Raw genomic sequence first — 70,449 nt, 5'->3', positions numbered from 1 at the left:
GAAGGAAGGAAGGAAGGAAGGAAGGAAGGAAGGAAGGAAGGAAGGAATTACTGGCCCAGAAATTCCATCAGGTGAAGTATGTTAAGTAAATTTCCATTTTAGTGATCACCTCTGTCTTACTGTAAAAAATCCCTGCTTCTCTGGAGAGATGCCATGCCACTTTAAGTATCTAGGCCATTTCCTGTCATCTTGTTGTTGCTTAACAGCTATAATGTTTTTTCAGACATGTCTCATCTTGAAATATTTTCCTTTCCTTTCTACTTCTTATTGTAGGCAACATAAATTATGAAGCATTTTTATGTAGGTGTCTCATAAATTAAATATTTTAATAATCAGATCAACCTGCTGTATATATAGGTTCATGTGTTTGTTACTGCCTCAGTGGCAGTACATCTTTTAAAGCAAGTACACCTTACTTCACTGTCAGACAAATACATTAGTCAAGAGAATCTCTCTTAGTAACATTTTTTTCTGTCCAAACGTTTTTATTTTTCCTTTTGTTTTGCTTTGAGTTAGTCAAAACAGAGTAGAGAAGAGATTACCTATGTCTCAGCTTTAGTGCTGCTGTTTCTGTTCTGCTGAACTCTGCAGGATGTTTCCAGAAATACTGTCTGACAAGGAAATTGTTTCCAGACTGCTTTGTGCTTTCACCTGCCAGATTCTCTAAACCAAATCCACCAAAAAATTGACTATGCTCTAGACTAAAAACAGTTTGATTGCAGCTAGTGTAAACTAGTACTGAAGTCAAAGGCTGCATGATGGTTGAGTTTCATATATTAAAAGCTTGGCCTAAATGTTGCTTGTGTGTAAAGATGTCCAGAATAATTTGTTCATATCTTATGGGAAAACTAAATTTTAAATTTAAATCCAAACCTACACATGCTTAAATACATGCCCTTTAAAAGTGAATTTAAAGATACGTTAATCAGTAGAACAGCTTCCATGCTTTAAAATTAACTACATGCTTAAGCAGTTGGCAGGATGAGAGCAATAAAAATGTTACAAGCCAAAGCATTGAACTCCTTTGCGTTTTTTTTTTTTGATAGCCTCTGATCTTTCATCTGCTACAAGGATGGCACATGAATTAAATCATTTGCTGTTGCTGCACTAGACGTGGGGGTTTTTGCATGTGTTGATTTTACTTAGCATTAACAGCAAATGCATTTTCAACAATAAAACAGCAATATATCTTCAGGCTCTTTGAAATGCAGAAAAAAAAAAAAGAAAAAAAAAGAAAAAAAAAAAAAAAAGGTCAATTTTTACTGTAGATGAAATGTTTCTTCACTGGCAATACCATCAGAATAAAAGAGATGCTCTTCTCAAAAGTCAGCATTTTGATAAAAATTAATGTAATTTCTACTTTGAAAGAAATACTTATGCAGATGTACTAAACCACTAAGAAGATCAGTATCTAGATGTTTGTCTCTCTTTTTTTTTTTTCCTTTTATTATAATGTCATTTATATAAGCACCATTATTTGGTTTTCTCTATGACAGTAAGGTTAATTTAATTTTTAACTCTTAATTTATACCACAAATATTCTGCAATTCTTTCTACAGATTAGATGTGGCTCATCTCCCTTCTTGAGTACATACAAAAGGAAACTCTGAATAGCTCTAATTCTTCTCTAGGTATGTATAAAGGCATAAGGAAACAAAATTATGCACAAGTACATATAGAAAAAGGTTTACTTTTTCTCTTGGTTTCTAAGGTGGCATGACCAATAAGCAAGAACATGGATATGCCTGAAAGCTCACCTGTCACAAAGACACAAAACTCCAGGCTACTCAAAGACATTTCTTTCCATCTAGTTAAAATACACAGCTGGGACCTTTTCTGTAGGAGGACAACTGTTTTATAAATGTGTGTGTGTGCATGCTCAAAGTTAATATGTATGTATAAAGCTATACATATATCAGTACGAAACTAATATATTAAACTGTCAATGAAAACATGACTGTGATGTTTTGGGATGTAGAAGCTGTAAATTTGAATCCATTTGTGAAAGATTGTTTACTCATTCTGTATTAAGCTCGTGCAGGATAAAATCTGTGTCCACCTCTTGAAGCAGGGTCAGCAATGCGGCACTCCTCTATAGTTTCCAGAGAAAAGGCAGAATGCCCACAGTAACCTGTAGCCTTGAACCTGCTTGCCTGGGTTTCCCCTGGAAAACTGGCACAAGTCGGCCTGTAGCCCCTTCACCACAGGATGTTCAGCATAGGTCACCCACATCCTGCATGGTAACACTTGCTGAAATGACAACCAGCATCATTTTAAAGAAACGGTGAATTTCAATACATGTTAGGCTGAATCCACACCAGTAGGCATTCTTTGAAGTACTGACTGGATTGAGTCCCTGCAGAGAGATGGATGGATAAATTGTGGATTACCATCAGCCTTCACCACCAGCAACGCAGAGTTGCTCAGTGCTATGAAAACTGAGATGTTGCTCTACATACCAGAAGAGAAAATGCTTTTTAAGATAAGGTACCAAGGAACATATAAAGGTTTAGTAGCAATTCAACAGGACTCCCAGGATTGTGGTGCTAATTAGAAGTCCCTGAACTATGCCTAAGGTGAGCTTTTAATGGCTAAATCCCATTTTTCAGCTTTAACAAAATGAGGATAACTATGTGCTCATATGTTAAAGGACTTAGATGGATGATCTAAGGAGCAAATCATTACATTTCCTGCATTATTAGAACTACTACTAATTACAAGTTAAAGGCCAGCTGGTAAAAGCTGATGGGTGTTTTTCAAGCATAGATTTTCTGATTAAATGTTTAATTCCTGTAATATTGTAGTTCATACACTGGCCTTGTTCACTGATGCACTTGGGAATACTGACTGATGACTCAAGAATGTCAATTCAATACTCCATTCATTCAGTATTTACAAACTCTAGGTAATCATTTCCAAAACATAAAAAGTAGCAGCTTTGTTTTATTCTTTGTGCTCAGGAAGTTAAAGTTACATTGCTTTGGTTGATTTTATGCGATTATATGTTAGCTGAATCTTTAACCTACACATGTATTCCCTAAGTTGATTTATCAGAAGACTTCAAATGTCAACTCAGTATTCATAAGAAACCTTTTGTCTGCATTAAGAGCTGGCTGCTGTCAGTGATATTGGGTTACAGAGAACAAGAACAACCATCAAAAAAAAAAAAAAAAAAAAAAAAAGTCATTGCTTGATTTGATTGTTATTCATTTTTAAGTACTTTCATTCTACTCTGATTGCTTTAGAATTTGTCTGCTTTATAAGTGTCTTTAAAAGAGACATTGATGTTTTATGCTGTCTTAAGTGCTAACAATCATCACTGTTGATGAACATGGATTCATTAATGTCTAAATCATTTACAACACAAGGATGTTTCTATGTCTCTTGAGTTTGCTTTTCCTGGGACAATTAATTTTTATATAAGCTACTGCATCTGCTTCCAATATCAACCATGAATTTCAGTTTATCCTTTGGATCATAAAAAATAAGTTTTGCACAGACTTGACATTTATAAACCAGTGGAACAGTTTTCAGAACTCCCACTCTATCCATAGAAATACACATTTATATTGTTATTTTTTATTTCTTAAATTTATGACCTATAAATCTCTTAACTATTCCTCAAGCAGTTGTTATTCATGTAAATAGCATTACACTGTGAGCCACGGAGAAAACAGATTTACCTCTTCACCACAGAATTATTAAAACTGACAGTATGACATTGAGACCTTACCAAACTATTTTCTTGAGGAAAATGTATGCTCTGAAACTGCATTACCAAACAAAACTATAAAATTAATAGTTTTCCTATAGGTTTGGATGGTGCAACTTTCCATCATCCTGCAGAATGCCCAGTAACTTCTGTGAACCACTGAAACACCTCATGATCCAAAACCTAATTTATTCACATGATTTTGAAGTGAAAGTCCGTTATTGATCAAACACTTTATATGCTGTAAGAATGGTGATCATTTGGTTTATGGAACTAAAAGCACCAATCTGGAATGGTTTTCAGTCTACCGGTCTGTTTACCTTATCTTTGTCTTTCTGTTCTTCTGTTGATATCCAAGTAGAAACTACTTTATGATATGAGTATGCTCTCCTTTTATTTCTGTAGGATTTTGATTCACTGAATATTTATTAAAAATAAATAAATGTAATAGCACTGCTGGTCAAAGAAACTGGTCTTCATGCTGCTGTGCCTTGGGTTGAATGACTTTATGAGATGAGAAAACAGTGGGGGAGCCATTCCAGTATCTGAAAGGTTTATATCATTTCTTCTTTCCAAGATGGGTTCACATAGCCTCTCCCTCAAAGAGGCTGCTAATGGCTTCTCCCTCTTCTGAATCACCTACTTCATTAGAGCCAGGGAAGAAGAGTGGGCAGAGAGAGGAATATCACTATTCCTTTAGGAAATTTGGTTAGACTTGACTCTTTGGTTCACAAGTTATTAGATATGAATAAACAAGAACACAGGTATTTACACTTTGATGAATAAGATGTCTCTGCATAATGGCATTTTTCTTTGCTCTTAACAATGTTCCATTCAGTTTGTGGGTTTTCTAGAAAGAGGCCCCTTTTGGTACAAGAGTGCATTTGTCAGAGTACCCACTCAGGCAGTAAGAAGCCACTCAGATACCAGACTGTAAACACGGTGGGTAAGTATATGGGAGGGAAAGATACACTGGGTGAAAGCTCTCTGAACTGATCTCCCAAAGCTTGGATCCATACTGGGTTGTAGAAGTCATGAAGCAGGAGATGCCAAGAACCAAAGGGAATCAGATTTCACTTTGCTAGGTTCTTTGGGACAGATCAAAAGTGGGTTTCTACTTCCGGCTTCCTGGGATCTGAGCAGCAGATGACCATTTTACTAGGAAGCAGCCCTTGAAAGAGAGCCCACTCTACCTTAGGAAGTGCTCACAGAGCCTTACATTTACAGGTCCAGTAAACAAACTAGACACCCAAACCAGCAATGGCATGGCACTGTGGAAGTGCTTAAGTTTTCCATACGAATAATGGGAAACAGGTGTACCTGTTTTCTCTCTGCAACTCCCCAGAGGCTGCTTAGCAACTTTAAGCATTTCTGTTAAGCAGCCTGATCACTCTTTGGAGTTAGATACATATAATGCTGAAGGGTCAACATTTAAGTTAGGAAGCTATGCTGAGAGAAATTATTTCATCCATGGAAATAACGGTCTTGAAACCACTCATGGTACATTCATGGATGTAACACTGACAATCTACCCTGCAATCCCTGTACACAGAAATTATTTCACACCATTACTGTCCATACTGCTAAATGCCAGTGACTGAAGTCCTTTTCTGCATTTAACTAACTTCCAAGCTGCCCTGCCAAATATATTTTAATTAGAATAGCCTGTGTCTCTCTTTCATCTGTATTTAAATCCAGAACTAGCACAGGATTCTGCAGGGTTTAACTCCACATAAAAGGAGTAAGTAGGAGATAAAAGATAGAGAAAAAAAAATGTAATGATTAGGCTGACTAACAAAGCCAAGACTATTTCTGCTCAATACTAATGAGCCAAGTTATCTATGCTGGCCACCTGCCTGACTATTTGGTTCTTGCCTGTTTTTTGGTTCCTGCTGATCTTCGGGGAACTATTATTGTACGAACACTGCTGAATGATTTTAATCTCTACTTTTATTCTTGTTAGCTTTTAATATGATTGTAAAAGATAAATTGTGAGTTGCATGCTTTCTGATTGCTAAAACCTTTGTGAGATGATAAAAGAATATTAAAATTATTTACAGGAATTTTGGAATTTAGTCAAAGGGCAGACATCTGTGGATGAAGGTTATGGAACAGATGAACCAAGCCCTGCCATTGTCCTTGTTGTCCTTCTGCTGGACATTCACATCAGGTTGTTTTTTGTTGCCTCAACAAAGTGGTCTTCACCTTTCCTCAGTCAGTATAAGTGGTAGTTATGGTCTTTTTTTCTCAGCCTCTGGGTGCTCATGCTGTTTCAGTGTTGCCTCTGATGACAATATTCACCAATAGTAAATATTTACAAGACTTCCCATGAGCTTAAATTCCCACAGCAGAACTCTGCCCACACTTAGGGACCATGAAACACAGTTCATGGTGCTTCCCATGCTTCCTCTCTGCTCCTGAGCACAATCTGAGATTTAGCATGGATTTTTCATTGTCCCAGGGCTCCTTTCTGCTTTGCTCCTTCAGCCCAGGCTTGCTTTTTGATTCTGGCCAGTGAACCTGTACTGAGCAGAGCCAGGACACAGGCCTACCACTATCATGCTGTTGTTCATAACAGTAAATGGTAGCATAGTCTAATCTCTGGTAGTTTTGGCCTGGACCAAATAGCATTTTCCAAAACCAAGCACAGGCTAGAAGGAGTTGGTCCGAGCCACAGGTGCAGCTGTAAACATAGCCAGCCTACTGCAAGAGGTGAAAAAATTAACTGTCATGAGAAACGTGGCATCCCTTATCATGTGGTTTGCTGCTTAGTAACCTTCCACCTGGCACTCATATATGAAAAAAACAGTTTCCCTGTGTTCCAGTCACTTTGTGGTTCTCTGAGAGCAGACCACACTTAGCTGGTGACTGTCATTACAAATTAAAGAGCCATAATTGGGAACTTCTCATTCTGCTTAGCACAGGCATCAAGATGTGTGAAGTGATTATGCAGCTTAAACCGAGTCCTGGCAACTTTTTCTCTCCGTTAACCAAGCACAATTGCCATGGTCCCTTTTTCTGGCTGGAAAAGAGGTCCATATGTAAGGCACATCCAGACAGCAAGAGCAAGTATGGTTAGCTTGGGGTATGAGTAAGGTGAGTGTGGAGTAGTCTGTGTGCACCAATATTAAGACACCTTAGTACAGATTCTTGACATCTTGCCTTCCCATTCACTGCTGGGATCTCTAATTGTATTCCTCAGAGTTGGCAGTGGAGAAGGAAGAAAAAGAGGTGAAGGCAGAAGGGAATGGTCAGAAGCACCACATAAATCTATATATCTATATATTGGGTGTGTATATATAGAGAGAGAGGGAAGCATGTAAATAGTATGCACAATTACACATACTCTTGCAGGTTCTGGATACTTTATTTCAGGAAATAAAATAGATTTAGTAATCCCTGTCCCTGACCTGGAGTCCCTGGATCTCAGTGATGCACTGGACAGACCAGCAAGCAGCAGCAGAAATCCTGAGCAGGGCCATGACTGAGCCACAGTCTGGCCCTGGGCAGCCTCCAAGAGTTCAGCACCCAACATAACCACAGAATTGTGTAAGCCAGACCAGAATTCATAAACAAAGACAGGCCCACCACAAACCATGTGCATTCATGCATTTAAAGACAAATATCGTGTAATTCTAAATGCATTTTACATGAAAAGGTAATGCACTATAAGACGAAACAGAAGTATGATTTTAGAAAGGTTGAATTAGCCATGTCTACTAAAACTACAAGTCAGGAAGGCAGATCATCCAAAACATATGCAACAGAATATTTATCCTATCCCCCTATCACAGGGGGAGTGGATGGGCAGGTACTGAGCTCTGCTCTCTGGGGACAGCGACAGGACCCGAGGGAACGGCATGGAGCTGGGACAGGGGAGGGTCAGGCTGGGGGTTAGGGAAAGGTTCTGCACCCAGAGGGCGGTCGGGCACTGGGACAGGCTTCCCAGGGCAGTGGTCGTGGCACTGACCCTGCTGGAGTTCAAGGAGTGTTTGGACAATGCTCTCAGACACATGGTCTGACCATGGTCTCTTTTTTTTTAAAAAAAAAAAATATTTTTATTATTATTATTATTATGTTTGATTGTTTGTTTGTTTGTTCCTTTGGGGACCCAGGAGCTGGACTTGATGATCCTTGTGGGTCCCTTCCATTTTGGATATTCTATGATTCTGTGATTCTTTCCAGTGGAAAGATGTTGCTTTATATCCTCCATTTACTAATAAATAAATAAAAAATAATAATAATAATAATAAAATTTAAATCTTCAGGTATTTTAATGTTACCTGTACTACAGCTCAGATGTCATAGTGAGTGTCTGCCAGGAATCTGTATGAGATCTCTGTACAACAGTTGGTTATAAAACATTTCATCAAACATAAGAATTTATGTATATCAATATAGAAAAAAAAGTGCTTCTAGACTTACCACATAAGACAGAGGGGAAAAAAAAAAAAAAAAAAAAAAAAAAAAAAAAAAAAGTGGGGGCAAAATTATGTTTTTCTTTCTCTTACAACTTTAATTTATGAAATCTGTTAATGCACATGATCTCACTTTTCTGCCCTGGTTGCTCTTACACCACTGTCTCACAGTTTTATCAAGTACTACGGTTATATGGAATCAACAAAATTAGCCATCCTGCTTATTTCTATTCTGTTCAGGCAACCCTGTTCAGAGGTTTTACTGTGAGATCTGTCATATTCATATTAATTTTTGCTTTACATAAGCTTTAATTTCTTGGCAGCAGCCACTGTTTAAATCTTTCTTATTACCCCAATAGCACTCCGGGATTTTAACTAAAAAAGTAATAATTCTGAGACATGTTTAACTACATCTGGTATAATCATATATGAGCATGTTCATATGAAGTACTGAAGTGTAACACAGAGGTACTCAAGTTAGCTTTAGACTGGATGAATAAACTGATTCTGCTCTGGCAGCACACAAGCCTGGTATTTAAAATCTGTAATACGCCAGTTAGAAGAGGCTAAGGCTGGGGAGAAGCTGTGGGAGAGAAGGCAAGAAAAAAAGAAACCACAAAATGTAAAACGAGACACGTATGTTACAGTCTGTTTCTTCACTACACCTATCTATGCAGACACCCAGTATCTATCCACCTGCCTTTGACCACACTGTTACATGTTTTGGCTTCTCAGTGGTTAACCCTACACCAGATCATTAACTGCAGGTGTGAGAACCGGAGGCTGAAAACACAACCTCGAAAGAACACACTGCACCTCAATGCTGCTGGAGTACTGCCTGCAGAGGCAAAGTTTAGCACATGGGCTGTGGGAAAAGTTGCCATGTGCAAGAACTTGGAGGAAACCTACCTTTTCCCTTGATCCCACCAGTCTGCAGGGTCTGGCCCTGGGTTCTAGGGCTGCGGTCATGATTTTGAAGTCTGCCAGCAAAAGAAAGCAACTTTTACTTAAGCACCTCTGGATCAAGGCTAGGCAACCAGATGAAAGCAGTTCAGTTACTGAACCTGTTTTCACTTTCAAAACTGATACAGCTGTGAATCACCTCAAAATGAAATAAAGCTCTTCTGTTCTCACAGAGTTGGCTATTATTTAAACATATATAATTAATTGGCTAGAGAGTTCCTTTCCACCATTCATGAGATTTTTAAAAATACTTGTAAGACCTTGGTGTTCATGTTCACTGTAACTCAATGGTTGACTTTTATAAACAGACTTCTATATTTTGGGTTTTGTTTCGGTGGTGGTGGGTTTTTTGTTTTTGATTCCCATGGATTTGTTTAATGATTTTACAGTACAGAACTACATAAATTCTATGATTTTCTTCTTGCTTAATATGAGGCTGGACCGCATGCTGCTGATCACTGCTCTGAGGTTGGCAGTTCAGCCAGTTTTCAGCCCACTTTCCTGTTTATTTCTCTAGCCCATACTTCATCAGCAGTCTATGAGAACGTTATAGAAGACAGTGTCAAGAGCCTTCTTAAGGCTTGTATCTGAATCTATCCCAAAAGGCTAGTCTGAACTTTACAAAAAATAATAGCAATATCATATCTAAAAGTAAATAATTTCAGGATAAATACCTCTTAATTTTCATACTTCTAGAAAGTAACATGGAAAAACATTTTATCTTTACATACAAGCTCCACCTTTACCATTAGGTTGGTATTATAATTCAAAAGTACAGACTGTTCCCTCACTCCTATGCACTCATAGCAAAAAGCAGTACAATAAAATTTTATAGGCCCATCCACTGTACTGTGGTACAACAGCTGTTACCAGCTGCACAAGTTTTATGCTCAATTTAACTACGTTACCAGGCATTTCCCAAGTCACCTTCAAAGGAACATTTTTTTCTCCTTCACAGGAAATGTTATAACTAACAACTTCAAGTCCCTCTTCTGAAGAATTCAAACTGAAATTATCTATAAATTGGGAAGATTAAATGCCTTGGGTTGTTTGTTTGTTTATTTGTTTGTTTTCAAAAAGACTAAAACTGAACGTTATAAAAAATGTGCATCAATCTCACTAGCAAATTAAAGAGCTTTTTAAAATCTGTCACCATCATTAAATCAGGGTGCCATCAAAGGAATTTTATACCTGGTCTGTCATTTGTGATAGCTAGCAGAGCTAAGAGATTTTGACTCATTGCTTTTCACCTGAATAAATAGACCTATGCTTTTCAAAGACATTTATGCAGAATCAAAACACGCAGATGTACTATTTCAGTGAAGTGCAAGTGAAAATTGACCAACAGGCACCACACAGGTGGGTTTTGTTTGTTTGTTTTTAGTGTTTCTCCAAAAGGATGTATTATGGCAAAATTTTATAAGATTTCCACAATTTTCAAATTTCATCCCAGAAAGCAAACCACATCCATTAGCACAGGCAGACATAGCCCCAGGAGGAGGTGGGTGCACTGAGAGCTCCTTCCCCTCCTGTGAAATTCTGGTACATCAGAAATCCTTCTCCAGTGTTTGAAATACTTTTCCTTGGAAGTTATCATTGTTGATGCATGCCAAGTACCAAAATAAATTGACAAAATAATTTAGCTACACAGGTTAAATACATGAATCATCCTTGTTCTTCAGAAACAGAGAAAATAAAATTTGATTAACCCAACTAAGAGGGGATGGTTTTCATTAACTGTTCGAATAATGGTTTTTTATCATATTTTATGCAAAACACTCTTTCTAGCTGCCTGCCTACTTAAAGTATTCATTTAACTAGCTAGTGATCACTTCATGCACTAAGTATAAAGCAAAGTGTATATGAAAATAGTATCTTGTGTTGATTCACCATGGCTTCCTACCTTTTCTTTCTCCAGCAATTTACCTTCCTAAGGGCAGGAGGGAAATGGAGGAATTTGGTTCTGATATTTACTACACTTACAGTTGCATAAACAGACCCAAAGCTGCTGCAATACTACAGCCCAGCTGTAGCACAGAGGGAAGCTTTTTTTTCATCCATGCAGTTGAGCTTCTCCAGTGTTACTGCTTCCAGCATTTCAAATGTGAAATTACTAAAATAATACATCTTCCACAGTCTGCAGCTTGCAATCTATTTTATGCACACTGTTAATTTCAGTGTTACTTGAAACTTTCAGGTCTTCAACAGTAACTAAACAGTTAAAAGTAAGGTATTTTGCAAGACTATATTCTAAAATTATCTGCAGATGCGAGAATTATATTTTTTAAGACCCTTAAAATGGCAGGAATGTCAATTAGTTATTTTCAGTGTATACACACAAGCAGATGAAACGTGAAATAAAGAGGATTGAGAAAAGTTGTGCTGATGTGTAAACATCAAACACTAGTGGTTTGCTTGACAAGCCAGATACATTCCAGGTATTCATGGAATTAAAAGAATTCAGTAAGCTATCCAAAGAATAAATAGGTGTTGCCAGTACCATATTCTAATGCCTTCTGAATGTCACTTACTTAGGATTTTGGCTTCTTAACTTTTTCCTGTAACGGTGCAAGAGCTCATGTGTGAGGGGGGGAGCAATTCTATATTGCCTTGCAACAGCCATGTTTACTTACATTTACATGGTAAAAGTATACAGAAGAGCAATAACAGCTTTATACCGGCCATAATCCCTGCCTACAATATTGGCAATCATCTTAATGTCATGGATGTGAAACTGAGGAACATACTCTAAAGTACAAGCACAGCTGAGATATCACCAGCACTGTATGGTCAATACATGCTCTGTTTCCACTGTTGAGGCAGATAAATCATATGAAGGGGAAAAAAAAAATCCTCCCAGAGCCCCTGGCAAGATTTCTAATACTGCATGCAAGCTGCCCGCAAGCTTTTGCTACAAAAATGCACTACACCAGTTATATGTATTGGAAAGTAGGAAAAAAAAAAAAAAAAAAAAAAGTTATATATGAGTCAGTTTTATTGAACTGCTTTATAAACTAAGAGAACAGTGGAACCTTCTCCCACGGATTGTGAAGTTGTGGCCTGTGTCTCAGCAACTGCTGACTAAAGTCAGACCATCATTCACCAACATGCTGCTGCAGACAGGACAGGTACATACCAGATGTTCTGCTCCAGCAAATCCTAAAAGTTGCTCTCTTCTTCTTTCTCCTTCACTGACAGCATTTTTAAAAAGTGACAGAGAATAGGAACTATACCAAACTTTTCCCTGAAACTGCAAGGTCTACAGTCCTTTTATGTCTTAACTCACTATTCTTTCTCAAACTCCTACACAAACATCATCATCTTAAAATAAAGTTCATATTACAATGTCAGTTAGAAGGCTTGCTTTCAAAACAAGTGCCTGTTAAAAAAAAAAAAAAAAAAAAAAAAAAAAAAGCTTTACACAAAATGTAAATAAGCCAAGAAATCTGTACTTACAAAATCCCCAGTTTTTAGACATATAAATGTTATTAAGAAAACGAGAGTATTTGCTCCAATAAAAAGTACAAGAGTACAATACTCTGTAATCAGAGGAGGTCCTCTGAAAGTTCAAACATCAGGCAAATGTTTCAGCATTTTCACTCCAGCTTTTCCTTTTAGTTGAATGCTGTTTTTGATGTACGTTGATCACCTAATAATATGGCTAGCTTTATATGCTTTTGAAAAAAAATGTATATATACGTATACACCTACCAGAACAGATAGAAGACTTTTTTGTTACTGAAATCCTTTACTAGTAGTCTCCATCAGCTCAAACATCTACCTACAAATCCTGTCTTCTATTACTCCTTAGACATCATGCCTGAAATTCTCTGCACACCTCCTGAATTACTTTTTACCTGTTTAGAATATTTTGAATAGGGGACCTCCAAGTGCTTACACTAACTGTAAGAGACAAGAATAAACTCCCTCTCAAATAGCCTAACATTTCCCAATTCTTTTTACAGCAATTTTTAAATGAACACAACCACAAAAAATGCATTGAACAAATAGCTCAGACAGAAACTGGTTCTGTGGGATCAGCCCAAAACCAGTTCTGTTTGATACCTTGCGTAACAAGCACTGAGGCACCTCTCTCCCTATGCAAATTTAATGCAGTTATCTAGGTGTAAAATAAGAAACTGTTTCATGCTTTTCAAGAGTTAGTTCTGACTTTAAAAAATTACCACAAAAAAAAGCATACCAGGTAGACTTGAAAAATATATTTATTTAATAATTTAATATATATATATATATAGAACTAGATATTTGGAAACTCATTAAATTACTAAAATAGCTTACAGAACTAATTTTTGAAAGGTAACCAAAATTAAGAGTAAAAGCCTCACTCTAATGCTCGACAGTTTAACTGCAACTGTAATGGGTAAAGGACATCACTACAGTTAAGTAAATGATTTGTAGTTTAGATATATTAGTATTAGTTCATTAGCACCTCAATATGAAGTTTAGGTTTTATTGTACATTTGCTTATAAAAAGAAACATGAGATCAATGCAATATCCTAAAACCAAAGTGCTACTGTGGCTGCATGGAGCTTAACACTAAAAACAGTGTAAACAAATTAAAACACTATAAAGAACGTTTATAAATTACTGAATTATGTAGCATACGGAATATACACAATATCACTTTCACAAAAACATGCAAGTGATTGCAAATCAATAAATAAACATATTAAACAGTAGAATTTCCATAAAATACTGAATCATTGGCTCCATTCTGAACCATGGAGAAAAACACTATCAATAGTCAGGAATTCTCTTAGAATAAATTAGATCTCCTCTGAGACCTGTATGTGAAGTAAAAGGCTTACATTATTTATCTTGTGGCTTCTTATTCTCCTTCCAGCACAGCTTAGCATCCTCTTGCTTCCACAACAGTATAACAAATCTTCCTCTAATTTCAAAAAATACAATCATTATTTAACCACAGGTTTAATAAGACATGAAAACACACAGAAAAATTAGGAAAACACATTATACCCAAGTCCAATCAAGTCAACAAGAATGCTTTTGCTCCAAGATTAAAAACTACTTTAAATCAAGTACTGATTTTCATTCTTTGGGACTCCTTCCAACAGTGACTCCATTACCCACAGCTCAGATACAATTTTAAATTTTTTCCTAAATGTTCTCCTGAGTGCTTTCATCTCTTCTACCCGGGAATGATCTTCTCCTATAATGACATGGGAGACACCTTCTTCAAGGCAAGAGACTACATTTGCACCATAAAAACGGAGCTCCAAAGCTCTAATTGATAGTCTTGTTCCGTGGATTTTGGTTCTGGGTTCGTTAACAATAGCATAACAGTCCACATAAATAGTGTTTCCTCTGAATATACTGAGTTGACAGCTGTTCCATGAGTAACGTTCTTCTAACTCAGCAATCACGTCCAAGGGCATCATCTTATTATCCTTCATTCTTGAGAATACTTCCTTGAGTTGTGCAACATCTGTATCTGCTGTGTAGCTGTCTCCATAGCAATCATACTCACGAGCAAAATGTTCTTTAGTGTCAGGAGACATGTGAATCATAACGGCTGGCTGCCAAGGTACAAGCATTTTGGACTGAAAACACTGCAGAAGCCACTCTGCCTTCACCACATCGTATTTGTTGGAAGCAATGATGTTTTTCACTCTGACATTCTCAGCTCCCGCAATGACACAGTAAGTGTCCGGTCCAGGGTTCTGTACCACACTGCCACCACATTCAGCTATTCGGCTTTCCAGTTCGGATTTGGAGTGTTTCCCTGTGCCTGTCATAACACAAAACTCGACATCTTCAAACACATTTGATACCTTGTTTACATTAGAAAGATCAGGAGCTTTAAACTGCTCGGCTATTCCGATTACCTTCTTCACCTTTGATACAGTTTTCCTTTTCTTCTCTTGTGGCTCATCGTATTCATCAATATGAAGGTGCTTGGACGCCAGCTTCCCTTCTGCTCTACTTCTGAGATCTGTGAGCATGTCCAAAGTCATGCATTCATACCATTCTTTGTCTTCTCTTATTTTCTCAATTCGGGGGAATCTCAAGGTACAGTCAGTTTTGTACATATCACTGTTAACAATCTCAGCTGCCTTGACCTGAATGATGACGGAGTTACAAGGTTCGATGTACACTTCAGGTTTTTCAGTGCCACACAAAATGTTACAGGGAGGGTCCCTCCTATGGTAGGGCTTCCAGTGTTTAGCCAGTTTCAAACCCAGATCATACAATTCCTTCATAGTGTATCCAGAGCCAATGCGACAAATAGAGTGGAAAACGGTAGGTTTTTCGTTTGGAGCTGGAGTCTCTGCAATAGCACACAGAAAATGAGACATCATTCCACCGCGTGAGCCCTTTCCCCAGTAGCCACCAACAATCAGAAGGTCGAGCTCATCCATCAGCCCATTGACGTATTCCGGCTTGATTTTTAACCAGCCTTCCCCACGTTTGTCAGGCTTGTAGGTGGACATGGGATCCTTGACCATAATCCCTTCCTCTCTGTTATCGATCGCTTCATTTAAAGCATCAATTACTTCTTTTCTCGTTCTGGCAGTTTTTTTATGTACAACATGTATCCTGCCAGTTACTGGGGTAAATACATTGCTTAAGATCTCGTACCTTTTGCTCAGCGCTTCATGACCCAACTTCTGATCGTTAACCATCAGCACATCAAACACACAGAAGCAGGTCTGCAGATCAGAGTCCTCCACCATTCGTTTTATGTCAAATTTGTTTCCTTTTTGCATGAAGGTTTGTGTCTCAGGATTGTAAGCCATCATTTCACCATCAAGAATGCAATTTTGTATGTTGTCTTTAAATACATTATGAATAAATGGCGTTAATGAGCCATCAAGGGGGGAAGCACCAAACTGCTGAGTATAGTCAAACCCATTTCTGGAAAAATATTTATACACATCACCATCTTTGTGCATCTGTATACGTTCACCATCCAGTTTAGTTTCTATGTAGAATATCTGGTTATTCATTTGTTTCTCAATTTGCTGGACATCGGCAATAGCAGCAAGCATTGGCTTAAAGGCAGAAAATAACATGATAGAAACATCACTAAGTGAGACAGCGGGATCATGAAGTTGTCTACAAACTTTTTCCAAATCTGTCGTGACATTGTGTAATTCAACAGCATCAGGATGAAAAATGGAAAATATAGTTTGTTGACTAACGCCCAGTTTTAGATCCTTTATAATCATCCGGATGAGCCACTTTTGCTCAAGCGCTGTGCTCTGGGTAATTAACTGAAGAAGGCTTTTCTTTAACAGTCCCTTGTTTCTTGCAGCGTTGTTGTTAGCTATGGCATCTAACAGTTCATTGACCTGTTCCACTGTCAGCCTGCCTCGTTTGGGGCTTCTAGGTTTTAACACAAAGTATGCAATCATGGCAAAGTCTCCAGCATCTCCACGCGAACCGGCAGGTGTCCTGTAGTTTAAAAGCTTCACAGCGTCTTTCCCATCTTTGGGTAAATTGAGCAGCTCGATGTACAGCTTCGCAAGCATGGTTTCCTTAATCCCGTACGCCATCCTTTCCCTCTCCAACTGCGGGAGAATGAGTCGCATGGCCGGATAAAACGAATCGGTGACGTCCTTCTCCTTCTGGTGAAGAGCATGGTGGAACTTTCTCCACGAATCCAGGAAGTCCTTGAAATACTTGGTTTTCTCCGGCCGGGACTTGCAGGCCTGCATCCGCTCCAGGGTGGCGCACAGATCCGCAAAGGGCACATGCGAGGCGACCGTCCTGCGAGGAGACGGCTGCGGGGCGGGCAGGGAAGCCATCCGAGACCCTTCCTCGCTGAAACGGGAAAAATATATGTATGTATTTGTGGAAGAACAAAAACTCAACGCGTTTTCTGGGAGGATTCACCGGGTTTCTGCGGTTCCTAAACACCATGCAACGGCCCCCTCGCCTTGACGCCCTCCCTCCCCCCCCCCCCGAACGCCGTTGCCATGGCAACGCAACGGTCGAGCAGCGGAGCGCTGAAAGGCGGCGCGGGGGGGGGGGGGGAATAGGGAGGGGAGGAGGAAAGGACTCCACCACCCCTGGAGCGGACCTACGTTGAGCCGGTAAAGCGCCGGTGAAACCCGCAGCCGCGGCGGCCGCCCCTCGCTCCTTTGCTCCGGAAGGGGAGGAGCGTGGCCGTGGTGTCTGCGGGGCGTTCCCCCCCGCCCCCCCTTCCCACACACGCAGTGGTTCGGTCTGACGCGGAGGGAACGGGGGGAGAGGGAGCCGCGGAGGCCGCGCATGCGTAGTGAGCGCTGCCGCGGGGGCGACGGCGGCGGGGCCCGGGACGGCCGGGCCCCGTGAGGAGAGGAGAGGAGGAAGCGGAAGCGGGGAAGGCAGAGCCTGAGCCGGAAGCGGAAGCGGCGGCGGGCGGCTTCCTGCCTGGGCAGCGGCGGAGGTCGGAGCCGGGGGCCGCGCTCGCCCGGGGCTGCGGCGGCGGCCGCGGGAGGATGAGGCGGGTGCGTCCCGTGGCCGTCCCGTGGGCGCCGCGAAAGGGGGCGGGCGGCCTCTGGGGAACGCCGGGGGAGAGAGGGGGAGGTTGTGGGCCGGGAGCTGCTGGCCCCCGGTGCCGGGTTCGTGCCGGGTGAGCACCGCCCAGACGAAGCGGGGCGTTTGCTTGGAGTAAGGACGGGAATAGTTCTTTAGGGGCTTCGAGACTGCGACAGGAGGTGTTTGGGTGCCGTGCTCGCTGAACGGCTCGGGAGATGCTACGGTAACTGCCTTCGGTCTTGCTGGGTTTGTCTCGTTAACGCCGTGCCGCCGGTAACTGAAGATGTGCCTGTGGGAATGGTTGGGGATCCTCAGTAGTGTGAGGGGGAGAAGCATAATGGGAGTTACCGGGGCTACGTTTTTAATTACGGGTGTGCGCCACTCGGTCTAGAGCTGTGGGAGTGTGCGTGGTAGGAGAGGTGGCTTTCTAGTTCCAACAAGCAGCCCGTGAGGTTCTGAGACTGGGTTGTGCATGCTCTACTTTTTCAGTAGGCGTAGGTACTTAATTAGAGGTAGCTACTTTGCTTTAAATTTTCTACGAGAGTTTTTCTGTGAGATCAACAACTACCTAAAAGGTGGCAATAGTGATGTGGGGATCGGTCTCTTGTCTCAGGCACTAAATGTTAAGGTGAGAGGAGCTGGCCTTAAGTTGCACCAGGAGAGGCTTAGGTTGGATATCAGGAAGAACTTCATCACTTAAAAGGTTGTGAATTATTGGAACAGCCTGCCCCGGGAACTGGTTGAATCACCATCCCCGGAGGGCTTCAGAAAACGTGTAGATGTAGTGCTCAGTGACATGTTTAATGGTGGGCTTGGCAGTGCTAGGTTAAAGGTTGGACCAGATGATCTTACAGGGCTTTTCCTAAATGATTCTAGGGTTTTAGTACTAAGAAAGCGTAGTTTTCCTGTCCTTACTGAATTTCTTACAGATCTTTTTAAGACAAGTTTCTCCTGCGAATCTCACTTTTGATAGCTGAAGACTCTTGCTATTCAAGGAAGTCTTCTGATGTATGAGTAAATGTAAAATTTGTATAAACATTGTCTGTGTCTAGAGAAGGTGGAGTGCACAAACCTCTCCAAGTTTTTTGTTTCTGTATTCTTAAAACTAGCACATTTGTATGTTTCAAAACCATAATGAAATCCTAAGGGCTGCAGTGACTGCTAAAATTTTTGAGGGAGCAGCCCTAAACATCTGAATGCTTTTCCTAAATGTAACTTTAAGCATGCAAATACACAGACTAAAAGTTCGCTTTAAGGAGGCAATGTAAATCTAACATAACTTGGTTTTTAAGTGCTATATATGTTTTATGTTACGTGTTATGTGTACAGTCCAGGATACTTTAGCGTGGTTCTTGAACTTCATTACCAGCTGGTATTTTCAAGTTTATCAGCTCTTTCAAGTGAGAGCTGAGCTTGACAGGAAGAACTTGAATATGGTATGCATGGCTTCATCCTTAAAGCAGGTGCATAACTTCTAAGGGTACTGGCTGCTAGCACTTTTTAAACTTTTGTAAAATAATTGAAGAACAACAATGATTGTGTGTTTGATTCAAAAAGCAATTTTACTCAAAGTTCCCAAATGGAATTGTCTTTCAGGCAGAGATGAAGCACGGGAAATCATCACATCCGAAGGTAAATGTTCTATAATGTGATTAGTGTGTGGAATTAACAGTTTTAATATTAAAAATGTAGACAAAGGCAAAAAATACAACCAGATCTGTGGCAAATACAAGAGTAATTTCAGCCACTGTTCAAAATGAGTGGATAATTGTTCCCATGCACTTAAGTTTGAACTGAAGTTCTTATGGTCTTCAGCTGATAATGACCTTAAGCATTTAGAATTAGCATTAGGGCACAGCAGAATGATAATAAAACATCTAGATCATGAACACTCTTTTTTTTCCTCAGAATTTTTGTTGTCCTGAGTGATTTATATTCTGAGTAGTTGCATTAAGTATGGGATGTGTAGCTCACCTGACAGAACACAGAGGTCTGTGGGGATATATCCTGATCCTGGACTGTGGGTTCAGCAGTGGAGATAGATACAAGGCTGTGTGCACGTACCAATATGTGTGTTTATCCCTGTAGGATGAGATTGAGACTTGAGACTGTCAAATTTCACTTCTGCTTTGAGATGCAACAGTTCTATAGCTTTATAAACAGAATTGGCTATTAATGGTCTTTGAACGAGGTGGGTTGTTTGAGGCACAGCAGCACTCTGGCTGCATCTTACTTTCAGTTAATTCTGAACATTGACTTGCATCAAGTTGCTATTCTTCTGTGTTAAAGATTTCTGTCATAGAACTTTGTATTTCAATTCTGTCCTGTCTCATAAATTTACAAGCATTATCAATAAACTTGGAGGAACTACTGCTATTCACAAAGGCTAGCCTCCCTAATACAGCTTTAGCAGAAGGATAAAACGTGAAGTAGTTAGATGCTAGACAAAATACTTCTGATCATGCTTGTGGCTAAAAAAGCACCATCTGTGAGGGAAAAGCAGAAGACCTGGGTTTATATAGTCTGGGGAAGCCAAAGGTAGGTTACATATTGGAAGTTAATAAACACTGAACTAGAAGTAATGAGTTTGTTACTCAATCTTTCTTGCTGTTAAGTATTGGGAAATATTTTCCAGTAGCAAAGAGCAAGAAGCCACGTTTATACCAACGGAAATTTAAACATAAGCTATCTATGAAAACGTCTACCAGATAAAAACATTAACTTACTGACTTACATGCCAAATTAAAAAAAAAAAAACACACCTTCCGTATGCTTTTTTTGTATCCTCTGCCATGAACGGGATTATGCACTTCACTCATAAGAGAGAAGCAGCAATATATTTATTGATGAAAATAGTGATTTAGTGAAGCTAAACAAGGTCACTTCATTATTTCCTTCATAGAGGATAGGGTCAGACTAAAAGCTTCAGGGAAGCCCTCACGGTGAGCTATGAGGTGCTCCAGAATGGAGGCCCTTTTGCTGTCCAAGGAGGCCCTTTTGCTCCAAGGAGTCTAGATACAACCAGATCCTATCCCAATTCCAGACTTAATGGTTTCTGCCTAAAGGGTTATATGTACAATCAGTCCTTTTTATCACTTAGCTAAGACTGCAAAATTTCAGCATGCTTAAGAAATAACTTGCAAAGTTTCAACAAGCTAGCTCTTAGTCGGTTATCGAGTATCTGTTGCAGGTAAAGGATCTCTTGACCTCTAGGAGTAACCTTGAGAAGTGTCCCTGCTCAGGGGGAAGATCCTGGCATGCAGGCTGCTGCAGTACAGGAAGCTCAGCGGGCTCTGGGCTCTCCCCTCTTTATGGGGTAAGATGACTGGCTACTAGTCATGTTTGCACACCAGCCATATGTGGTTGGTGCATGCTCCGTTAGCCCTTGGATCTACCTCCCCCAGTCCACCTTGAGCCCAGACATGTTCATTACAGATGCCACCAATTGTTATCCCCTGAGCAGGCTTACGGGTGAAAGATCAGGTATGGGGGACAGGGGAGAGTGCACCGCCACAGCCTCTAGCTTAGTTTAAATAATCAGCAGTAATAAAATACTATGTCCTGTAAAAGGGGATGTGACTTTTCATAGTCAATGAAGTATTATTTAAAATATATTGCTGCAGTAAATACTCCTTTAAAAAATTTAGGATTTCTTTAGTGACTACAGGCAATCTACCTTAAGAAAGAATGCTTTTTGAGGGGTTAATGTTTCATCTGGCAAATCAGAAAAGGAAATCTGTAGAGAAACATAGTTTCTCCAGCTGAAACAGAAGACTGCCATTGGCCAGCTTGCTGACTTCCCTTGGTTTCAGTGTCTCCAGCTGTAATACATGGATGATGGTTCATGGCATCTCTCTGTAGAGCTGTGATACTTCTAATAGCAGAAGGCAATAAAACTGAGATAATCCTTTTAAACAGTCAGCTGATCAACAATATTAACTAGTCATATTTGCAGGTGACATAGAAAATGATTTAAAAAGGTCTTATTTTAGAAGAGGTAAAGGATACCTGCTTCTTGCTATAGCTGGGACATCTTAATGGTGGCTTATGGACTTTTTTGTGTAGTCTAGGAACAGAACTAGTCGTGGCTAGAAAGAGAAGTGTGCTTTTCCAGGTGTCAGGTCCACTGTTTCTCGGGTTGACCAGCTCAGCTATTGAAGTCTAAGTATATTCTCTTTCCCTCATTTTCTGGCATCCAATGAGTCATAAAATGTAGAAATACAAGAGAATTGCAGCATGCACTCTTCATAATTCAATATGGAATTTTTGCATCATAAGATATTATACCATAAAGTGTTTGAAAGATAATCTTATCGAACTAAAACAGATATCATCACTCCCTGTGTAAAGAAGGGATACAAACATGCTTTAAATGGAAATCTGGAAGCTTGTATTAACTTCTACTATTCAGGTCAGAGAAAGTGTATTTAGAAGGCTTACTAATTTGGACTGCACAGAAAGCATGGTTTGTAGCTTTCTTGAGAATGAAATTGTGTTCCCTTAGTCTTTTCCAGGTCTGTGTGCTTGTTTGAGAAACCATAATTTTCCGTGCTTGTGATCCTTTAATTGGTATTGGAAGGAGGCAGGCAAGAACCTGAAAGAAACTTGTATCTTTTTTCTCCCACTAACAAGCCTTGCAGCAAGGTGTGAAGTATACATGATGCAGGCCTGGTAGCAGATGAAACTAGTGAAATTCCATGTAGCTGGGAAGAAAACCTTAATAGTCAAGAAGTTGTTCATTAGCGTGGGGTAGTCAGCCTTACTGAAATGCGTTAGGTGAGTATGAAACTTGGTGGTGTAGTTTACACTTCTGGCTAATTAACATGTTGAACACAAGCTGTGTTTCTTCTAAAAGCTAACTGAAATGCCCTGAGTATTTGTTGGATTGGGGTTTTGGTAGAAAAGAATTGAGTTTGATCTATGAAGTCCTGAGTTTTATTTTAACTACATATTGGTAGTATTATAGTAGTCATTTTGTTGAATGAAATGTAATAATAGCACCTTGGTAATATGGAGCTGGGTTGAGTTCTAGTTGTAGGACGCATTAGCTTTTCTACTCTGGTAGAAAACTGTTTATATATACACATATATCAGAAGTAGTCACATAGCAGCAGTATGTCAGAGTTGTATAATACTCAGTAGTGTTGTCCTAGAAAATGGGAAGCTATGTGCAAGGGAAGCTAACGTAGCTTACAAAGCCATCTGAGTATGTCTCCAAATACAATCCATAGTGTATGTGGGATAGTCATCTGCAAGGCTTATAATCATCTTATGTAAGATTTTTTACTGGTCATCTTTAATTATGAGTCTATTTCTCTTTTGTGAATTGCTTGTTGAGAATGAGTTTTTGTGACTTTTCATTTTGATGAAAAGTCTATCCATCAAAATTGAGTAGAGGGGGTAAGAGAAGTGTTTTTACTGTGTGGTTATCAGTGTTAGCATTCTTAGTCTTCAATGCGGGAAATGTTAGTTACTTCATTAGGAAATTCTGTTGGAAATTGAAATGCCTACTTCATGTCTGTCCTAAATGGTTCACAAGAATTAAATTTCTGTACAGACAATATGTGAATTCTTCACCAAAAAAAAAAAAAAAAAAAAAACACCTTTGGGATAATTGGTCTCTAGACTACTTTATATTTCAATGGTTCTACATATTTGGAATAGATACACTGTATAAAAACTTAATTTCACATTGCATTTGGTGAATATATGAGTCTTAAGGTGTAACAGATTTACTTATATATTTGTAATTGTGTAAAGCAGGGATGGCAGTTTCTCATGGTATTTTTGCTTACTTGACATATTTGCAGAGTGCAAAGGCTGTGACTATAGAGGTGGCCTTTATATCTTGATCCACAGAGAAGATTTAATCTGTTACCATTGAGCACCACTCTCCTTATTTAATGGTGTACATGTTTGTCATAAGTCTCTTCAGTTTTGGACTATGTAGCAGTTGTGCTTTTCAGTGATCAGAGAATAATGCAGGTAGCTGACTGTTTTCAGTCAGCTGTGTGATGACAGTTAGGTCATTCAGCTTACTGATCTGTTAGCGTAAAACTTGTAAGTCAGAACTAATCAAAATATACCAAAACTTCTGTTATTAATTTAAATACAGTGTGGGATCTTGCTGTAGTGGTGTCTCTTCTGATTGGTTTATGTGTTGCTCTATAATCACAGTTGGTTGAGATTCTGAAACACAGCTGCTAAATGAAAGCTGACCCTGTGTGCATTGTTAGCCTTGACTGGTTGCAGAGTGAAGTGCATAGGCTTATTGAATGTTCCTCTTGGCCTTAATCAGTAGCAGCGTAGAAAGAAGAGCTACCTTTGTTTGTGCTCTCAGAGTTCTAGATTTACTTATGAGACGCTTAGACAAACTCATTTGTATGTTTGCTGCCTAGGTCAGTAGGGATGACTGAGGGAAAACACTTCATGGTTACACTCAACCAATTTTTGGAGCCACTGTTGAAATAATGCAAATGTGATTTTGGAAAGTTTTAAAGCCTTGTCTTTGCTTTTCTACCTTTTTTACAGAACTGAATGATTTCCCAAAATCCAAAGGAGTTTTACTCCAAGTTTGATGCTTATGCTTTTGTGTAATGTCGACTTTTATGTAATAAAATATCACTTCATTTTTTCCCCTATATTTATACATCTCTCTTTTTTTTTACAGGATATACTTGGAGTAAAAGATCACTGACTACTACAATGGAAAAGTCATGGATGCTTTGGACCTTTGTTGAAAGATGGCTACTAACTTTGGCTTCCTGGTCTTGGGGTCTCTGCCGTATTTCTCTTTTACCTTTGATAGTAACTTTTCACTTGTATGGAGGCATTATACTACTCATACTAATATTTGTGTCAATAGCAGGTATATTATATAAATTCCAGGATGTGCTGCTTTACTTTCCTGAACAGCCTTCTTCATCGCGTCTTTATGTTCCCATGCCTACTGGTATACCACATGAAAATATCTTCATCAAAACCAAAGATGGAGTTCTTCTCAATCTTATTCTGCTGAGATACACAGGGGACAATGCAGCATATTCTCCAACCATCATTTACTTTCATGGCAACGCAGGCAACATTGGCCACAGGTTGCCAAATGCTTTGTTAATGCTGGTGAACCTGAAAGTAAACTTAATCCTAGTTGATTATAGAGGGTACGGAAAAAGTGAAGGAGAAGCAAGTGAAGAAGGTTTGTACTTAGATTCTGAGGCTGTGTTAGACTATGTGATGACTCGGTCCGATCTTGATAAAACAAAAATTTTTCTCTTTGGCCGTTCCTTGGGGGGAGCAGTAGCTATTCATTTAGCTTCTGAAAATTCCCATAGGATTTCTGCCATCATGGTTGAGAACACCTTTCTTAGCATCCCACACATGGCCAGCACTTTATTTTCTTTCTTTCCAATGAGATACCTTCCTTTATGGTGCTACAAAAATAAATTTCTGTCCTACAGAAAAATCTCTCAGTGCAGAATGCCTTCACTCTTCATCTCTGGGTTGTCTGACCAGTTAATTCCACCAGTCATGATGAAGCAACTTTATGAATTATCCCCAGCTCGGACTAAGAGATTGGCAATTTTTCCTGATGGAACTCATAATGACACTTGGCAGTGCCAGGGATATTTCACTGCACTTGAACAGTTCATCAAAGAAGTAATAAAGAGTCACTCCCCTGAAGAAATGGCGAAAACGTCATCTAATGTAACAATAATATAACTGATATTCTTCTTTGGGGTCGGGGGAGTACCTGCACTGTACCTTGGTTTGTGAAAAGTGGTGAAAGAATGTCAATTTTTACATGTGTGTCATGTCTGTACTTGCCTAAAGAGTGAAATTAAAGTTGGAAAGGTCTGATGCTTTATTAAGATGTTCCGGAAAACTTTTACATTTGCAGCATTGTAAATGAACCATTTTGTCTTTCTCATACTTTTTGATATGTCCATATAATCCATTTGTTTGATATGTACTACAGATGCTATTAAAAGAAAAAAAAAACTTGCTACAAGAGTAGTACAGAACATATTAGTTTAGTACAGTTGGAGGCTTCAATGCTGTGTGTGTGAGCTTTTTGGACAATCATGGTTAGCACAATGATTTGTTGTTTCTCTTAGAGTTTATTTAAAGTGTGCCATGCATGAGATAGTGTTTTATTCCTTGAAAATTTATATTATGCAAGATGGGAAGTCTTTAATGTGCTAAATAATATAAAATAACATTAATGATAGAGTATACATACAGGTATACTATCCTCAGTTATTACTTTTTTTTTAATGTTTATGCATACGTATATAGTTCAAACTGCAACTGAAGAGGAAAAGACACTTTCCCTGTTTTCATTTTACTGTTTGCATTTTAGTGTTGCCCATAAAGTTGTATGTGCCTAAACATTATGGCTGGTGGATTTTGCCCAGACAATTTCTTCACAGAAAATAGAAGTAACCCTAAAAAAAACAGGCAGTGTAATTTAACTTTTAAAGCTCTTTTCCACCCCAAGCTCACGCCATTAACTTCCAGTCAAACTATTGCTGTTGTCAGCCTGTGCACCTGAGGTGAGATTTCCCAGGCAGGATGGTGAGTGTGGTGGAGGGAAGTATCACACAAGGTAAAAGTATCCCATTTGTGTTTGGGTTTAGGCTTATTTAGTTATAAGTCTGTGCCCTTTGTTTGCTTTGGAGGTGCAAATAAATAATTACCAGTGATCACATGACTAGACAGTAACATATACAACTGTTACAGTGAGGATAATATTTAGCAGACCTAAGTTTAGTTAATCTGAGAGAGAACAGAGGACGTGTACTTTCATACTTTCATCTATCTGCTTACAAATCTGTTACACTGAAAGTAGCCTATGCATTAGCAGTAGAACTCAGTTTTCTTGTATTGAGACTTTTGAAGGTAGTATCTCACCATTTCAAACCAGCAATATGTAAATTGAGAGCTTGATTGTGACTGAATGTTTTTTTTGGCTTCAGAGGGTCCTGTTTCTGGGTAGTTATATCACAGTTACATAGTATTAGTTCAGTTTATTGGGGTGTGTTGTGTAAATCTGTTCTACAGGTTTAATTGCTTATCTGCTGCAGCTGATAATTTGCCTCTTCAAAATATTTTTATGGGAAGGAACTGTGGAAAATCTTCCACAAAACCTGTACAATTCCCCTTCAGATTGAATTTTTTAAATAAACTTTTTTTTTTTTTTTTTTTTTGCCACGATGCCCTGGTTCAGAAAAGCAACTTGGCACACACTTAAAATCTGTTTCATTATGGACAGTGGTATTAAGCTTGTGCTTAAGTTCTCTTGTTGAATAAAACTGCTTTTCTGAACTGGTGCTTTTTTAGTTATGCCTCCAATTTACAGGTTTACTTTCACTTATGTGTTGTCAGAGTTGAAGGTAGAGGGATACACCTTTTACTACAAAAACTTAAATGTGATCTTTTTATTTTCTTTTAATAAACACAAACATAACAGAAGTTGCTGCTATCTCTGGTAAGTATCTTTCATCATCCTATTACTAAAATTTGTTTACAAACAATTGAAAAATGTATAGGTGAAAATAAAAAACACATTTGGATCTGTAGACTTAAACCATAGTAGACAGAGTATAGTTTTGAATCTGAGTGAAACCGAAACCATTTCTGATGTTCAGTGGTGATATTTGGGGGAGGGGGAGCATGGTATTGGTGTAGTTTGGGTTGGGAAGGTTGGGGAGAGGTGTCTAGATAGCAAGAAGCTGTTAATAGACATAGCATTCCCTTCCTATGATGTATCCTAAAACAATAGTAAGTTCTTCCATCATCTCTGATCCATTGTTTCAGCTATTTCATATTGCTTTAGAATTCAGGTGGAGGGATAAAGAAGAGACAAGGAAGATAGAGGGCAAGTACTGCTTTTTCTGAAAACAAGTTAAGAAAGCCAAAAAGTAATTACTTGTTGGAGTCTGAATGCAGATAAATAGTTGTTTCAGAAGTTGTTATGGTTTGCCATTAAACACCATCGTGTCTTTCATAAAATGTGGATTTCCAAAATAACAGAGGACTTCTTACCCTGCTCTGTATTTAGCAAATATGTTCAAAAACCTCACACAAAATCACTGCCAGTACCCTTCCAACCTTCTGTATTATGTGGCACTTCTGTACAAATAAAGTATTCACATTTGGGTCCACAGTTAAGTCAATGTCAAATGTGTGGCCTTGGATTATGGAAATCAGGAGCTGTTCATACTGCACTGTATCTAAACATTACTTTTGCTTATCAAGCCATATATTTTCACTATAGTGTCTGCAGGACCTGAAAATACCTGTTTTTACAAAGTACCACGTGTGCTCTCATCATATATGCATACTTAATGTGATTTCTTCCAGCTTCCACATAAGCACATTTTTGCTTCTCCCTCAGTACACTGGACACACACACTTGTAGCTGAATACCTATTCTATTCTTTCCTTGTGTTTGTTTGGAATCCACTGAAAGAAAATAGGAAGGAAATAATTATGCAAATTTTCCAATGCTGTAGATATGTTCTAAAGGAGGGAGAAGGGGGAAGAAGCTTGTTGCTGACGAGATTTGTTTTTGTTTTGTGGTCTATGATGGCAACCTATGGTTTGCTGCTGAAAGCTGTTTTCAGACAGTACATTACAAGAATCAGTAGTAACAGCTTTAAATTGCCAAAAACATTATGATGCATTTATGCCAATTAATGCTGTTATATATTTTCCCATACCAGGTCTCCATTTGTGTATAGATGTTTCCTAAGCGTTTGTCCTATGTATACATATGTTTCTAGTTCAGGAAGAGGAAGTTGACATATTTTTACAGGTTTGTAAGAAAGCCTCTTGGCTTGAATATATTTAAAGGAATTGTCTCTTTTATAAGAGGAACTTGCTTAAGGATTTTTTTAAAAAAGTTGGAGGGAAGGGTCAGGAGTTGAGCTAGAACAGCTGTAGCTGTTGAGTCCTTGTGAGGAATCATCTAGTATGAGACCTTGTGTACGTGATTTTAATTAGTGGAAATACTTGAGGCTTCCTACTGACCCAAGTTTACATTCCCAGTGATTGCTTCTGAACTGTGAAACAGAGAGTGATAAACTGTTTTCAGATTTAAAAAAAAAAAAAAAAAAAAAAAAAAAAAGTTAACTGAAACAACTGCCCTCATGTCCATTTCTCAGGTAAAATTAGAAATATAGCACAAATGCATTTGGTCAGCTATGGACAATCTCTCAGTTGAAGGGCAAATGGATTAACTATTTATATGGAATATGCATATCAGCGAGTCTTAGCTAATCACTTCTGTCACGTTGGATGTTCATAGTGAAGAATGCAAGGCTGAATTGAAATTCCAAGGTTCCAAGGTATGGTCTCCTATTAGCAAAACGATGCTGGCATACCTCCATTTGTATTTCATAATTTAATTCTTGAGAAGTATATTTTTATTTTTGTTAATGACAGGTGGTTTTGCTAAGGGCACTCCTGCCAAATACAAAATCAGTGCCTCCTGCATGTAGTGAGATCAGCCTGGTGTATCCAGACCACTCTGGATCCACTAATCTAATCCACTATAAATTAAGAATAATTTACAATACCATCCTGCTTGTATAATTTAGAGTAGAATCCACAAGAGTGTAGATAGAGAAAGTATATATTCAAGTTCTAAATAACATATTTTGAATTCAAAAACACTCGTTGAATAAATGATGCAAGCTTTCTATTTGATTTTTCTTTAGTGTATAGTTGAAGGAAAAATGTCTTTTAAAGTATTCTTAAGTTTTGTAGACAAAGCATAAATGTAACTGTATATGTGGTAATTGTGGCAAAGTTTTACATTCCCATTCTAGTCTGGTTTTTACAATAAAATTAATTTTACAAAAAAACACACTTTTCTATTTTTATGTACTGACATATGCAATAAATTGATACATTAAAAGCGCTGTTAATGTCTTGTTCTAGTTTGTGGTATGTCTTCGGTATGAGTACAAGGGTGTTTTTGTATGCATGGTATCTTGCCAGCCTCAGGATATTGTTTTCAGTCCCTTACAAAACAAACAAGCACATGGAATAGACATCTGCATTGTTAGAGGTGGCATTTGCGGAAAGCTATTACAACAGGGGAAAAAAGCTGAATTAGAGCTATCCATCTCTAAGCTTTGTCATGCATCCTTGATTTCACCAAGCATTGGTAAGTAAAACATGCTCAGGAGTTCTCCATCACTATCACCTTCTGCATTTTAAAACTTTTATCTGGGGGACTGAGAGGCAGTCTGAACAGGTGGCTTAGGAAATACTTCTAAATGTGCTATTGGCCCTCTAGCAGGCTTATAGTTAACACACGTAGCTGTAGTGGGATACACAGACTGAGACAATTTCTACTTTCTTAAAGAGAAATGTGCAATTAATTGTATATCACCTCTGCTCATATTCCCCACTGTTAATGTGAAATACCTGGAAAATAATACATAGGCTAATACATAGGAGGTGTGGGATGATCTCTTGAAGCTTCATTCAAAATATCTATTGATTTTGAGTGAAATCAAGATATTTCTAATTCTTAGAAAGGAGACAAAACTAGAGTAGCAACTCTGCTTTGGTGGATTTGGGTACTTCATGTGAATAATAGCCTTACTGAATTAAAAGTGGTTTGGTGTCTTGTGAACAATGTCACTAAACCTTATTTGATCAGTGCTACTCTGAAGAATACAAGTCAAGTCTTGCATTTTCTTTTTCTTACATGAAAATCGTAAAGCAGCTGGTCTATGAAAAGCAACATACGCTGTGGGCTGAATGCCCCATAAAGTTCCATGTGATGCTAAATTAATTTCCTTAGTATATTATGTGTAGGCCCATATTGATGGAAGTACAGCATTTGAATTTCTCAGAATTTGCAAGTACTGCCTAAATCACAGAAAACTGTAAACTTGTAAATGCATATGAGCATCTAAACAAATGCTAGAAATGAAACCTAAACCAAAGGCAGCAGGCCTACTATCCATGGAAAAGACCATAGGTAAGATCTTGGGAAAATGCTGAACCATTGGCTAAACAAAAATGATTTGTTCCTAATATATTAAATATGCCTGAACTTTAAATCCTTTGGACCCTTTTCAGGTTCTTAACCTTTGACTTTTTACAGAGTTCTCTCTGTAAGTAGATAAGAAAGATAAACTGAATATTTCTGGAATTGTGCTGAAAACATTAATGTGATTAATTTGTTATGCTTCAGCTTGAGTGGGTACAGAATAACTCTCCTCTGTCCTGAACAGCAAATTTCCTTTCTCTGAAAAATAATGCAGTGTAAAGGCAGGCATGTTTTTAATGCATTACAGACCTTGGTTTTACCCATCTACTGATAGATACATCTTTATTAGTCTTAAGCCGTGAGCTGAATAATGCTGTAGTGCAAGGGTATACTTGCTGGCATAAAACCTAATTGTATTCATTTTCCAAGTTCCAGAGAGATGTTGCTGCTAGTTTTGACAAGCAGCTAAGTAGCCGATTTTGCTGCTTGAAGATAGAAAGAAAGGAAGTTCTACAGCTGTTCTGCATTATGCTTACGTCTGGTGTGGGGTAATTATTTACAAAAATGCAAAGTAAAAGGTCAGTCAGAGTACCGTTCCCTTTCTGCCCTTGAGAAGTCAGGAACAGCGTAGCAAATAGCATTATTTCTCCATAGCTATGATTTGAAAATAATTTGGATTCCCACCCTGTACCCTCTGTTAAAGGTCCACAGACTTTAGCAGTAGAAGAGCAGCCACTCCCACATGAAAGGCCATGGCTCCTTGTTTATTTTGCTGCCATACAAACACATTTTAAGCACATCTGTGTAAAATCTGTCAAGTTGCATAGTGTCGAAGAGGTGGAGAAATACTCTGTGTTGCTGGATAGCCAAACCAGTGAGGCTGTAAGACAAGTGAGAGCTCCTTTTCCACTGTGCAGTAAGAAGGAATTACTATAACATCGTGGGAGGGGGTTGGAGGGAGGAGGCTGGCTTTAAGGTACTGTAGTATATAAATCTCATGTAAATCTCTCTTTTTTGGTTTATATATTTTATTATATTTCTTGTTGGTTCTGCTGCATAATTTGAGACACACGTAAGAATCGCTTTTCCTTCTTGTGCCATTTCCTATCCTCTTTGAAAGCACTGTAATATCTATGTAAATAGTAATGATGGCTGCAATGCAGCTATGTGTTTACTTTGTGTAGTATGCATGCCATGTTTGGACTTAAATTGTCTAGATGTGTAGAAAAATAAAATCTTAGGTGAGACATAAATCAAGCATGGCATATCTAAAAGGCATGCAGACACTTGCATTGTCCTAGGCAATTTTGAGTTAGAAGGCAAAGAGAAAAGATGATCACTCTTGTTTCAGAAAAATCTTATGTGACTTCTTTTTCTTTTAACAAGTTAATATATCAAACAAGATTTAAACTGTTTGTATGACACATCCTCTACTTGCACTGCATTCACTAGTTTCCTAAGCTTTAAGATAATAGGATGTAAATAGCCAGCCACTGTACACAGAATCCACAGAGTGGTTTTGGATGTATATGTGAGGCAGTAACTCCCCTGGCTTTGCTGCTATGTAGTCCTGGCTAATGGCTGAAGGAACCTTTTAAGAGTCCTTGAAGGGAATGTGCACTGCTTCAGAAGGCTATCTATGAATGCTGTGAATGCAGTTATCTGTAATAGCAGAAAACTGTCATACAGGACTTATTCTGACCTCCTCCAAAAGAGTTTGTCCAACTTGTCCGTCATCAGAAAAGACTTGAAATGTATTTAATATGGAAGCTTTGCTTGATCTGAGCTCCTCTATCTGCTCTGTGCCTCGTTGCACAGTATGATAAGCTATGATGGCTTCTTTCTTTTTGCAGTAACCACAGGGACCAGTTCCATTTTGTGGCCACTTCAGAAGCATGTGAAGTTGGACTTTTGCCACTGGATATGTACTTTTAGTATGACCATTGGCATTTGCCTGAATTTCTGTATTGCAGCATCTGCATGATGCTGCAACCTCTGTTTTAAAAACAGAACATTTGTTTTAAGTAAACTTTTAAATTTCTTCAGTAAGCTGGGTTTTTATCCAAGTCTTCTTATTCAAATCATCTGCTTCTCTTTTGTACATTAAATGTTATTATCAGATTTTCCTCCCCCTCAAAGATGATGCTTTTGTGGTTAAAGCACTGTGCTGGATTTCAGGAAATCAAGGGTTCATTTTCTGGTTCAACCACAAATTTCCTGTGTGATTGCTTACTATCTCTGCTTCGGTTCCCCACAGATGTAGTGATGAAGTTTTATACATTTGCAGGTTATCAGGGCCCATCTCGATCATTTAATCAGATATTCTGTGTAACGGAAATGAAAGAATTTATCTGCTAGCAGAAATTACAGGGTTTGTTTCAGCTGTAATATCTTAGAAGACTAATCAGTCTTGATTTTATTCAAGAATTCACCATTTCCTCTAGTGAACCATTCTCACCATTAATAGTCTCTAGTGGTGGTGGGTTTTGTTTGCTTGCTTGTTTGCTTGTTTTCTGTTTTTCTTATTCTTCTTAGTTTGACTTTTACCTAGCTCATGCTCTTTTTCCCAAAAGTAGAAATCTGAGTTAAGTAAAATTCTTAGACCTGCCAACCCATTTCTTAATAATTTTCCTTGGTAAAATTAATAAGGTTCCCTATCCAGTCAACCTGAGTGTTTAACATAGCTCGTTATCCAGACTAAGACTAAATGGTTGGATTTACTGTATGCGCATGGACCATGCATGCAGGCTAGACCATATTTTCAGAATAACTTTATCATAAAGATTTACTTCTACTTGCTTCCAGTGTTAGATGGCCTAGACTACACTTCTGCAATTTAATGTAGCAGCATTTTATTTTCTAGGAATAGTTTGGAAAAAGCTGCTTTGAACTGAGCTTGAGGTGGTCTCTAGCTGCCTTAAGGTTTTAGTGCATGCATCTCTTGCATAGCATATATATCCTGAGCCATAAGAGCTAATATGGTAAAAACTTTTGCAGAAGAGTTTTGAGTTTTCAGGAAAGACAGACACTAGAAGCAGGGTGCTAACCACAAACTGAATACATTTTTCATGACCAGTTCTTTACACCCCGTATAGTCATTCTGGGTTTTTGTTCTGAACCATCTTCACCAGTTTTATCAAAGTTAAAGCATGATTACCAATGCCTTTTACATTAGCACAGTATTTTGTCCCAGTATATATCTTCAAATGTTACGCTTCTGTTTCAATGAAGAGCTCTTCTTCAGTGGGAGTCAACACCCTCTTGTGTCTCCTAATGGCAGGCCTAACCTGAGCAATCCTTCCTTAGTCCTCTTTAGTCATAACCTTAGTTTAAAGTGGAGAAGAAACTGCACCTGTGTTAACCTTACTGATATTGCTTTAAGCAGGTTAAGGGCTGCTTTGTCGCTCTGCTAGCAGGAGGAATAATATAGACCTTATATTCTGACAAGGCAGAGTCTCAAGCATTGAGGCATCACCTTCACACCAAATCCACGCACTAGGCTTTGCAACTAACATGTTTTTTTGTTTGTTTTTGTTTTTAAACATCAGTTTACTTGCATTACTTTAATGTGATTAGTAGCCTAATTTATGGAAACTTCACTTGACTGTGATAAAATGTAATTTGTACAAATATATTTCTAGGCACTTCAACTTTTTTTTTTTTTTTCTGTGACTGATCTCTCACTGTCATTATTTATTTTCCCACTGTGTTTCTGTTGTTGTAAAATTTGTCCAAATTACATTTTCTTTCAAATTACTTAAATGCTTATGAAACTAGAACAACATGGGGTTGAAACCAGACCAATCCCTTTGATACTTGAATAGAAACACCTGTTGAATTTAACAATTTGCCATGTGTGGGTTGTTCTGATTTTCATCCTCTCTCCTTTGAAGTTCTCATTTGTCAGAATGATAAGCAAGCCAAAGCCAGATGTCTTACACAAGTCCTCTGTGTCACAACAATCATTTTGTCAGGTCATATCCAGACCCCATTTAAAGAAGGTGTGGGGGCTGGGAACAACCTATTTTCTATAGAACTAACTGGAGTGATGCTAATTATATACATCAGCTTTTTTTTTTTTTTTTTTTGTGATAATGATCACAGAGACCTCATTGGCCAATTGTTTCTCAGTATTCCTGGATAACTAGTTTTAACTTCCATTCTTTATTTCATTTTCTTATATAGCACTTCTTTTCCAGCTGTCATATTATTTTATTTTTTATCACAGTACTAGAATGATAATATTCTGATGACTGGTGATACTTCAATATACCTCTGTTTAGTACTAATAACTGCTTATCGTGTTCCAAAAAAACCTACTTTAATGCATCTTAAACTTCCTTCAAAACACAATCCCATTTATACCTTAACTTAACCTTGAAAATAGATGCAGAAAGAGTATGGTATTCTGCTCTTATTCCAACATACTGGTTTCTGTATCACTTTTCATGTAGTATGTAGGTGCCTTTTAGAGGCATGTGTTAAATACATGGTATTAAATACCATGTGTTAAAATACATGCTATATTTTTTTCTCTGCTTTTAGGGAAAGAATGATTTGTCCATGCAGGATATTGGATAGTTGTTAGAGGTGGCAAAGTAATAAAAAGAGTGCCTTGAATTGCAATGAAAGATGATAAAACTTTTAATGATCCCAATTTATCACAGTCTTAAGAAATAAATGTGGAAGAGGCAACAGAATTGCTTGCTCTCTCTCTGTTCCTTCCTTCTCCTTCCCAATAGTATCAGCTTGTTCTGAACTACTCTGACAGGTGTTGCCATGAGCATGCAACTCACATTTCACTACATAGTAATTTGGACAGACCTTTAAAAGCTCTATCTCTTGTGCAAAGATAAGTTTACTTATGCAGTAAAATTTTTTAGTTTCCAGTGGGGGGTTGACCTGTTGATTTTAGTCCTAGTTGTTATGCTTTTTATCTTTTTTATTTATTTTATTTTTTTCATCTGGTCCAGCTCACTGGAACTCTTAACAAAAGGAGTAAAATGTTATTTTTGTGTGAGAAGACAATAAAAAAGCTTTTGAACATGTTTTGGATATTTGGTTAGTAAAAAGGAATTTCTAGTGTGGCTCTTAAGATTAAAGGATCAGTAGCAACTTAAGGAGGGATGAGCTTAAGACAGATACAAAGGATTCACCTGAAAAAAACTTAAGCATGTATGTTTAAAGTATCCTTTTTGAAATTCTCTAAATATTATTTTCTTTCTCTACCCCTCTGTTCTTCTTTCCCCCCATTTTTCTTTTCCCTCTCTTGTCCTTTCCCATCCTCTAGGTTTTCCCCTCCCTTCTAGGTTTGCTCCCCCTCCCTTCTGTGCGTCCTCTTGTGCAGGTCCTTGAATTCTACGGAGAAGTCGTATTTATCAGATGGGTTTGATAAAAAGTCTTCCCTTGCCAAGTTTACATGATGAATTGAACTGCAGACTCTTCCATTTCATACACTTGAGACCAATAATTTTTTACTCATACCTGAGAATACTCTTCACTCTTGTGTTTAGGAAGCAACAAAATTTGCTATTTGGATAGGTTACCCGCTATGCAGGCATATAGTCACTTTGGATATATATGCATATCTGTATATAGTATACATACGTTGTATACATATAATATATATTTATATACCTACAGGCACACACTTTGCTATATGTTTATCTCTTTTAAATGGCATTGGATGATACGCTGCCAGGAAACCTTGCATTATTTCTGCACTTCTAGATAAGGCTCTAAATACCAGCCGTACCAGTTGTGCCTAAATTTAAAGATAATGGGAAATGGTAAAAGCAAGTTGCCACAAAAATAAATAGCTGAAAGTGAAAGGAGGAAGGCAGGTTGAGCAAGCAGTTCATGAGAAAGTATTCATTGCCAAAATGCGGCACAAAAAGAAGAAAGCTAAACGGAGACTGAATGTTAAACTTTCACTCTGTACATTAAGTTTAATGGTTGTATCAACGGCTTCATATGACAGGAAATGATCTGGGCGTTTTGTTCACTTATTCTGGATGCCCTTAGTTTCACAGAGCAACTGGTAACATGGATTGCACCTCGGAAGGGGACAGCTGAACTCTCCCTCTGGCTTTAGTGAGGAAAGAGCAGCGATGAAATCCGTGGACTGTGTGCACGTCATCCAACAGAAGGATACCGCCTCCTCTCCCTCTGCCCCCCCTGGTGCTGCTTCAGGCACCACGGGACTTTTTTCTGTCACATTCCTGTGGCTTGCAATGCTCCTGTCCTCTTGTCTTGCAGCAGTGTCTCTTTACCATGTTATCACCCTGAAAACAGAGCTAGAAGCTCTGCGCCACGAGCTGATCCACAGGGTCCAGGCAAGGTCTCCGCTAGAGCGGCCAGCCGTCTCCCCTGATGACGAGAAAGCGGGTGCCCCTGTTTCTTCCTTCCTGCAAGCCTCTGCAGCTGGTGCCAGGCAGGTAAGCTGGAGTGGTGGCTGTGGCTCGCAGGGCATGAGCTTGCAGGGAATGAGGCTGCTCTCACCAGCTGTTGCCTGTCCCTGTTAGGAGAACAAGCTTCATGGCCCTACCCCAGCTGAAAGTTTCCGAAAGGAAATCTCGAATGGGAGCAGAAACAGGGGGAGAAGGTCTGTCGTCCACACAGAAGAAACAGGTAAATAGCACCTCGCGAAGTGGGTTGGGATGCTGCAGCTGGATGCTTTCAGGAGACTAGCAGCAGTTCTTGGCACATATCTCCTCCTGTAGGCTGATGAATGCTCCCAGAGCCTATTATGATTTTTGCAGCTGAACACAATTATTATTGAATGAATGTTGTGAACTGCATTTGCTTGATGATTACCATACTGTTTAAGGTACCAGATATTTCTGCTATCTGCAGGTTGAATCTTGAATATTAGTTCCCAATTCTTTGTCTTGTAACTATGGTATTTCTCAGTCATGAGCTGTAGAGCTGAGTAAGGCAACTTGAAATTGTTCAGATTGGAAATTGATCAATTCTAAATCCATCATTCTCAGTTCAGGGTAATGTCTAATTTGTTTCTCTGATAAATATTAAGGAGGGAAAGCTATTATTAAAAATAATAATAATAATTTAAAAAAAGTCAAGTCATTTTTCTGGGAAAACATAGTCATCCTAAAAGAGAGAAGTAGCAAGAAAGCTCCCTCATTTTAAGGAAGTAGGAGCTTTCAAAGAGAAAAGCTAGCTTGTACCTGTCTGAAGAGGCAGATGACAAGAAATTCTAAAGATTAACATTACTTCTACGTAAAACCATCTACTCATATAATTAGCAAAATTAATAAAGGCATGCCTAAGCAATAAGATTTTTTACTGTAGCCCTTTAAAAAGATGCTGCAGAAAACACTATAGACTGCTCTGTAAAAACACCTCTGATGTGTATTACAATGTCAATACATTAATGGGATATACTTGATTCCTTCAGGGATAAAACACTCAATATCTTTTAGTTGTTGTCTTTCAAAATACATTGATGTTTGATAGAATGAAATACAGAATTTAAACATAACAATATGCATGCTGTAATTACACTGAGTAACTAGAAATATTCCTAAATTGCTAAATCTGTTAAATCCCCTTATAGATAGTTTTAGATTGTTTTGACTGATGGGAGCTGATATATGGAATTACTGATTAAGTTAAAATGTGTTAAGTTAACAATAATGAGTAGATAAAGTCTAAATCAGAGATTGCTTAAAATGAGCTTTTGATTAAATAATTAATGTGAAATGTATTTCAATTAAGCTTCAGCAAGCTAAATGAAATTTAAGTTCTACGGTATCGTTCTGCTTACCTCCGAGTCTCTAAGAAGAGAATATTCATATATGACATGACCCAAAATCCATAGGTTTAAATGAAATTTATTGTATTTCATTAATAATTTTTGGTTCAGGGTCTTGGCTAAGAGTGATTTCACAACCAGGATGTAAGACAAAATTACTTAAATTGTATTTCTTGTAGCCTGTTTCCTATTGTGGGAGTCACAGAACTTTGATCGCTCTCCCCACCTTAATGTCTCCCAAATAAAAGGTAGTGATCTGTTATACCTAAACCACAGCTATCACCAAAATGAGGGGGCATATCATTTTTTTATTATTATATTATTTTTTCATTTTAATGGATATTAAAGCATCAGTATTCTGCAAGTTATTCAGTTCCTTCCACTGTAGTTTTCAACTTTATTCTTATTGCTCTTTGAGGGTTCATGGGGCAGAGAAGGGTTTTGAGTTCCTCAGCTGTTCTTCTGGCAGACTTAAGATTCTTCTCATCAAGTAGCCACCTCTGATTGTATCTACATGTATTCTTTTTCACCTGAACTTCTAATTAAGCTGCTTCATATTTTTGTAGGCTTTTTTTTTTTTTTTTTTTTTTTAAGATAAAACTCTGTTAAATGGTTTTGGATGGATAACAGAAAGCATAGAATATGAACATTCATTTGAAAGGTAAAACCTACATAGCCTGACCTACTACAAAAAAAAATCTAACATAGCCATTGTATTTTGTATATATATATATATATCATATATATGTACATATATATCTTTTCATATCATATATATCATGTCATATATATCTTTTCCTTACATAAAGTTCATCTGTTACACTGAGTTACTTTTCTACCTGCTCTAATAACAGCAAATTAAGCTCTTTAGATCTTAATTTTCTCACACCAAACTTCTCTCCCCTGTTGACCATGAACCTGCTAGACAATGTTAAATTTTGCTTTAGTAGAGTGACTGAAAAAAATAATGTTTTTGTGCCTGGTCCTGAATTCTGCTAGTTCATTGGTCATATACATAAAATCACTACCCCTGTGTTTTTATCTTTCTGCATCCATTGCTGAGTATTGGAATCCTGGCAGCCTCTAAAGTATCCCACAGATTCAATACACTCAGTCCAGTATGACGGCAGATAAATTAGGGTATTGAGTGAGGTGCTTTGTTCTTGTGCTATTTCTGTTTGCTTCAAGAAGCTCTCAAAGCAGAGTCTAGTCTCAGAATTAATTGTTGACCGATAATTTCAATTCAACACATACCAGTTCCTTAGAAAGTTAATATTTGAGAATGTCACTGATTGCTTCTCTTATATCTCTTTAGAGAATAGAAGTAAAAGAGAACTTTTTGTTGTTGTTTATAAATAAAGCTGTGATTTTTTTTTTAACTTTAATAATTAAATTTTGGTAATAGATGCCCTTGATTCTTTTCAGACCCGGTTCAACTCTTCTTGGATATATGGAATTTTCCTTTTTAATATATTTTTAATATACATTTCCTTGATATTGTGTGCATAAAAGTGGCCACAAATTATAATTTTAATTAAAATGACAATTGAATGAAAATAGATGTAATGCAGATCTTTATTTCATATTTTGATGGGCTAGACATTTGTCTATGTTCATGCGTAAAAGTATTAGTCATCACAATTTGTACATCTCGTGTCTTGAGAAAATTTCCAGGACAAGTAGGCTGAAGAGATGGGTTTTGAGCATCAATTGCAGAGAAAGCTTCACAGTTAACAGTCAGAAGCAGAGTTACTGATACAATGAGTAGGAGTTAATGGGTGATTTTGAAAGATACATATTATTAATATGCAGGCAGATATAGATCATCTAACCACTTCTAGCAGGTGTCATATCAGGACACTTAAGAGCAGAAATACTTTTTTTTTTTTTTTTTCTCTTTCTTTTTATAAATTTTGCCTGTAGAGGAAAAGTTGCTACACAACAGAAACACACACAAGAGCGCACACACACACATTACCCTGATCACAATTATTGATTGCCTTGCCAGCATGCTTCTCTATAAGTTGTATATGTCCTTCAGTCCAGGAACAAGATACAGCTTTATTACTTGAGACAGTTCAGAGTACAAATGCCAAGTTTCATTTGCACGCTCTCTAGGTGCCTTGTTCCAATCATCTCTGTGTGACTCTGATTCCCATGGTTGGCTAGTGAGGTGAGCATCAGATTGTCTGTAAGCTCAAATTTGCAAAGTTCTGGTGTGATCAGACTGGGGCACCCGTGGACTTTATTTACTTCAGTGTATTGAGGTTATCCATTTCAACCAGATGTGTATATGAAAGGAGCTGAAGAGAAATTCAAAGTCCACAAAGCAGGGAAACAGGCTAACTTAGCCTGGCAATTTTTCACTAACTGTTCCCAGGTTATTTTGCCATGTCACTTCCATCCACAGGAAACAACTGGTGTTATGCAAGCACTAAGTAGTGAGAAGGCATCCCCTTTGCCATTACTCTTGATATAAGTGCTTTTTTGGCAAATTGGTACATTTGCTGATTAGAAATGCTTTGACTCCATATGCTATTGTTTTAGATCTCCATGACAGACAGACAGTATGAGCTCTTATGGGCGTAACTTGAGTTCAGAGATCTTTAAGTCAAGAAAGCTAACCTTTTCTTACTGGTCTAAGCAAAGCAAATGCTGCATATAAAAATCCCTCACCAAATACTTCTCATTTTATTGTTTGAAGAGTAGAAAAATAAGAGTACAAAACAAAACAAACAAACAAACAACAACAACAAAAAAAACTTGAAAGAGATGTTATTCTTCTTTGTTTCTGCTGACAACAGGCTAACTCTAAAGGAAGTGAACACTTCTATGTGAAAGAGTAGAAAAAGACTTCATCCAGTGCTTACAATTTTACATGAAGTATTCCACTTACTGAACGAACAAATCAGTGTTGCATATTATACAGACCTCCGTGCAATAAAAAATACACAAAATAGGCTCTAATTTTTAAAAAACAATATTTTGCTTTATGCTGCATAATAGAAGTCTATATAAACTATTCTTAATTCTTAGTAAATTATTCCTGATTATACTAATAGCAACACATTACTTGTAACTCCATTAAGATTAAAATGATGCTAGCAATACTTCAAAGATACTTGTTAGATCTGAATCATATGTGTAACGATGACTAAGCCATTTGAATGCAGTGACTGCTTTAATCCACGAATAATGCACCATAAAGACTCCTTAATTAAAAAGTGCCAAATTAATCAGTCTATAAACCTGCACAAGCAAAAAGTAAAGGAAGATATCTTGTGGTAATAAATTAAAAAAATAAAAGGAAATTAAAAAAAAATAGCTGTAAATTCTTCAAGAACATACATATCGTTTATAAATTAAATTACCTAGTGTGTTTCGGGAAGTCTACAGAGAACAGATCATGACCAAAGAAGGAAACCAAGCAAGCAGGTCTCTTTTTTAAGCTCAGGGTTTTTCATCTTTTTGGTTTGTTTGTTTCAGCAAAAGTTGAGATAGATGTCTCAGGCCACAGATACTCAGATACCAAAATTTAGCAACTTATGCCAAGCTCATAGATAACAAACTTGTAATTTTTTTTGATGGATTGCAAAGTTAGATTACAAGGTATTAAAATGATTATGCAAGTTAAAACAAGGAGAAGGAGGGGGAATTTAATCTTACTGATATGCAGAAGATAACTACGTTGATATGCAGAAGACGAGGTTCTTATCCTGCTGCAAAAGCTAGATGTGTTTGTTTTTGGAGAGTGTTTTTTGTTGTTTTTTGTTGTTGTTTTGGGCTTTTTTTTTTTTTTAATTGTGGTTACATTTCTCACCTGGTAAAGAACACATTCTTTCAAGTGCTGGCTGTGGTTTGTAAAGACATCTGGAGTCATTAACTTCTTCAGAATTGTCTGTTCTCTTCATGGAAGAAGAGTCTAAAATGTTCTTCTCCTCACTCACACCCACATCAGAAGTGTAAAAAAAAAATTCTCATCAAAGCAAAGCTATCATCTGAAGTCATGAGGTCGGAGCACACAACATTGTTCTAGGTACATGTTGTTTTGTACAGCAAGTCCTCATGGTGGTGCACACTTTAGATATTTTTACATGTTTTAAAGAAGTATTTTACCAATCCTGCGTTTTGCTTACATTATCAAATATTCAAAAATCCTTTATACTACAAAGCTGATGCTCAGGTTTGATTTGCAGTGAACTGAAGCATACTCCGGTAGAGCTTTTGACTTTTTCTGCTCTGTACTGATAGTAAATATTCAAGCCATATTTGGTAATGCATATACTCTTCATATTGTAATTCAGATTTGGGTTCTTCTTGGAACAGAATTACTAACATTTCTTAGCAATGTTAGCATTTTACTTAAAATCCCTATTCCTTTCCCTAGAAAATGTATTCTGTATATCTATTCTTTCTCTTTAATAACTAATTATGTTGTTTGCTTTGAATTGGTTTCAATGAATTAGTTGATTTTAAGCATATGTGTTGTTCACAGGTCAAAGTGAAGTATTTGTAACTACTGGAAATAGTTACGTGTTTGTATTGACTTTTGAACTTCTTTTTTTTTTTTCAGTAACTTGTGGTTCAATTCCCCAAATAGTTTTTAGGAAATTATTTTTCCTTTTTGTGGCTTTAGGTAAAATGGGCACTGTGCTGGTTTCTGTTCCCTATATTGTCATGAATGATATTTCTGTATCCATATTTCTCCCTGAAAAGCAAACCCACTATATTCTGAGAGGACTTAAAGACTTCAGAGTCTGAATACATGAAAGGAAAAGACAGATTTTTTTAGAGATTGTGTGTAGATTTGATACCATAGAATCATAGAATATCCTGAGTTGGAAGGCACTCACAAGAATTACTGAGTCCAACTCCTGGCTCCACACAGATCCACCCAAAAATCAGATCCTGGGTCTGAGACCATTGTCCAAATGCTTCTTGAACTCCAGCAGGCTCAGTGTCATGACCGCTGCCCTGGGGAGCCTGTCCCAGTGCCCGACCACCCTCTGGGTGCAGAACCTTTCCCTAACACCCAGCCTGACCCTCTCCTGTCCCAGCTCCGTGCCATTCCCTCAGGTCCTGTTGCTGTCACCAGAGAAGAGAAAGCAGATATTTGTGAAATGCAGCAGAACTGTTAGGTGTTTTAAACATATGAAATAGTTCTCGGATTGTACCTAGCTTGCTGATTTTAATTACTGTGTGGCAGTTCTGAGGAATGATTAATAGTTTTTCAGTGCTGCAAAGAATCAAATCACAAATCCAGAACTACAAACTGCAAATGAGGGCAGTTTCCTCTCTTGTTTGGATAGTGGAAATTGCAATGGCCACATTGGTGAGTTCCTTTAAAAACAGAAATATATATATGTATTTAGATTACTGAAATAGTATGGAACCTGCAAATTCCATTCACCAGGAAGACACTTTGTTCCAAATGAAAGTAAATGAATACCTTGTGAAATAAATTGCCGGACAAGGTTTTGACTGTTGTTGTTGTTGTCCAACTCCAGAAAATCACATTTTGATTTTATTTGGAATCTTCCTTCTCGGAAAATTTTGTTGTTTACAAATGTGGTTTAAAAAAAAAATCACTGACGTAGAACACCTTTCTTGATTTTATGTTGGCTTGTTTTCTAATCCTTATCAAAAGGCAGGGAATGTAGATGCCTTTAAATTCTTGGTTTGAAAATCCGTAGATTTTGGCACGTTAAAGGAAGTGTTGACTGCAGGATAGTGTTTCTGTTAATGTCAGTAGGGCTCATAGGTTCTTTGATTCTTGTGACATTGAAGCATTCCCAGATTGCACATGAATCTTTGTCCACTGTCTGTGAGCACCACTGATGTGCTATTGAGCATTGAGCCCTACCCTGACAACTCCCTTGAAAGGAGAAAGGTACGGACTGGAGACCACTTTCTTCTCCAACCCTGTCACTCTGTACACTGCAGAGAGAAGTGGATGTTGATGAGCACAGGGCTGTGCACAGGGATACCACTGACGGGACAGAAATAAGATCTCATAAAGTAGGTCACTGCCCTTTGTAGCAAGAGGGACTGAATCTGGCCCATGGCATTTTTATCTGAAAAACAAACCAACCAAAAAAAGGCAAACAAAAATAGAGATTCAGCAATCCAAAGCAGAATTTTCTTCTCTTAACTTAGTATCAGTTTCTAAGTGCAGTAAATAAAGTTCAATAAATGTTACAACTGTTTTCCAGCCTCCAAAATACGACTAGAACCTGATGTTTTCATGAAAACCTGCTCTTAGCAAATGCAGCCATCCTCTTGTCTTTTACCCTCTTCTCAGACAGATGTGGTTAGCAGATTTATTTATTTTTTAAAAATCTCTGTTTCTCTTGGGAGCCTTTATTTTATCATATCTCAGTATATATATCACATCATATTATATCGCAGTATTTTTCTCTGATCAACGTCCTATTTCCTCGTGTCTCCAACCTCTACAGTTTTGAGTAATATTTTTGTTTGTTTGTTTTTTTGGTTTGTTTGTTTGTTTTTTTTCAGATACTAAGGTAGTTAGGTAGTTGTTATGTGTGCATTTATTTGCTGCCAGTCATCTCTGTACTTTATTTCTTAGCACAGGGTGATTGACTGTGTGTATCTGAAAATACACAGAGGGCAGAGGGTACATATATATGGATTTTGAGAATTTGAGTTTACTGTTCTTGAAAGTACCACGTAACAAGTATATATGATTAACATTTTACACAAACCATGACTGGAAACTATTTTTAGCAATATAATAAATACTGCTAGAAAAAATGGTATCTGTCATAGGTGGCAGGGTTGTTTTTTGAGCTTTTAGTTAAAAATAAATAAATAAATAACAAAGCTAATTGATCTGATTCATAGCTTATTTAACTTACTGCTGCACTTTTTGAACTCGGTTAGGACCAAAGATTGAACAGTGCATGTTGCCATATGAATTTTGTTCTGGCATGTATGAGTAAGATCTGCCTTGAAATCGGTAGATAGATTCTGCTTTCAAATAGGTGGTGAGACCAAGAATATAGTTTTGTTTTGTGTTCTTCCATTTTTTTGAAGTAGTTTCAAAAAGCTTACTCTGTACTACAAATTATATGTATGCTTTCGCTTTGCAGTGCTGCAGGCCTGCTTGCAACTGATTGCTGACAGCAAAAGTGATATCCAACAGAAAGGTAGGAATATATTCCACGTTTTATTGCTCACTGTTCCATGGTTTAGCTCTTTGGTCTTATTTTAGCTAACTGCAAAGCAGTAACTGAGTTATATGGCCTGATTTAAAAATAAATAAATAAAATAACGTGGTAGTTGCATCTGGACAGCTCTTGCAAATATCCTCTTTTCAGGGGGAAATCCAGATAGAGAGAGACTGGAAGTCTTAACTGGTAGTCAGCTTTATTCATTTTTGGTAGATGATAACTAGGGAAGTAAAGTTGTGTTTTTATGTTTGTTTGTTTTGTGTTTGTGTGTGTTTGTTTTGTTTTTCTGATTACCCCAAAATTCTTGTTTCTTTTAGATGATTCAAGCATTGTCCCTTGGCTTCTGAGCTTTAAACGTGGAACAGCTCTGGAAGAACATGGAAATAAAATAGTGATCAAAGAAACGGGATATTTTTTCATATATGGCCAGGTAAGAATGCTCAATTCACTTCAGCATCTGACTTTTAAAGATTTTTTAAAATGTGTATGCAATATATTTGAAGTCTATACCTCTTCATTCTGTAGGTTTTATATACAGATACAACATTTGCTATGGGACATCTAATACAGAGGAAGAAGGCCCATGTGTTTGGTGATGATCTGAGCTTGGTGACATTATTTCGCTGCATCCAAAATATGCCACAGTCTTATCCGAATAATTCTTGCTATACCGCTGGTAAACATCTAAATTTCCTTCTCATTTTTTGCAACTAAACTGTATTAAATGGAATCTCAAATGGCGGGTGATTAAGGATTGTAGCAGTTGTAAGAAAAATGAACTGCATTCACAGATCTGGTTAATTGCAAAACTACAAAACACTTTCAAAAAGTATAGTTTTATATAAAAAATAAGCAGTTGAACTACATGCATCTAACTTAGATGATCTGAGTGATTCCCATCTCTCCATTAACTGTATAAAGTGCTTGGATACTTCAGTGCTTTCACAGTTAGGTGTTTGAGGCAGAAAAAAAGGAGTACATACTGTCCCTACTGAAGAACTGAGTTTAACTTAGGTGTTGGATTCCACATTTAGGTAGGTTTTCGCTACCCAATTTTTGTGTACTTCACTGCGGGCTTTTCAAAGATTCAATCCATTCTAGAATCATTAAGGTTGGAAAAGACCTCCAAGATCATCTGGTCCAACCATCCAAATAATAGTTGTTATTCTAAAGTCATTTACCAGCTTAAATCTGTGCTCCTAATAATGGCTAATGCAATTTTAACATCTGGTTAGATGAAAAATAGTTAATTCTATAAAGAGCTCTTTTTGACTTCACAAATTAGAAACACCACAAAAAAGACCAATTAAAATATTTAATGCAAGTCCAGCAGGCTTAGTGCTCATATGTGTGTATTTTCCTGCAGTAGCATTTAAGGAATTATTGTCCAGGCCTATCAAACCTCATTCAGTAGCTCTTACCTGTCTGCCTTTCTCCCTTGGTCCTGGACTTGAGGGTTTCTGATTTTTTTTTTTTTTACAAAATTTTTTTTAAAAAAAATTTCCTTTTTTTTTTTTTTTTTTTTTTTTTTCTACGCCTTATATAAAAAGTGGGTTATATTCAGTAATAGGACCTGACTGTTGGCAAGTGGTGGTACTAAAAAAAAATGGACTGGGAAGGAAGCTTTTTTTTTTCTTTTTTTTTTCCCAAGTAGAAATTAGTTATTTTCTCCAAGTAACTGAGGCTGCCCAAATATTTTCTTTCACTTCATGCACCTCCATTCAGACATTTAGGCATCATGACCACCTTCAATTTCATGTATCATCTTCTCCCACCCTAGTATTATGCTCCCACCACCACCACTTCTTTCATAGCTAGGGTCTCTATTCCATTCTGCCACATCGTCACTCCTGTTTCCTGAACTCCTACCCTCTGCTTTCACTTGGAAAACTGAATTTCACTGCAGTATCTCATGTTGTTGAGCATGTGTTGCTGAAGATGTTAGTTTTGCTCTCAGTTCAGTGATTGCAACTGGAAGGCAAGGTGCTTTCTGTTATCACATCAGCTGATGTGTGGCTTGCAGGAAGCAGACTTCTGTGTTCTGCAGTTGCAGTGGATCAGCTGATGTCTGGTAACTTCATTTGGTTGGTAAAGCTAATGAGACCTCCTCTAGAAGTGTGGGAACTGACTGGTCTAGGACCAGTAATGCCCAGTGCTGACCTTGACTGTCTCATCACCATAAGATGGGGAATCTGATTGCATTGCAGTTATGTGATTTTTTTGCAGCGTTAGCCTAAGTGAACTGTGACATGATGAGTGAAGAACAGAATTGTTAAGAAAAGAAAGGTAAATCCAGCTCCACAAAGGCTGTTAAGTGTCAGATTTGGGTAGGCTGAAATCTGTAAGATTGTACCTAAAGGTAAAACAAGCACTTGTCACAAGTAACAAGCCATGCTTAGATTTATAAGATGATGTGTAATGATATTTTGAACACCATTTATGAAAATTATGTCTGTGAAATATTAACTTCAAAATATTCCAAATCTGTTGACAGGCATTGCAAAATTAGAAGAAGGGGACGAACTTCAACTTACAATACCACGAAGACGAGCCAAAATATCCTTGGATGGCGATGGTACTTTTTTTGGTGCAGTCAGACTCTTCTGAAGTCCTTTGTTTCTGTTATTATGCTTAGTGCAGTTTTCTTCTTTTCCAATGCATTTGTCAGGAAAAAACTGAATTTTAATAAAGCTGCCAATTCAGTCTCTCTCCCGCACCACCAGCTTCTGAAACCTTTTCTTCAGTTTAATAAGCGAACCCAAAACAGGAAACACACCAGACGTACTTGTGAGATAAAAATGTCATGTGATTACCAGAAAGCCAATTTATCTTAGACAATGGGAGTCTCTAAACAACAGCTGTAAAGATATGGTTTTTGGCTTTGAAGTAATTTCTTGTCCGTGAAGCAAATCAAAGAAGAGTTGACCACAAAGTATAGCATGAGCAGGACCATTTTATTATCCAGAAATGTAAAACTAAAACACATTTTAATTTTCTTTGTTTCATCAAAAAAAAAAAAAAAAAAAAAAAAAAGGTAAAAAAATTGAAGCATAAAGGATGAGGAAGAATCAAGAATCATCAAATATTAGATTGCCTATCATGAAATGGTGGTGTCAGCTGGTTTCCGTTTATTTATTTTTGTTTGTTTGTTTTTCTTTGACATTGAGATTTATTTGGGAAGGAAAGTCTAAATGCACAGGATAATTAAGTAAACTCTTCAGAAGTATATAGAATAGTAGACACTGGCTTGCTTATCCTCTGTGGACAAAAGATATATACATTACTAAAGTCTATTAGTATTTACTGATTACAATTAGTTTTACTGGAAAAAGGACACATAAGGTGTTTTGACAGCTCAAGCTTCAAAGTATTGCTACCCATCAAGGAACACATGCATACATACATGTAAACAAAGCAGGCATAGAAAGAAATGTAATGAAATAAGACACAATATAGTAGGTAGAATTGGATTTCTGACTTCATAATTTCTGCAGTCATATATATATATGTTGTGTATATACAATAAATATATAAATGTGAAAGTATATGCACACACATTTGAGTCTTTGACACTTTTTTATATATAGGATTTTGTCTTCTTTTGAACAGATTAATCTATGGAAACATTGCTGCGTACATATTTGTTGTATTTCTTTTGCTTTTGCTATGATCCATTCTACACAACACAGTAAAAAGAAAAATCCAACAACCCTGAACCAACTACAAAGTAATTAAAAATATGTTTTTGTATCCCAGAAATCTGGACTCGATTCCTAGGATAACTATAGGGGGTTTTTTTTGTTTGTTTGTTTTGTGCAATTTAAAATATATTGTTCAAATCTGTTTTAAACAAACAAACAAACAAAATAGATCTGTTAAAGGACCAAGTAGATTTTCTTCCCTTCTGTCTCTTTGCTTTTTTCAGTCAATCAGATTTATTTATTTTCCTACCCAAGAATCCGAGTGTACTGCTTCTAACAGGGTGGTCAAGGCTTCTAGGAGATAATGAAAAAAACTAAATACTCTTTTTACTGATCAACAAAGAAGTATGGAAGTGCTACTGAGGTAGATAAAATATTTAAAGCCACAGTAATGAACTGTGCTTAATTTGAAAAAAAAAAAAAAAAAAAAAAAAAAAGTCTGAGAATTGTGTCATATTAGCTCATTCAGTAAAGAAAAGGTCCTTTGTATATTGCAGTCTCCTTGTCTCTTTTTATAAATAGTGCTGTTTGATTTGATTGAATTCTTACGGTGATAGACAAATAAAAGTCATATAGGGCTAGGAATTAGTGACTATGGTGAACTGATAAAACAATTCAACTTCTCCATGCTTCAGAAAGATATTTCAGCAATGAGGATATGTGCACTCGATTACCACACTGGGATTTTTGTGAGGCTTAACTAAGGATTCTGAATGTCTGGAAGTCCTCCTTCTACAAATACTTTAAAATATTTGTTCTTTATTTATGTGTCCTGGAGGCAAAACTGAAATTTGTTATTGCTATTATTAGTAGCATTTTGGAACTTTGATGTGCTAAGTTTGCCACAAAGATATCTTAAATCTTCTACTGGAGACCTCAGTTTAGCCAAAGTTTGTGTGAGACCCTGTAGATAAAATAATTATTAACATGCAGTGAGTTGACTCCTATTACTGAAGTACATTAATGAGATTACCAGAATCTCTAATCAGATTCCTGTTGTTTTCAGTGCAGTGTTTGAGGGAAAGGAAGGGAAGGGAAGTTGCTTTTCCTTAGACACAGTGGCTAAACTTGAAAATTTAATTTTTGGTATGTAAGTTTTCCCAGTGGATTCAGTAGGCTTTCTTGGCTTAAGCCAATTCTGAACCAAAGTGCTTGGCACCTTATAAGACGTAGCTTTGATAATTTAATTTATATACATATATATAATGTATTATAGATGTGTTTTAAGCATATAGCAAAATTTCTGTGAAGCAAAATCTGTTGTCATCACTGCCCCTTTTCTTAACTTCTTCCTTCCTTCTTAACTTTGCTTCCTTCTGCTTTCAACAAACATGGATAGTGCAGAAATTTTGAAAAGTGTTTCTGACGTGTGATGTGGGAAATCTTTCCTGAGAGGAAAATATTTCAAAAGTGTTCCCTTCCTACGGTAGGATGTAACAGAGCCTCAAGTTTCTTCACAAAAATTGTGAACCATGAATACTCCCACAAGTTCAGACAGTGCAAGTCAACAGTCTGGTCAGACATTTCTACTGACAAAGCTGGCAATTTTGTTGTTGGGTTAGTTTTCTGCTGGCTTCATGAGAAAACTTGCCTTCTTAAAATTGATCCACTTCTACACAAAGTTGAATTTTAACAGACCAGCATTTTCTGACCAAAGCAGGAAGAAAAGGAGGATATCTCATTCCTGATGGTTCTGCTAGCAAACTGACGATAGATGAGATAGCAAAGTCCAGTCTGTTCTGACCTCGGCCATGCTTATGCTTCAGTTAGCGGTCATTACTGAAAACTCCTGCATTTTATAAGTGGTGTTTAAATGCACATGACAGGTAATAAGTAGTATCTAGTTGACCGATATCTTATTTTACATTCTTATCAAGGACATCTAGAATTTAAGATAGGTTTCTGCAAATTCAACAAACTGTGCAAATACTATGGTTCTTTTATATGTGGTGTGAAGCAGCAGCATGGCAGACATAAGGGAGCTGAATATTTTCCTTTCAGAACACTTTCATTGAATGTGTGAGGTTGTATGGTCTTTCAGGCTCAAAGGGTTATAGCAAATGGGGCTACATTAAGCTTGCAGCCACTCATTAGTGGAGTTTTCTTTAATGTTTTTATGAACGATTTGTGGGCTCTGGATTTGAATGCATGCTAAGTTTCCAAATGACACTAATAGGAGGAGCTGTTAACTTCCTCAAGGGTAGAAAATCTGCACTCTGTGCAAGAGTGTGTCCGCACAGAGCTCTTGACAAGTAACAGGGCTGGGCAATCACCAACTACATGAAGCTGAACAAAAGCGAGTGCCAAATTCTGTACCTTGGATGGGGCAACCCTGTAAATGCATACAGACTGGGGGATGAGATGCTGGAGAGCTGCCCTGCAGAAAAGAAATCTGTGCATTTTGGTTGACAGCAAGTTGAATATGAGTGAAGAGTGTGCCCTAGAATCCAAAAGGGCCAACCGTACGCTGGGGTGCATCAGGCACAGCATTGCTATCTGGTTGAGGGAAGGGATTGGCCCACTCTGCTCTGCAATAGCGCAGCTTCACCTTAAGTACTGTGTGCGGTCTGGGGCACCACAGTATAATAAGTGCATAAATCTATTAGAGAGTGTCCAAAGGATGGCAACAAAAACGGTAAAGGGTCTAGAGTAGAAGACATATGAGGAGTGGCTGAAGTCATGTGCATTGTGCAGCCTGGAGAAGAGCAAACTGAGGGGAGGCCTGCAGCTCCCTCACGAGGGGAGTGGAGGGGCAGGCGCTGAGCTCTGCTCTCTGGGGACAGCGACAGGACCCAAGGGAATGGCATGGAGCTGGGACAGGAGAGGGTCAGGCTGGGGGTTAGGGAAAAGTTCTGCACCCAGAGGGTGGTCAGGCACTGGGACAGGCTCCCCAGGGCAGAGGTCATGGCACTGGGCTTGCTGGAGTTCAAGGAGCATTTGGATAACGCTCTCAGACACAGGATCTGATTTTTGGGTGGATCTGTGTGGAGCCAGGAGTTGGACTCAGTAATTCCTGTGGGTCCCTTCCAACTCTGGATATTCTATGATTTCTATGTTAATGATGTGCAGTTGGCAGATAACATAGCTGCTTTGAAGCATGAAATTTATATATTAAAATGAAAATATGTATGTTATGTAATGTGCAGTCACACACAGGGTCCTTCTGCCTCTGAGCATTTCTCAAGTTGCTCAGCGTCTGCCACTCTAGGAACTTTATTTCATTTGTCCCATAACTTTGCCAAGCTTATACTTCTGTATCTGTTTTATGTCTTAGGATGAATTGTCTTGGACAACTTCAACCCCTAAAGTTCTGATGCTCTAAAGATGAGGTTACGGAAAATGCATTGTTTTGATTGTTCTTTTAATGATTTGAGTACTTTTTCTTTGGAAAGGTCAGGAGACTCTATGCTTTGAAAGAAGAAATGTGTGTAATGTGGGTTTTTCTTTGTTTTAATCAGATGTGGTGTTTGTTTTTATTTTTGTTTTGTTTTGTTTTCCTTTCTTCTTTCTTGTGCATTCATACTTGGTCAAGATGTATGCTCTTGAAGAATATTTTATGCTTGCTGTTTGAAAACATTTTCTATCTCCACAGCATTTTCATCAGGGAGAGGGGCAAATATAGCTGCTTTGTGGAAAGGAACCAACAGCTCCTGGGGTAAAGCAAGCTAAACATAAGTCCACAGTGAGCCCTGTCAGAGATGAAGATTAGCAGCATACTCAGCTGTATTAGCAGGAGTATAAACAGTAGAAGGGCTTTTTTTTTTTTTTTTTTTTTTTCTTTTGTTGGCAACTTTCAGAGTGTATTTAGAATCATAGAATCATTTAAGTTGGAAAAGACCTCCAAGATCATCTGGGCCAACCTTTAACATAGCACTGCCAAGCCCACCATTAAAGCATGTCACTAAGCACCATATCTACACCTACACATATTTTCTGAAGACCTCTAGGGATGGTGACCCAACTACTTCCCTTGGAAACCTGTTCCAATAAACATTTTGAACAGTACATCCAGTCTTGGACACACTACACCTGAAATACTTGAAAGACAGATAGAAACTTGAAGGGAGCTCTTTGAAATGCAAGGGGATGGTCAGGGTGGAGCACACACTTGCCCTACAGTTTAGAACTGAGGAAAGAAAATGGGTTTGTCCAGGCTGGAGAAGAGGCAAGGGGGTCCTAATAGCAACCTTCCAATACCTATTAGGAGGTTGTCAAGAAAACAGAGTAATACCCTTTCAGAGGTCTGCAGTTGTGTGAAAGAGACAATGGGCTCAAATCAAACTGGGTAGTTCAAGCTTGATATAAGGAAAAAAAAAAAAATCATTACCATGGGGACAGTCAAGTTCAGTCATTGCTGCCCAGAAAAGCTATGGAATCTCTGTTCCCAAAGATTTCAAAGACCTTAATGGGTAAAGCCCTGAGAAACTTGATCTGAATTCAGTGTTGCTCCTGCTTTGAGTAGGCTGGACTGCAGACCTCCCAAATTATCCCTTTGGCCTGAGTGATTCTATGGTAAGAAATGAGAAGGGGGGAAGGGGAGGGAGGGGAAGGACTGACACTGGAAGAAACAGATCAGAAAGGATCCTGCTGGTGAAGGGAGAGTGTTCATTTCCCAAGAACAAATGAGACTTGGATTCCTCAGTGTGAGCCTGAACTGCGTGAGCAAGTATTTATGTAATGCACAGTGCAGGTTCCAGTTAAGCACAGCAAGCTACTAGCACTCATCAGGTACTGCAAGACCTGAAGCTCAGGAGTGTAAATTGAATCAAAACGTGGCCAACTAATAATCTTCATTCACTCACTTGCCAGGTTCCTTTGGCTTTTTTTTTCTCCTGCCCTGCCTCCCCATTCACTCAGTGGATAGGAGACACTTCATAATGTGGAAAATGGGATATTGATGGAAAGTGTTTTAAGTTGGGCCCCAGCCTAATTCTCAGAAATATTGGAAGGAAGTAGTAAATGAGGCAGAACATACTGGAGTGGAAACTGTGATATCCTAGTTAAAATCAGAATTGTATTCCCTTTCTCACTGTGAGAGCTGAAAAGACAAGTTTACTTTCCCCAGATTTTGAATATTGTTTTTATTTTTTAACTCTGGGGTTATTTCAAGTCTGACTTAAAACTGTATCTCCCCATTTTTATTTTTATTTTTTTTCACAAGTTTCAGTTCCTCACATCCTTTCTCTAACCCTGATGACTAGTAATCATTCTGATGCCTTCAGGAACTCCTCTACCTCTGCATATAGGGGAGTTGCCTTTCCAGACTGAGCTCAGGAAGGGCACTCACCTCCTAGAACTTCTTGTCTAGCTGAATAGCCTTGATGAGCTCCCTTGATACTGATGGTCCCCAGTAACCTGCTTACGCCCCAAGACCTCTTTTCAGCTGAGTTCCCTCTAGACCTCACTTTCTACCTGGTAAAAGTTCCTTCAGTCTGAAATACTTTAAACAGAACATGCCGGACTCCACAAACTGGTGTTTTTCATGTAGCTCTATTTTGTCTGAAAATTTCCAAGCTGCCCTTGGCCTTACCACAGAGTTCCCTAAACCAGATTTTTCACAGGTGGTCACTGATTGAATGTTCCTCATTTTCTGGCTGACTGACTGATATCCTTGTGGTCTGTTTTGCAGAAGTGTTGAAATTCATTGTGCTGAAGTGTTGCAATTTCAGTGCAACTGAAATTAGCTGTGCTTTGAATATATGGAGGTTTGTATAATTACTCTTAGAAATTCTACAGCAACAAATATTCTGAAAAAGACATGGGGAAAATAATTTCTGGTCTGGAGGCAGAATTAGTTAAAAGTGTGCAGTCAGCCAAGAGCTATGCTTTGGAAAAAGTGAGAGGAAAAATTCTTAAACCATTGGTGGGGTGCTGACCCCTGTGTGCATTCAGTGCAATAGGGATTTTAATGGGAAAGACAATGTGAGGTTCTATAAAGTAACTTCTTTAACAGGTGCAAGGAAGAAGAACTGAGATTCTGAAGCCAAAATTGGCTCATCTTCATTGTAAGCATTTAAACATTGCACTGGAAAATTTGGTGGGGGCTGAAGACAGAGAATGCCCAGGGATCTGCTTCTATTTCTTGTACTAAAAGAGAAGTTCTGCTCCTCACAGACCTTGCAGAAAATACTAAATGGAAGAAGTGGTGATGATTCTACCTGTGCTTAGACAGGGTTTGTCTCCCCATTATGGGAACTGGAGAACAACCACTTCATAGTTACTGACACCACAGCAGAGCAACCATAGCAATTTTAAAGCAGGAAGAGTAAGGGGAAAGTTTTGCCAGAGCACAGAAGATAAGCAGTGTCTAGCAGCAGTCTGCTGGCTCAAGGTTTCTTAACTAGTTTCATTTGTCCTCTGAATGAAAAGGTCACAAGGATGACACATCTTGAAGGCCTATATACAACTCTGTTTCACAATAATCATGTTACTGATTTTTTTCTCAAACAGGAGATTTACAGCCTCTTCCCCACCCCAAGCAAGTAAGAGTCAAGTGAGAGGAGAGGCATGCCCGGTGCTGTAATGAGTGTGAGGGGGGCAGAAAGGCAAGGCAACAGCAAGAAGATTACTGTGCTGCTCCTGCTGCCTGTCTTACCCAACTCTCTCTGTAGCCCCATGCATTCTTTCAGCTCTGTGTTAGTCCGGCCTTTAATCACAACTCATTTTTATTTATTTATTTATTTATTTATTTATTTATTTATTTTTGAGACCAAGTTCAGCTTCCTTGCGAGGGGAAGCAGAGGGGCAGGCGCTGAGCTCTGCTCTCTGGGGACAGTGACAGGACCCAAAGGAATGGCATGGAGCTGGGACAGGGGAGGGTCAGTCTGGGGGTTAGAAAAAGGTTCTTCACTGAGAGGGTGGTCAAGCACTGGGACAGACTTCCACAGAAGTGGTCATAGCACCAAGCCTGCCGAAGTTCCATAAGTGTTTGGACAGTGCTCACAGACATAGGGTTTGGTTTTTGGGTGGCCCTGTGTGGTGCCAGGATGTGGACTCCATAATCCTTGTGGATCCTTTCCAACTCAGGATATTCTACAATGGATCATATTTGTGTCTTTAATCAATTCCTCTGTTTCTGCTTTGCCATCAGTGGAAGCAGTGAGCAGTGGAATCATGATAAGCACATGGTCTGCCACTTTTTCCATCACTTATTTGCTATCTTTATCTGTTCTATCCTTTTTTTTCCCATCACTAAACTCAGAACACACATACACACACATACAAAATAAATAAATAAAATAAAAAGAACAAGCAATGCATTTTACAGCATAAAAATAGCTAATTCAGCTTGCATCCCTCGTTAATTATTGGTGGATAGCCTCACACAACCATAATCCTTTTAGTAATGGTAAATTCAGGGAGATTAATTCCTTCACTTAGATGTACGGAGAGCCTGTCGCCCACCAGAGGGCAGCGGTGCCCACAGCAGTCGGGATTTCACAGTTCACAAGCAGAATCACACTGTCTGAGGTTGGAAAGACCCTCTGGAGGTCATCTGGTCCAACCCCCCTGCTCAGAAAGGGACACTTAAAGCAGCGCGCCCAGGAAAGTTTCTATCTGTTTTAATATCAGCACAAACCAAACTGGTAGTAGAAATCCTCTTTCATCTGAGTGTATCACTTCTGATTCTGTAAACAAAAATTAATTAGAAAAAGGAAACGCTTATGGAGCACCAATGCCAATGAAGCAATCTTTTTATGCATGTGAAGTAACAGTGAGCCAAAGCCTTCTGTTGTGTACTGCATTTGCTTCTGAGGGAAACAAAACAAAACAAAACAAAACAAAAACATGCTTTCTTGAACTTCCTTTGTTTTACCTAAGACAAGATAAACATTTTTATTATTTCTCAAAATACAATATTTAATTGAGAGAAAAAATGATTCGGAAACATTATTTAATTGAAAAAAAAACTCACTAACAGACTAGAACAGTGAAAAACTAAAAGCAAACTGGAAACAGCTTCCCCCATCCACCCGCTTCCACCTCCTCCCCCCGAGTGACACAGGGGAACAGGGAATGGGGGCTGCGGTCAGTCCCTAATGCTTTGTCCCCACCGCTCCTTCACGGTCCCTCCCTGCCCCTGCTCCCCGTGGGGTCCCTCCCACGGATGCCGTCCTTCCTGAACTGAGCCTGTGGGTCCCTCCCACAGGCAGCAGCTCTCCAAGAACTTCTCCCACATGGCTCCGTAGCACAGGGTCCATCCCCCAGGAGCAAACTGCTCCAGCACGGGTCCCCCACGGGCGGCAGCTCCCCCCAGACCCCTGCTCCTGCGTGGGCTCCTCTCCACGGGCTGCAGCTCCCGCCCGGGGCCTGCTCCTGTGGGGGCTCTCCATGGGCCGCAGCCTCCTCCAGGCCACATCCACCTGCTCCATGTGGGCTCCTCCAGGGGCTGCAGCGTGGAGATCTGCTCCATGTGGGACCCATGGGCTGCAGGGGGACAGCCTGCTCCACCAGGGGCCTCTCCACAGCCCGCAGGGGAACTGCTGCTGTGGTGCCTGGAGCACCTCCTGCCCTCCTGCTGCACTGACCTGGGGGGCTGCAGGGCAGTTTCTCACTCCTCTCTCCCAGCTGCTGTTGCACAGCAGGTTTTTCCCTTCCTTAAATCTGCTCTCCCAGAGGTATAAACAATATCACTTACTGGCTTGGCTCTGGGCAGCAACGGGTCCCTTTTGGAGCCAGCTGGAGCTGGCTCTGATCTGACATGGGGCAGCTGTTGGGCTTTGCTCACAGAGGCCACTCCTGCCATCCCCTGCTGCCAAAACCTTGCCACGTAAGCCCAGTACAGTGACTAAAATGGCTTTCTTACCACTCCAGTTCTTACCCCTCCAATTATGAATATAACAGATCAGATTGGGTATGTTTAACCACCCAGGATGCACCCAATCTTCTTCTGATTCAGTGAAGACGTGCAATGAGGATGCATCCATATTTTGAGGCAACCATTCAGAATCCCACTATGGTCCATGGAGAAAAATAGGCACTTCTGTGGCACTGTTCATCTCCTAAAACAAATGTTTCATGGGTTGGGTGAATCATACTGCACATAATTTTTTTACTTCCATGGTTGTCAGACCCTCCAGTTGCAACCTCACACAATGTAGCTATCAAAATGTAGTTCATAATCTCACCTACTGCAGCCATTGAGCACAAAAGGGAGCATGGTATTTTATTAATGGAGTTTCATATACAGGAAAGAAACATTACTATTGCTGAATGTTTTCCTTGTTGCAGCAAGAAATATGGAGGTTAAGAAAGGAAAAAAAAAATGGATTTTGTTATACACCAATGTCAGATTCATCTATATTAAGATGATTTTATTATGCTCAGGAGAAGAGGGAGAAGTGTGATTTAATTGGAATTAAATGGTTAAATCAAAATATTGTCTTGGAGATGAATTGGTTTAAGAAGTTTTGCAGGAGGAAAAAAAAATCTATATAACAAGCAACAATGACATATAAAAACAAATGAAAGGATAGTATTTATGGTATCATTTGTAATTTGGTGTTAAGTCAATCTAAAAAGGCAATCTTTTTTTTTTCCCTTTACTTAAGATCACTTCAGAAGAGGTTTATTGGGCAATATTTACTAATAAACTGGGTAGGTAAAGTAACCAAGGAAATTCTGAGTGTATAATACTGAACTGGAATATAACAACAGTCCTGTTAAGATTGTAAGTATATTCAGAAGTTGTTTCTAATCCTGTATGTTGTTAGTGGATGGAAAGCTTCAAGAAAAGATCTGAGAGTTCTAATACACTTTCATGTACTTTACATATATATATATGTATGTATGTATATATACACTGATATGTAAAGAATTAAGTGGGAAAACATACAGATTCTGATTTAAAATTTATCAAAGACCTTACATGTATTTTTAATAGGGTCTTGGTCTCGATGTATGTGGAGTCCTAAGGCCTACACAGGAATGTCAGTATAGATTTATACAGTGGCCTTGTTTTCCAGCGTACTCCTTTCTCACTTCTGGTCTCAGACCCCAACCCAAGCAATTAGCTTGTGAAATAATCCTTCCTCCTGAAGGACTCTGGCTATATGAAAGCTACAGCTTTCAGGTCTCTTCTTGTGCTTTCACCTACAGGCATATTTGCTCTGATGTGTCCCATTCTGCTTATGCTAATCACATAATTGAAGCTATTTGTATTATATCATATTGAACAACTTGTCTTAGTTCAAGATCATACTCCATGTTTTGGATAAATTATTTCAAATCCTTTTTTTATTATTTGTTCTCTGTTTTCTCCCTTTTCCAAAATTTTATCAACTGAAAAATACTCTTGAAGACACAGATTGTCATTTTTTATATCTCACTTCCAAATACTTACACCTAAGACATCTACCTTTTCTTCTACAGCAATAGCATTGCTCTGTTGCAATCTTTCACGTTACAGCCCACTGTTATTGTTCTGTTCATGTTAATTTAGAGGCCTCACTGCCATCTAGGGGTTTGTGCTTGCCTCTTTATATACACTTGATGAGAAACCTTTTGCCCCTAACAGCTCTACAATCTAAGAATTGCAAAGGACTGGTTGCAAAAAGGAGAGTATCATTCACACATTTTACTTAACGAACTGCATCACACACACACACACACAAAAAGTGCACTGTTCATCTAGGAAAATATGGAGTATAAGCCTTATATTAATTTGTAGTCTCAGGGAAAATGCTTTTCTCTTACTGTCTGCTTTGTATAATGAGACAGATACTGTAATTATGTGAATATGATCTTTATTTCAAATCTGAAGTAGTGACTCATTAACATCATTTTTCACAGCCTTTTAAGAGGGCTTACAAAATATTGTAGCATTAGAGCAAGCAATTAATGAAAAATAGCTAGAGTCAGGTGTAGGTACAGATACAAAGAGCTGAAAGGAGATCTTTAAGAGGAAGCTGAATAAAACTACACAAGATTGATTCAAGTAAGATTCTGATTTCATTAGGTGTTTTTTTTTTGCGTGCATAAAATTGCATAATTGTTTTCATGTCTGACTCTTAAAATTCACATCTAAGTGAACAAACCCAGCAATGACTGTTGAAGAACCATGAGTAGGATGTTAATTGGATAGATAGAGACTATATTTGAGGTTGGACTAGGTGATCTTGGAGGTCTCTTCCAACCTGAATGATTCTGTGATTCTGTGTGATATATATGCATTTACTGTGAAATGGACTAAGAGCAATTATTCTGCTCATGAATCTTTTGCAGATTGATCATACCTTCTGTACTGGGCTATCTTAAGTGGCTACAGTAGTGCAGAGAAGAACCCCACAGCTGGCTGCTTACCCTTCTCTGGTGCCGTGGCCGGTGCTCATCACTAACACAAAATAACCTCATTTGCCCTCTTTCTTTTTTCTCCCTGTGGTGGTTTTACTCGGGTGGGTGGCCGAGCTCCACCACAACCGCTCTCTCACTCCCCCTCCTGAAAGAGGAACAGGGAGAAAATACGATGAAAAGGGCTCAAGGGTTGAGATAAGGACGAGGAGATTGCGCAGTAATTATTGTGATGGGCAAAACAGACTCAGCATAGGGAGATAGTAAGATTTATTGCCTATTACTAACAAGCTAGAGAAGTGACAAACAAAGGAAAGAAATCAAAAGCACCTTCCCCCCCATCTGCTTTCTTCCACCTCCTCCCCCCGAGTGGCACAGGGGAACAGGGGAATGGGGGTATGGTCAGTCTATAGCACTTCTTCGCTGCCACTCCTTCTCAGTCACTCTCGTCCCCTGTGCTGTGGGGTCCCACCCACGGGATGCAGTCCTTGCTGAACTGATCCAGCATGGGCTGCCCACAGGCAGCAGCTCTTCAAGAACTGCTCCAGATCTGGGTCCATACCATGGGGTCCATCCCTCGGGAGCAAACTGCTCCAACCTGGATCCCCCATGGGCAGCAGCTCCTGCCCGGTCACCTGCTCCTGCGTGGTCTCCTCCCCACAACCTACAGGTCCAGCCCAGAATCTGCTCCGGCAGGGGTCTTCCACAGGCCGCAGTCTCCGTCAGTGCAGGTCCACCTGCTCCACCGTGGTCTCCTCCACGGGCTGCAGCGTGGAACCCTGCTCCACCGTGGTACTCCATGGGCTGCAGGGGGACATCCTGCTTCACCATGGTCCTCACCACAGGCCGCAGGGGACTTCTGCTCTGGCACCTGGAGCACCTCTCCCCCTCCTTCTTCACTGACCTTGGCGCCTGCAAGGCTGGTCCTCTCCCAGCTGCTGTGTGTCGCAGCATTTTTTTCCGTCTTAAATTTGCTCTCACAGAGGTGCAAAACAACATCACTTATTGGCTCAGCTCTGGTCAGCAGTGGGGCCCTTAACTAACATGGAGCAGCTTCTAGATCCTTCTCACAGAAGCCACTCCTATGGCCCCCTGGAGCAAAACCTTGCCACGTAATCCCACTACACTCACTTATCTTGCTGAGGTAGTTTTCTGTCAGCCGTGTAAGCATAAAGTGGCTTTGGCTTGTAAAATCTGATGGGACAGAGAGGTTTCTCCAGTGGATGATTCAACTGCCTAAGCTTGATGCTTAATATAAATGGAGTGCCTTCGTGTTTATATTTTGTGCCCAGCAATATTTAAGAATCAGATATCTTCTGCTGTACCTTGCTAAATGTAATTTTATTTGCTATTCCAGATCATGTCATATATGATGAGAGGCTAAGAGCTTCCCTCCATCTCTGTGGCTTCATTTCATGTTGAAGACAGGTAACTGAATAATAAAAATCTTTACATATTTTTGACCCAACACAGTTCCAGAAAGCTAATGATTTATTAAAGCCATACACTGCATCCTTCCATCATATCTTATTGTGATTTTTACAGTTTATTCATCCCAAGGTGCTCTGAAATATCTCTTATCTCTGATTTTGCTAAAACAGACCATCCCACGAAGAATAAATAGCAGGAGACATTACAATGTTCAATTCTACAGACAGTTCCTGCAATTAAAGCATATATATTCCTTCTCTAAAGCAAGTTTCCAAAACCACCATAGCTTTAAGTGTTGTTTTCCCAACAATAACAAAATACTTAGAGGTAACTGGGAAATAAAATAAAGTAAATAAATATTTTAAAAGAAGAAGAAGAAAAAAATCAATTCATATACCTTAAAAAAGTCAGACACAAAGCAATGTATTGATTTATTAAAACCACATAATTAACTAGTCATCAATGAACTATGTGACCAGGGTCAACTGCAACAGACAAACCACAGTACCAAACATAAAATGTTAATACATACCTTCTGATTTCTAAATACCATTTATAACATCCTATGCAGAACTCACCCCCCCACCCACACCTCCATTGACAGTATTTTCCGATGAAGAGTTTGTATTCATTACCTGGAGTGCAATGAGCCAATCCACCTGCTATGTCGAGATATTGTTTATTTCAGAGTTGTGCAAGTCTGGGTATGAGGTGGTTTCCCACGAAGCTGGCACTCTTAGGACCTTCTGCACTACTCTTTATATAATCCCTTATCAATAAGTTTACTTGTTTGTACAATTTCCTTCTCTCCGACTGGTTACCTAGTTAGCACACTGCTGACATGACACAATCATTCTGCGCATCCTCAGAGAGGAAGGGTCCCTTGTTGGGCTGGGGTCTCCCATCCCAGAGAGACTTATTTTTTTACTATTATTACAAGGATAGTTCATGGATAGTTCACGTAAGAATACTCCCAATCTTTGTTTTTCAGTCAGCTATTCACATTATGTTTATTGGTAACATATTCAAGGGCCTAGTCAGAATGTTTCCCTCAAGAATGTCAACACAACAGTTTGTCTGATTACTAGTTCCTCAGTTAATCATCCATTAGACATCTCCAAGGCCAGGGTCATCTTGCCCTTTCCCAAAAGCACATATTCTATCTCTTTCATACAAAACAAAGTGAACAAAACAATCAAACTATTTACTGCTATCAATGGGCCCCACCACTGTGGGCGCCCCTTGTGCACACCCCTCCTTGTGGGACAGGTGGGTGCCCCAGCTTTGTGTCATTCCCCATGCAGCTTCCGGCACCCACTGACCCATGCCCTGGTGAGAAAACCTCCATGAAGCCCCTGTGCCCACCCTATGCCCTGGTGAGTGCATAGCTCTGTTCCCCATTTCCTTCTCCCAGTACAAATTTCCGTGCCTGTTTTATACTGTTTTGCAAGCTGACTGCTGCTGCATCAAAAACCTCTTTGTAATTTGCAGGTTGCTTTTTAATTTTGTGGAAGACTTTTTCCTTTTCAGTATGACTGGATGGGTTTGGGTGTTATCCCTGTCACCCCCATCCCAAGCTTTTCCTATTGTATTAGCTGTTGTAATCCAGGCTGTTTAGTAAACAGGGGAAACATGCAAATACTCTCAACCACCCGTAGTTTACATACGAAAATTAATTTATTGGAGTCTCTCATTTCCTTTTAGATTGGACTGGACAAGCTTTTTCTTTCATTTTATTTTGTTCCTTTTGTTTTCCCAGCACAAATAGTTACACTATTGCTTTATGCAGACTGTGAAGATAAGCAGAGCCCCCGCTTAGCAATAAACCTGTAGGTGCTGAGCACAGCTTAGGGGTATCCCCAGCAGAAGCAAAAGTGAGTTCTGGCGCTGTGGCCATCTACTGGCACCTGCTATAGAAGGTAGAACTCTCTCCCTCAGTCCTGCTACAAAATCCTTTCACTGGCCAAAAAAAGACACCAGCAACACTCCATTCTGTTGAGCTTTCAAGTATTATTTTTTTTTTTCAGTGCACAAAGATCTAAATTCCACTAGTCATTCACCCAGTTGCAAAACACTCCCCTGGGAGCAGGCTCTGATCAGTGCCTCTGCACAGGCAGTTAGGAACATCTTGCATACGTTCTAAACTGGCTGTTACTCAAAAATATATATATAAATATATATTTATATATATTATATTATAATATATATATTACCACTTTTTAGGAACTCCTCAGTAGAGGCCCACAGAGAATCATGAAAACTGAACATGAGGCCAAGTTATAGAAAGTCACCAAAAGCATGATTCGGATTAAATGATTTCAGTCCAAGTGCATGCCCAAATCACCTTAACTCCACATAACTATTTTGGCAGCCTGAATAGTGACAAGACTGTATGCTTTCAGCTCTCCATGGGTAAAGGTCCCTTCTGACAAATGTGCTGCCAATTCACATACCCCCGGGCAGCTAAATGGCATGTCTCATATCTCAAGCATAAATCTGTTTGACATTCATTATCTAGTCACCCCTACTTAGGACAGCACCAAGCATGACACATTTTCATTCCAAAACATGGCCACAAGAGGAGGAAGTGGTGGCCTGACCTTATTATACATAAAAGCTTAATGGTTAGTACACTTGCTGAAGAAATAGGGCACATGAAGTTCAGTGATCTCAGTAGTCTGGTAAGGGAATCAGACATGTCCCTCAGGTCTCCTCTCACCCTGCTTGCTCTGAAGGGAGAGTAAGGCTGTCTCTCACAGCTGAAGGTAGGATGTGAAGACAGAGACTGGGATGGTAAAATTCAGTCTCACTTGAATAACGAAGTCAACAATTTAGAGAAGCGCATAAGTATGATCTGATAATTCCCAGTTCTATGACAATGCCTACAGGCATGCTAAGTGACGAGTGCTGTAAACCCCACCACCTACTTGTGTCTATCGCTCTGTTGTGGTGATACTGAACATTTTTCAGGTGTGGGTGGTGAGATCTAAGATAGTTTCAGTGTGATTTGCTTTATCCTTCAACATTAGAATCAAAACATTTTCTACAATTTATTCATTCAGCCAAAGTAAAAATCAGGGAGATATTTTCTCCAAGGAAATTCACACTTCCTGAGCTTGTCTATGAGGATGTTATGGGAGATAGTGTTGAAAACCTTGCTGAAGTCAAGGTAGACAACATCCACTGCTCATTTACCCAGTCAGTCATCCCATCATAGAAGGCTATCAGATTGGTTAAGCATGATTTTCTCTTGGTGAGTCCATGCTGACTACTCCTGATCACCTTCTAATCCTCCTTGGACTGGAGATGACCTAATCCTCTCCTGCTTGGAGATGACCTCCAGGATGAGCTGTTCCATCACCTTTCCAGGGACAGAAGTGAGGCTGACTGGCCTGTAGTTGCCTGGATCCTCCTTTTTGAAGACTGGAGTAATACTGTCTTTCTTCTACTCCTCAGGCACCTCTCCTGTTCTCCATGACCTTTCAAAAATGATGGAGAGTGTCCTAGCAATAACATCTGCCAGCTTCCTCAGTACTCATGGGTGCAACCCATTGGGGCTCATGGATTTGTGGGTGTCAGGTTTGCCTAAATGATTTCTAACCTGATCTTCCTTGACCATCATAAAGTCCTCCATTCTCCAGAGTTCCTCTCTTGTCTCTAGGGTCTGAGATTCCTGAGGGTTGCTCTTAGCAGTGAAGCTACAACCAAAGAAGGCATTCAGTAACTGCCTTCATTGTATAATTTGTCATCAGGGCACCCACCCCACTCAACAGCAGGCCCACATTTCCCCTAGTCTTCCTCTTACTATTTATAAATCTGAAAAAACCTTTCTTGTTGTCCTTGACATCCTGTATCAGTTTTTTTCCAAATGGGCCTTGGCATTCCTCATCACATCCCTGCATACTCTGACGACACTCATATATTCCTCCCAAGTGGCCTGGCCATTTTTCTATATGCTGTATACTTCCTTCTTCTGTTTGGGTTTTGCCAGAAGCTCCTTGCTCATCCAGGCAGATCTCCTGCCCCCTTTGCCTGCCTTCTTGCTCATAGGGATACATCAGCCTTGAGCTTGGAGGACATGATACTTGGATATAGAACAAGTAGAGGAAAGGGACAACCAGGTTTATTGGACAGTGTGATTCAATGGTTTGACACATCAGACCCACAGAAGTGTAAGGCTCAAGTGGGCACCGGTGCACAGTGTTCCCTAATGCCATCAAACTGTATATGGGCAGACCCATTTATATTTCTGGAGTGATGTGGGAACCCAACAGCTAACTGTATTGGAGGCTGAAAGGAGACTAACTGGGAAGGAGTGGCAAAAGCACCCCACTGTGACTGGCCCCAAGGCTCTATGCATCCTTGGCATAGACTACCTCAGAAGAGGGTACTTCAGGGGCCCAGGAGGGTATTGGTGGGCTTTTGGCACAGCTGCCTTGGGGACAGAGAAAATTAAGCAGCTGTCTTCCCTGTTGGAGGGCCCTTGTGCTGTGGGGTTGCTGAAGGTCAAAGAACCCTCAGCAGGTGCAGATTGCTACCATGACAGTGCACTAGTAGCAATATCGCACCAAGACTCCATGATTCCCATCTATCCTGGCTTCAGTTAGGATGGAGTTAATTTCCCTCACAGTAGCTGGTATGCTTCTGTCAGCCTGACCTTGGTCGGTGCCAGGGAAGGTGATGGAACAGGTTATCCGGAGTGCAATCACACAGCATGTGCAGGACAACCAGGGGATCAGGCCCGGTCAGCGTGGGTTCATGAAAGGCAAGTCCTGTCTGACCAACCTCATCTCCTTCTATGACCGGGTGACCCACCTGGTGGATGAGGAAAAGGCTGTTGACAAAGTCTACCCAGACTTCAGCCAGGCCTTTGACACATCTCCCACAGTCTTCTCCTGGAGAAGCTGGCAGCCCATGGCTTGGACAGGTACATTTTTGCTGGCTGGATGTCCAGGCCCAGAGAGTGGTGGTGAAGGGAGTGAAATCCAGCTGGCGACTGGTCACGACTGGTGATCCCCAGGGGTCAGTGTTGGGGGCCATCCTGTTTAATCTCGTTATTGATGATTTGGATGAGGAAACTGAGTGCAGCCTCAGTAAGCTTGCAGTGACACCCAACTGGGGGGAAGTGTCGATGTGCCAGAGGGTAGGAAGGCCCTGCAGAGGGACCTGGACAGGTTGAGTCTGACACAGTGAGCACTCAGTAACCAAAGTTATTAAGCAGGAAGTCTTTATTACAGCGCTGGGTGTGGGGGGGATCACTCTGCCTAACACACACGCCAAGGGTTACTACCAGGGTGCTTATATTTAGGGAATATATACATATTCAACTCACTTCCCCGTAAGTCTCTTGTATATTCATTAGGTATCCAAAGAATTATTAACATAGGTTCCCGCCCCTATTCGCATGCATGCTAGAGTCCTTGGGTGGTAGTCCAGCGTACTCTGGTGGTCTTTTGATGAAGGCCAGAAGTCTTCCTCGCTGCTAAGCTTCTGACCCTTCCTTTCTTTTACAGACTTCAGCAGTCCGAGCCAGTTCTTTCTGGTTCTATTATGTGTGTGTATGAAGTCTTTTCTTCCCTTAAATTTTTGGGTCATCCCGTCCTCATACTCCATGCCTCAGTAATGTCCTTGTGGTTGATATACAGCATACTCCCTGGGTTAGCTAAAACCTGCAAAATCGACACGCTGTTCTTATTCCCTGTCTCGGTCTCCTTCTAGTGCCCAAAGACACGTGGACCTTTGTTCTCTTGCTTTGCAGTATTTACCAAAGTCCAGGCTAAAGGTAAGAAACCAAAGACTTTCAGCAGAACTGTCTGCCAGCAAGGCCAAGAACTGCTGGACAATTCCTTCAGTGAGAAAGAGAAACCCAGGACAGTTAAGGTGACACCAGTGGTCGGCTTTGCACACACATGCCAGGTGGTGTCCAAGCCTGGCAAGAACGCAGGGGGAAGCCCCGAAAGGGCAGCCACAACTGTTCAAGGTTTAAAGGTTTGATCTTTTTATTTATTTATTTATTTATTCTTTTTGTTTTTTCTTCTGAGCATCAAATGTCTCACACTTGGTAGGAAAGGGGCTTAATCTATTCAAAATTGGCTCAGACGAGCGGATCTCACAAAAGGAGGGCAGCCCTGGTCTGGGCACCCCCCAGGAACCACCTGCCACCGGTGCCGCCGTGGCTCTGACAGCCCGGGGGCAGGGAGCACCTGGCAACAGCACTTTTCCAGAAGGTTCCGGAGCACGGACTGCGCATGCGGCTAATTAGCATTCTTAGCATAATTAGTGTGTGAGGGCTGGGGGCGGAGACTCGTGGGCGGCCTATAAATGGCTCAGTGGAGGGCGAGGTCACTTCTGGTGGTGCTGCGGGGGAGTCGAGCTGGATGCGACGCTGGAGGCGAGGGCAGTGGCCAGGTTTGCCGTGGCTCTCCGTGTGTCTGTCTGCTCCTTGCCGTTCCTCTTTCCCGGGGGCTTCTCAGGCTTTTGTGCAGCGACGGCGCTGTCGTTAGCGGGTCGTTGAGCCCGTGGTGAAACCCCGAGGTTGGAGTTAGTCCCGTTAGGACTGGGGGGGCTGTCTATATGGTTACCTGTCCGGGCTCACGCAGAGCCGGGTGCTGGGATCATGGGGCTTGGTACGTGGGGGTGCTGGGACAGGAGCGGTGTGCCCCAACTGAGCTGTTGGGGAGGGGGAGAGGTTTGGGGAGGGGGAGAGGTCTGGCATGGGCGAGGGGAGGGCAGGGCTCTGCAGTGGTGGCTGGAGGGAGGGTGCGGGTCATGCCTGGTGCTGGTGAGGGCTGTGTGCATCTTGCCCGGTGTGGGTCTGTGGCTGTGCGTTCAGCTGTGGGCTCTTTGGTTGGGCTGGGGGTGAATAGCAGGGCCCTCAGGTCTGGGCCAAGTGCTGGGTGAGGATTCTCGGGGGAGGGTCTTCCAAGCACAGTGAATTTGAGGGATCAGTGTGTGTGTGGTGGCTTAACCCAGCTGGTAGCTTAGCACCATGTAGCTGTTGGGTCACCCTTCCTCCCTTAGTGGGATGGTGGGGAAGTAGGGGGTGGGGGGCAGCTAAAAGCTTCTGGGTTGAGAGAAAGGCAGTTTAATAGCATGGAGGAGAAAGAATGGTAATACAATCTGTGCACGACTAGCTATGCATAATGCAATTGCTCATCACCCCCGGCTGATTCCTAGGCTGCCCCCACACAGTGGTCTTCAAACCCTGTGGCTAGTCACCCCTTGAAAGTGCTCATCAGGAAGCCACATCTGGAATTTTCCCTAAGCCAGCTGGGGGTTAGCTGTCCTGGTTCTGTCCCCTCCCAGCTCTTTGTGTGCCCCCAGCCTGCACACTGGCAGGGTGGTATGAGAAGCTGGGAACTCTTTGGCTTTCCGAAAGCACTGCTCTTTAACAATTGAAACCTCAGTGTGTTACCAACATGAGTCTTTTTAAATCCAAAGCACAGCACCATGCCAGGTACTGGGAGGAGAAGAATTGTATTCTAAACCAGGGTGGAGTGTTGCATGAGAGTTGAAGCTGGAACTGCTGGTGAGGAGGAGAGCTGTGTGAAGTAGGTAAGAGGTCTGGGATGTGGGCAGGGGTTCTGGGCAGCCAGGGGGCCTTGTTTGGTGTTCAAGGATCTGCACCTGTGTGTGTTCCTGTGAAAAAGGAGAGTGCTCTATGTGTGCCTGCAGTAGTGGACTTGTGTCCTCCTTAGTTGGAGAGGAAGAAGAGGACCTGACTGAGTCTTAGGTTTTCATGGGTTGTTTCAAAGATAGCCTTTGGCTCAGGCAGCTTGGTGACCTGTTTGTATTCCTCTTGCAACTGTGTTCATTTGTGTTCTTAGCATTTGAATCTGAGGAAGTGGAGCGGCATTACTCAGCCTGGTGCAGAGAGGACCCTGGGCACAAGCAACCAGGCAGGAGCAGGCTGGTTGAGGTGGCAGTGCTTTTCACCTCACTTAATATTAGCATCTTCTAAGTTGTGCCATACACACTTCAATGTCTGCAGTGAGAACAGGTCAGTGTTCTAAAGAGACTGTACCCCCATGCACAACTGTGATGGTTCTTTGTGCAGAGGCTCCTGAGCTTCAGGGGAGCTGGCTCTGCCAGTGCCTTGGACCTCCTGGGGCAGCCCCTTCATACAAACTTGTGAGAATGCTTGGGCCTAATGCATGCAAGCAGGTAGCCTCAGCATTTGTTTGTGTTAAACATAATGTAGAACAGACCATTACTGAAGCCCACCTTATTTAAAAAATTGTAATATTTGGCATATTATCACACTGGTAGCACCAAATAGCAACCCAGAACATTAAAGCATGTGGTAAGAAGGGCTGTTACTACTGAAAACACCTACAGTAGAAGACACCTTCTGCTAATTCAGAGCAAAACCAAACAAGCTAGTTGCGGCTTAAGAGCTCTTAGGTTAGCCCCGCTTCTCCCATGAGGGCAGAAATGCAATACTTGGACCCAGA

The 70,449-nt window shown here is 39.7% G+C and overlaps 3 protein-coding genes across 6 annotated transcripts; 2 read left to right on the top strand and 1 right to left on the bottom strand.

Annotated features, from left to right (window-relative positions):
* Positions 1–13,300: 13,300 nt before the first annotated feature.
* Positions 13,301–17,308, bottom strand: LIG4 (DNA ligase 4). Its single transcript, XM_035318337.1, has 2 exons — positions 17,164–17,308; positions 13,301–16,900 (listed from the first exon to the last, which is right to left on the bottom strand). The coding sequence occupies exon 2, from the start codon at positions 16,882–16,884 to the stop codon at positions 14,146–14,148; it is 2,739 nt and encodes a 912-aa protein (XP_035174228.1). The 5' UTR covers positions 16,885–16,900; positions 17,164–17,308; the 3' UTR covers positions 13,301–14,145.
* Positions 17,309–17,374: 66 nt separating this feature from the next.
* Positions 17,375–26,045, top strand: ABHD13 (abhydrolase domain containing 13). Of its 3 annotated transcripts, none has more exons than XM_035318350.1 (3): positions 17,375–17,507; positions 19,196–19,231; positions 24,270–26,045. In XM_035318350.1, the coding sequence occupies exon 3, from the start codon at positions 24,305–24,307 to the stop codon at positions 25,316–25,318; it is 1,014 nt and encodes a 337-aa protein (XP_035174241.1). In that variant the 5' UTR covers positions 17,375–17,507; positions 19,196–19,231; positions 24,270–24,304; the 3' UTR covers positions 25,319–26,045. The 3 variants fall into 3 exon arrangements, with proteins under 3 accessions (XP_035174241.1, XP_035174232.1, XP_035174249.1); XM_035318341.1 differs by having other exon boundaries at positions 17,427–17,568; XM_035318358.1 differs by lacking the exon at positions 19,196–19,231 and having other exon boundaries at positions 17,434–17,568.
* Positions 26,046–31,423: 5,378 nt separating this feature from the next.
* On the top strand, positions 31,424–48,277 carry TNFSF13B (TNF superfamily member 13b). 2 transcript variants are annotated; one of them, XM_035318329.1, is made up of 7 exons: positions 31,424–31,499; positions 36,633–37,045; positions 37,133–37,238; positions 45,495–45,551; positions 45,893–46,005; positions 46,101–46,251; positions 48,070–48,277. In XM_035318329.1, the coding sequence occupies exons 2-7, from the start codon at positions 36,719–36,721 to the stop codon at positions 48,180–48,182; spliced, it is 867 nt and encodes a 288-aa protein (XP_035174220.1). In that variant the 5' UTR covers positions 31,424–31,499; positions 36,633–36,718; the 3' UTR covers positions 48,183–48,277. The 2 variants fall into 2 exon arrangements, with proteins under 2 accessions (XP_035174220.1, XP_035174213.1); XM_035318322.1 differs by lacking the exon at positions 31,424–31,499 and having other exon boundaries at positions 36,273–37,045.
* The last annotated feature ends 22,172 nt before the right edge of the window (positions 48,278–70,449 follow it).

This window comes from Oxyura jamaicensis, chromosome 1 (assembly GCF_011077185.1).
Source record: "Oxyura jamaicensis isolate SHBP4307 breed ruddy duck chromosome 1, BPBGC_Ojam_1.0, whole genome shotgun sequence".
Lineage (NCBI taxonomy): Eukaryota > Metazoa > Chordata > Aves > Anseriformes > Anatidae > Oxyura > Oxyura jamaicensis.
This window is presented reverse-complemented; position numbering and strand designations above follow the sequence as displayed.

Bases quoted from the DNA above. Each gene is read 5' to 3' on its own strand.
- LIG4 (XM_035318337.1), bottom strand. From the start codon at position 16,884: ATGGCTTCCCTGCCCGCCCCGCAGCCGTCTCCTCGCAGGACGGTCGCC.
- ABHD13 (XM_035318350.1), top strand. From the start codon at position 24,305: ATGGAAAAGTCATGGATGCTTTGGACCTTTGTTGAAAGATGGCTACTA.
- TNFSF13B (XM_035318329.1), top strand. From the start codon at position 36,719: ATGAAATCCGTGGACTGTGTGCACGTCATCCAACAGAAGGATACCGCC. The intron at 37,046-37,132 runs GTAAGCTGGAGT...TGTCCCTGTTAG, and splicing joins CTGCAGCTGGTGCCAGGCAG to GAGAACAAGCTTCATGGCCC. The intron at 45,552-45,892 runs GTAGGAATATAT...TGTTTCTTTTAG, and splicing joins AAGTGATATCCAACAGAAAG to ATGATTCAAGCATTGTCCCT.